This window comes from Astatotilapia calliptera, chromosome 23 (assembly GCF_964374335.1).
Source record: "Astatotilapia calliptera chromosome 23, fAstCal68.1, whole genome shotgun sequence".
Classification (NCBI taxonomy): Eukaryota; Metazoa; Chordata; class Actinopteri; order Cichliformes; family Cichlidae; genus Astatotilapia; species Astatotilapia calliptera.
The window spans coordinates 33,798,282-33,849,612 of NC_137443.1; the positions used below are offsets into that span (position 1 = coordinate 33,798,282).

The 51,331-nt window shown below is 45.0% G+C and overlaps 1 protein-coding gene across 3 annotated transcripts; it reads right to left on the reverse strand.

Annotated features, from left to right (window-relative positions):
- Nucleotides 1-31,179: 31,179 nt before the first annotated feature.
- LOC113016901 (carboxypeptidase O-like) lies at nt 31,180-46,272 on the reverse strand. Of its 3 annotated transcripts, XM_026160068.2 has the most exons (10): nt 46,145-46,272; nt 45,710-45,833; nt 40,054-40,093; nt 38,261-38,362; nt 38,076-38,180; nt 37,455-37,571; nt 37,075-37,168; nt 33,352-33,554; nt 32,681-32,765; nt 31,180-32,590 (listed from the first exon to the last, which is right to left on the reverse strand). In XM_026160068.2, exons 2-10 carry the CDS (start codon nt 45,775-45,777, stop codon nt 32,325-32,327), a joined length of 1,080 nt encoding a protein of 359 aa, XP_026015853.1. In that variant the 5' UTR covers nt 45,778-45,833; nt 46,145-46,272; the 3' UTR covers nt 31,180-32,324. The 3 variants fall into 3 exon arrangements, with proteins under 3 accessions (XP_026015853.1, XP_026015852.1, XP_080153419.1); XM_026160067.2 differs by lacking the exon at nt 46,145-46,272 and having other exon boundaries at nt 45,710-45,905; XM_080297293.1 differs by lacking the exons at nt 40,054-40,093; nt 46,145-46,272 and having other exon boundaries at nt 45,710-45,835.
- Nucleotides 46,273-51,331: the final 5,059 nt, after the last annotated feature.

The following is a 51,331-nucleotide window of genomic DNA, read 5'->3' on the forward strand; positions in this document are numbered from 1 at the left end:
ACATGAGAGGTTTTTGGACAAAGTTTGTATTTTTTCCATTGTTTAAGCACTGCTTCCAGCCAAGAGTGATACCATATATGCCCCATAGCTGCAGAAAAGGCTAACATTGTTATCTTTTTACAAAAAACAGCTGAGCATGAGAGGTTTTTGGACCAATTTTGTGTTCTCCATTCTTTAAGCACCGGTTTGAGCACCGTTTGAGCACCGGCACCGTTTCAAAAGTACCGATTTGGCACCGGTATCGGATAAAACCTAAACGATACCCATCCCTACTCTTAAATCCCCCAAATTATTATCTAAAATATACAGAACACTTTCTAAATTAGATGAATCAATATCCCTTCCTATTGTAAGTGGGAAGTAGATTTATCAGTCAGCTTAGACAAAAACTTCTGGTCTCAGGTATACTTAAAAACCTTTAAATTGATTAAAAATCCAAGTCTGCAATTAATACAATACAAAATACTACATAGAGTGCACTATACAGGTCATCGGATGTTCAAGATGGGCTTTACATCTTCCAACAACTGCTCACGCTGTCAAGGCAATACACCAGACGATTACATTCACGCTCTTTGGTTCTGTCCACTAGTGCAGAAGTTTTGGCACGAGATATGTGAAGATTTATCAAAGTGTCTGAAATGTAAAATTCCAACCTCCCCTTTAGTATGCTTGTTGGGAAAATTGGATGAGGTTACTACAGAAACTAATACAGTCCACATGGTTTTTACTGTCCTATGCATCGCCAAGAAAACGGTCCTCATGAACTGGAAAAATAAAAATAATCTTAATTCTAGCCAATATAGAAACCATCTAATAGATCACATTAGTCTCGATATAGCCTCTGCCACCACATTAGATCAATCCCTCTGGGCTCCTTTGATCGGCTCCATTAACTAGCGGGGGTAGGGGGTCGTGGTTTGGTCCCGCCTTAGCTACTGTGGTTGATGTGGAGTTGGGACGGGCTTAGGGCGCCTGGAGGACCCCTAGAGACGTTATCCCTGGAGGGCTTAACCCGGGGGTTGTGTTCATAACGTGGTTAGTGGCTCTGGTCGCTCTTAGAGGTTGTTCTCCTCGTGGCTGCGTGCAGCGGGGCTGGAGGATGGTCTGTACTGGTGGACGTAGGTTACTGGCCTGGTGGCCTGGCTGCCCCTGAGTGGATCCGGGGCAGGCATGGGGGTTTGGGGTTCGGAGGTGCTTCGCCTCCATGCTGGGGCTCTGGCTGGGCCTTGGGGGCTTCGGTCCTCGTCAGTGTGTCACCGAGGTTGTGAGCGGGTGGGTGCACGGGGGCTCAGCCCTGGTGCAGGGGGCCTCTTGTGCATTGGCCTAATTGGGGGGCTCTTCAACTGGCGGGGAGGTTGTTCCATCCTTGCAGGAGTCCACTCTGCAGGTGGGGGAGAGACACAGGAGAGGTGGAGAATAAACTTAATCTGGGTGTCTGTTGTCTTGTGTAGTCTGGGAGATGATTGAATGTTGGGGTGGGTACAGTTTCCTCTGCGGTGGGGTAGGGTGGGCTGCCCCGGGTCCTGTGGGGCTTGGCAGTGCTACCGTAGGCCCTGGTCTGGATGGACCTGGGCTCCCTTGCCTTGGTGGGTACCAGAGGACGGGGGTGCCTACTGGGGTCAGCGGGGGAGCTGGCCCTAGGGAGGGGCATCCTCCCCTTCCTCCTTTTCCTCCCCATCCCCGGCTACCTCCCTCTTCCCGCTCCACCACACTCACCCACACAGGTAGGGCCTTGGGGTGCGGGTGTGTCACCAGGGTGCAGGGGAGACATTCTCCCCCCCACCTCTGTCCCCTTCTGGCCACCTGTGCCTCAATTTTATCTCACAACTTAGACATCCACATTACTTATACTCTCATAACACACACATATATATAGGGCCTTGAGGGTGGGCACGTTAACGGTGTCCAGTGGACGGTCTGTGTACTCAAACCTACCTCTGGCGCCGGTGCCCACCACTCAATTTTAAATCCATGTAGACATTGAGGGTTCTCGGGAGGGGCCGTGCTAACACCTGCTGCTCTCTGGCAGCAGCACCATGCTCTCCCTTGTTTTAAATGCACTTTAGAACAACACGCAGCAACACTACACATGAATGGGAGGAGGGAGGTATGGGGTCTTCACACACCCCCGTTCTCTGCTAGCCATTGGGGCGGGGGGGCTGGGAGGAGATGTTGGCTGTCCGATTGGCCTCCCTGCTGCTGCGGAGCCTGGGACGGTCTGCTTGCCTCCACCCCGGGGGGAAGGGTAACATCTCTTGGGTCTGGGTTCTGTTTCCCCCTCTGGGGGCGAGGGTACCTGGACCCGGGGTATAGAGTATGTTTGGGGAGTGTGATTGTGTGTACATGTCCATTTATGTCAATCCTTACGTTGGGTGAGTGCTGAGTTTTTGTATATGTGTGCATGAGGGTGGGAATGCATGTTTGTGTCTGTGTGTGCCTGTTTGTCTGTGTCTATATGTCAGGTCGGGTCTTAGACTCCACCTCTCTGGGAACTCCCAAGGCCTTTCTCCCCTCACCACACTCCCTGCCGGTGACTGATGCCCTCAGGGGTCGGTGCATTGGTGGTTCTTGGTGTCCGGGTCTGGGCACTCAGGTATGTACTGGCTCACTCCCGGTGGCTACCTGGCGGGGCCTGGCGCCTGTTGCTCGGTCAGGCCTCCTCCGGGGTGGGGGGGGCCCTCGGGCCTCCGGCCTCTGGGCCCGCAGCTCGGTTCACTCTGGCACAGCTGGCTGCTGGCAGAGCCGGCGGGCACGCCGGTGCAGCCCCCTCTAGCTTCTGCTCGGTGGCTACTGGGTGACGCCTCGTCTGGGGATCCTCAGCCCTTCCCATGAGGGTGGCACGGATGCCCCTCCGGTGGTCCTCCTTGGGCTCTTGCACTCTGAGGCCTCTGGATGTCTGGGGCCTGGATCTCCTCCATGCCTGCTTCATGCCCTGGGGGACGGGGCTATGGCTCGCTACATCCTCTTGCAGACCATTACATGTGGAAACCATTTGAATACAAGCACGCTGATCCACACAGGTATGCACACGGGTGTTCACTGCTCGTAGACTTAAATTACACCTTTCTTGGCTGCTACTTCAAAGCACATTGTGCGCTGTCTGTCCTGCGTGCTGCACAACAACATTGAATATAATCTCCAAAAATATCCATCTAGAAATTGTGGAACAAATTCAAAATAATGTTCCTCAGTGTAAAATTCTGAATATCATCTACAGCATTAATATTATCAAAACATTCCGAAAATCTGGAGAAATCTCTTTGTGCAAGGGTGGAAATCAATATTGGATGTTTGTGATCTCCGAGCCCTCGAGAGGCACTGCATTAAAAACATATCCGTAAATGTTGGTTAAAGTTCTGTCATCTAAAGAAGAAACCATAAGTGAACATGATCAAAAAATGCTTCCTTCTTCTCTGGAACAAAGATCATTTAGAGGCAAAACAATTTTTGGGGACAGACAAATAAATTGACATTCTTTTTAGAAAACATGAATTCCACCTTCTCTAGATTTAAGGGCAGAGGGTCCATCCAGCTTGTTATCAATGTTCTGTTCAAAAGGCTTTATCTCTGATGGTATGGGGGTACACTGCCCACCCCCTGCCCCCTCTGAAGGACATCCACTGGTCCAGATGCGGCAGAAGAGCCACTAACATCATGAAGGACACCACATATCCCTGTTACAGTCTGTTCTGTCCTCTCCCCTCCGGGGAATGGTATAGGTAACTAAATTCATGCTCTGCAAGATTAAGGAATAGCTTCTATCCACTGGCTGACACTGAACGGACTCAATGTTATAGGACTGATGAGCAGCTGGCATTCTATTTCCCATTCCTTCTCAGACGTCAAGCAGCTGATCTCCTCGGTTCACAAATGTTTACAGACATTTTCAAAGATGAGGGGATGCTACAGGTTAAACAGTCCTGTGCCAATTTTCTGAAAATTTGATGGCAGCAAATTCTAAATGAGCCAATATTTGTGTTAAAGAGGTGCATTTTGAACCTTTCATTGGTTTTCTGCATGCTTTCATCAATAAAGTGTGTTCATAAGATTTGCAAATCATTGCATTCTGTTACAGAAACACTGTTGATGTTTTAGCTTTTGTCAAATGAAAACTAAAATGTATTTACTTGTGGTCTGTCATGTTTTGGCCCCAGTCTTTGGACCATGCAGTGATTTAGAAACCTTTATATTTTGAGCCCAAGGACAGAGTATGAAAGCATACCAGACACTTTTCCAAGTGTACATTAAAATAAAGATGATGACAGTGATGAGGAATGAGTGGGGTCAAATTATTGGTGCAACTGCTCCTTTATACCAAGAGAGAGTCTGCTATTTAAAGAGGTTATGCTATGGATCAAACTATCATTTCATGATCTAATCTAATCCACTTACAATAATTTCAAAGATCATCATCCACCTTTGTTCTGTGGACAAACACATACTTGCACAAATGCGAGTGCAGCTTGAGCAGGCACTTGACTTCCTAAAACTATCTGACCTATAAGAACCCTACGGCGTCCAGGAATGTGCATCAAAAACTTGCCTGTCTTCTCAGCTTTTGCAGGCTGCCCAGATGTTGACACAGCTTTTCTTCCCCACATGCACGCTCCAAATTTATTCCCCCACATAAAGCAAAGAGTCCAAGGCTGAGATAAACTGTTGGAGTGACCCGAAAATGTTTGACAGAAAACTGTCAGGCAGTGCAAACTTTGGCTGAATGTGCCTCCTGAAACGAGTCCCAAATACCCTGAGTGTTTTAAGCATCCAACTTAATGCAGCTCTAATCCTCAAGATTAATCTTTTTTCTCATCTCTGCACAAGCCAAACTTTGACATATCACTGGACTTGAGGTACTGTGTGTTTGCACACACACAGTGTTTTTAAACTGCTGAGGCTTGTGTCTGAGTCCAACTGAACTGCCTGCCTCGCTCATCCAAGAGTAGTGCTTTTATCTATCATAATGAAGAAAGAGAGCATAATGTGAGCTTTGATTCTCTATCTGGGACACACACACATACTGAGTTTGAGGACAGAGCTCAGACAGGTCTTGTCTCTACATCTTATGAGCAGTAGCTCCCAAATAGACACGATGCATTTGTCAGCAAAGGCGCAGAAACAAAGGCTGGGGTTGCTGGGGTGTAGTTAACATGCATGCAAACATTTTGCTGTCAGTGTATAACCACACAGCAGACAGACTGAAACAGAGAGAGTTCAGAATAAAGAAAATACGGCATTCCTACTCTAATTAATCTCAGCGGGCTTAAAATTGAATTAAAAAAACACATTGGTGAGCATTATGCAACTTTAGTTCTTTATGACAATATAACAATTATAAACACTCAGGAGACCCTGTTTGAGAGACCTTTAACTTTTGAACTTCAGATGGTGAGCGCATCATTCTGTACTGAGTGCACAGGTGCTGTTGTTTGAAAGCACTTCTGCCTCATCACATATAAGCTTGTCATAGAAACTGTGTTCTATAATAAGTATCTTAGCGACCAGGTCAATTACAAATTTTCTCTGGCCTGCTGCAGCGGAGGGGTGGTACAGTGAACTCAAGGAGCAGCAGATATATATACACACACACACACATATATACACATATATACACACATATATAACCATATATATACAACCTCTTCCGGCGCCCCCCGTGTGCGGCAGCCTGTTACAGCAGCTCTGCTCATTCTGAGTTTCTTTCTTTCTTATCTTTTTTCTCGTAATTTTTTTATAACTAACGTATTAGTAATTAGACTCTGCAACCATGTTCTACCGTTTTGTGCTAGTCCTGGTCGTTTCTCTCAGTTTATTTCTACTTTTTTCACCCGTGTCTGGGGACCCAGAGCAGAGATCCTTTGTTTACAGTAAGGATCAGCTGTTAGCGCTGCGTCCTGCAGCGGTACTGCCGGCGGACAGACCCGATATTCCCAGCGAGCTGAGGAGAAAAAGACGGGGGTGTCGTGCTGGGAAGGAGCGCCGTCGCCCGAGAAGGAGACGTTATCGACCATCTCTTCCTTCTGTAATTATTGGAAACGTAAGATCTTTGCCCAATAAGATGGATGAGCTCACGTCGCTAACCTGGTCACAGAGGGAGTACTGGCAATGTAGCATCATGATGCTAACGGAGTCGTGGCTAACATCGCTAACTCCGGACACAAGCGTGACACTACCGGGATTCCAGCTGCTGCGAGCGGACAGGACCAGAGACAGCGGTAAGAGGAAAGGAGGGGGACTGGCAGTTTTTGTGAACGACAGATGGTGTAACCCTGGGCACATCACTGTAAAAGAGCAACTCTGCAGCCATTAGCCATTAGCATGCGTCCGCACTACCTGCCCCGGGAGTTCTCGCATGTTATCGCGATAACAGCGTATGTCCCCCCCTCGGCCAACGCGGATGCAGCATGTGACTCTCTCCACTCTGTGGTCAGCAGACTGCAAACACAATCACCGAGAGCCCTTCTCATAATATCAGGGGACTTCAATCATGCCTCACTGGACTCCACACTGCCCACCTTCACCCAGTATGTGACCTGCCCAACCAGAGTCAATAAAACACTGGACTTACTGTATGCCAATGCAGAAGAGGCATACAGTTCATCACCTCTCCCTCCCCTGGGCAGATCTGATCACAACCTGGTGCACCTTGTCCCTGTGTATGAGCCCTTAGTGCGCAGGGAGCCACCAGCCACCCGCACAGTACAGAGATGGTCAGAGGAGAGCGAGGAGGCTCTTAAGGATTGTTTTGAGTCGACTGTGTGGGAGGGGATTTGTGATGACCACGGAGAGGACATCGACAGCCTTACTACATGCATTACTGACTATATAAACTTCTGTGTGGATAACACTGTACCTACCAGGACTGTACGGTGTTTCTCCAACAACAAACCTTGGATTACCCCAGAAATTAAAACCGTCCTCAAGCAGAAGAGGAGGGCCTTCAAATCCAGAGACAAAGAGGAGTTGAAAAGGGTGCAGAGAGAGCTGAGGGGACTGATAAGGAATGGGAAGGAGAGCTACAGGCAGAAGATGGAGAACCAGCTTCAACAAAACAACGTTGGTGAAGTCTGGAGAGGCCTCAGAACCATCTCGGGCCACAAACAGCAGAACTCTCTGCCTGGGAGGGATGTGAGATGGGCAAATGAACTGAATCATTTCTTCAACAGATTTGATTCAGCCATGAGGCAGTCTGCAACATCGGCTGCAGACTCACCCACCCCCACTGCTGCTGTTCCACCTCAGACACTTCACACCTCCTCTATTCACCCTGCTCACTCCCCCCCACCCCCAACTGCAGCATCCAATACACACTCAACACAAGGCTCCAGCCTGTCTCTCTCAACCACCCAGGTTAGGAGGGAACTGAGGAGGATTAATGGCAAGAAGGCAGCAGGTCCAGATGGCATCAGCTCGAGGGTCGTCAGGTCCTGCGCGGACCAACTGTGTGGGGTGATGGAGCACCTCTTCAACCTGAGCCTGAGGTTGGGAAGAGTCCCACAGCTCTGGAAAACCTCCTGTGTTGTACCAGTGCCAAAGACTTCACGCCCCAAGGACCTCAACAGCTACAGGCCGGTGGCTCTGACATCCCACCTGATGAAGACCCTGGAGCGGTTGGTCCTGGCTCAGCTTCGGCACCTAATAAGCTCATCACTGGACCCACTTCAGTTTGCCTACCAGCCTGGCATTGGAGCGGATGATGCCGTCATTCACCTCCTACATCGTTCCCTCGCTCACCTGGAGACCGCTGGAAGCACTGTGAGAATCATGTTTTTTGATTTCTCCAGTGCCTTCAACACCATTCTTCCCTCGGTTCTAAAGGACAAGCTGGTGAACTCTGGAGTGGACCATCACCTCACTACCTGGATCCTGGACTACCTCACCGACCGACCACAGTATGTGAGGACTCAGGGCTGTGTGTCAGACAGGGTCGTCTGCAGTACGGGGGCCCCACAGGGAACGGTTCTGGCTCCGTTCCTCTTCACCATCTACACTGCAGACTTCTCCCACAATTCCACCCAGTGCTTCCTGCAGAAGTTCTCTGATGACTCTGCAATAGTCGGCCTCATCACTGATGGGGACGACAAGGAGTACAGAGGTCTGACCCAAGACTTTGTGGACTGGTGCCAGCTGAACTACCTCCAGATCAAAGCCAGTAAAACCAAGGAACTGGTGGTAGACTTCCGCAGGCACAAGCATTCTCCACTGCAACCACTGAACATCCAAGATATGGACATTGAGGCTGTGGACAGCTACAGGTACCTTGGTGTTCATCTGAACAATAGACTGGACTAGAGATGGACCGATCCGATATTACGTATCGGTATCAGTCCGATACTGACCTAAATTACTGGATCGGATATCGGAGAAAAATAAAAAATGTAATCCGATCCATTAAATATCACGAAAGCACCTCACAAAACTTGCAACACGCCGTAACTCGCCTCAGAACGTTAGCACGTCGGAGCAGTATGCATCACGTGATAGAGCGGCTGTGGCATGCGGGACCTGTCGGTGGTCTGGATAGCATGTGGAGCTTCGCTAGCAACCCGGCATTTCATCTCCGACAAAGTTATCCCCGAGAGAAGTAAAGCAAGTGTGTAAGTCCATCTCTGAATGTTTGTAAAGCATTCCTGCGTTAAGCTTAACAAGCGATATATGGAGCGACTGCCTCTTCTTGCTGCTACTTCAATCATGAAACTGATCAATGATCAGCTGATCGGCTTTTCTGTCGCGAGTCCGTGTCTCTTGTTTGCTTTTGGCCCACTTTGCACCAGAAAGAGGAAACCAGCAGCTGAACAACAGCAGCACATTTAAGCTTGATAAGCTGTTGTTAGAATTTATTTAATATTACTTTCTACTCGAGGATCTTTTTCTACGTAGCTGACGCTGGTAGCTGTGCAGGGGCGGATCTAGCAAAGTTTAGCCAGGGGGGCCGATAGGGCATTAACAGGGAAAAGGGGGCACAAAGACATACTTTTCTTTCTTATTCTCATTTAAAATGTCTTGTTTTTAATAATTAATTATCTGACACCCAAAGTTTTAATTTGATGTAAAATGAATAGAAGTCAATTACTGTATATAGTAACTATTAAGTCTAATATACCCTAGTAAGCTATAGTACTTTTTCCTTTGGGAAGGTACCATCTGTGCAGTCTGCAATTTTGTTGAAGAAAGCTGTTGAATCTATTTAATATTTCTTGAAAAATAATTTATTTCTGTGCATTTTTTTTCACACTGCATCAAATTAAGGTTGATTACGTCGATTAAGCATCATGAGGTGGCGCGTGAGGGGTGGTTCCCTATTTTTTATTTATTTATTTTTGTTGTTGCTGGGAGTTGGAACCCTATTAGTTAGGTTGCTTAATATTTATGCTAAGTACTCTTTAAAATACCAGAATAGGGAGGATGGTGTAGGTTTAAGTTTATTAGATTGATCAGTATTGCTGAACTATGAAATATTTTTTTTTGCATACAGGTATAACAGAATAGCTTTAGTGTAGTTGTTGTTTTAAACTTGAGTATGAACTTATACAAAATGCAGCAAGATATTTAAAAAACAGTTTTGTTGATTAAAAAACACTATATCGGATTCATATCGGTATCGGCAGATATCCAAATTTATGATATCGGTATCGGTATCGGACATAAAAAAGTGGTATCGTGCCATCTCTAGACTGGACTGGACTCATAACTCAGACGCCCTCTACAGGAAAGGGCAGAGCAGGCTGTACCTGCTGCGGAGACTCAGGTCGTTTGGAGTGGAGGGCCCACTCCTGAAGACCTTCTATGACTCTGTTGTGGCTTCTGCTATCTTTTATGGTGTGGTCTGCTGGGGCGGCAGCATCTCTGCTGGGGACAGGAAGAGACTGAACAGGGTGATCCGAAGGGCCAGCTCTGTTCTAGGATGCCCTCTGGACCCAGTGGAGGTGGTGAGTGACAGGAGAACGGCGGCTAAGCTGTCATCCCTGTTGGACAACATCTCCCACCCCATGCAGCAGACTGTGACAGCACTGAGCAGCTCCTTCAGTGGGAGACTGCGGCACCCACGGTGTGGGACGGAGAGATTTCGCAGGTCTTTCCTCCCCACTGCTGTCAGACTCCATAATAAAGACTTTAACTGATCAAGCACACACATCCATACATATGCAATAATACTAAGTGCAATAATCCTTTCTGTCATCGTTGTATTTTTACTCAGTTGTATATAGTATTTGTATTTGTATCCTATTTTTATCTTATTGTATATTTATTTTATTTTATTCTACTGTATATAGTATTTTATTTTATTCTATTCTGTACAGTTGTGTACTGTATTTATTCTTATTGTATTCTAATTTTTGCCTCATAACTTTTGCACTGTCCACTTCCTGCTGTGACAAAACAAATTTCCCACGTGTGGGACTAATAAAGGTTATCTTATCTTTGTCATGGTCCTGGGCCATGTGGGCCCAGTATTCTCAGTTCCTTGTATTTTTGTATTTCGTTCCTTATTTAGGTCATGTTTCCTGAGTTGTCCTGTTATGTTGTTCCTTATTTGACTTCCCCTTGTGACTCTTATCCCCTGTGTGCCCCTCTATGTATCTGTGAGCCCTCATCTCCCCTCGTGTTTCATTTCCATGTTTCCCCAGCCCACTATGCCCGTGCTCTCTCTCTCCTCCTGTTTGCACCTCTGTGTACTTCCTGTTTTACTTTGACAGTCTCCCGTCAGTGTTGTTTACTCCTGCCATGTCTTGTTATGTTTATCTGTGTCAGCTGTGTTCCCATGTGTGGCCACTTCCCCTGATCATCCCTCTTGTGTATTTAGTCTCTGTGTTTCATGTAGTCTGTGTCGCGTCGTCTGTGTTTCCACCCTCTATGTTTCCATGCCCGGTCTATTGCATTCTTAGTCATAGCTTTACCTTAGTTATTCCCAGTTTAGGTTTCTGTTTAGCCACGCTATCCCTGCTGTATTTGTATACCTTGTCATCAGCCACAATAAAAGGCTCGCTTTTGTTTAAAGTTCACTCCTGTCTGCTCACCTGTGTTCGCACCTGGGTCCACCATACACACCACCGCACGGTCTGTCACAGCGGACCGTGACAGTACGACGCGACCATGCCGGACCCAGCGACACAAAGACTGGAGATTGTCCGGACAGTGGAGTCGCTATGCGACAAGTGGCTGCACTGTTCCAGTGAGGAGGAACGGGAGGAGTTCGCCCGCCAGGTAGGGGTGTGCGTGTCTGTGTTCCCCTGGTTATGGGAGACGCTGCACCCCCTCGTCAGCGACCTTCTCGTCTCCGCTCTCCGACTCCGTCCGCAGCAGCAGCGGCCCGGTGGGCGTGCACCTTCACCAGAGCCATGCCATCGCGCCGTTGCCCCGCCGCCTCATGAGCCAGTGGCGGTCAGAGTCGGAACGGTGAGGCTCACCACGGACACACCATTGGCTCACACTTCATCAGCTTCCGCATCTTCGCCACCGCCTGCCTGCACGGAGATGCCCGAGGCTGTTGACTTCGGTGAGGAGGAGCTGCAGCAGGTGTTGCGAGCGTATCGGGAGGATGAGCTACGCTGGAAGCCCTGGCTTATCTCCGAGGAGGAGCTTCCGCCAGCCGCCCCGCCTCGGACCGGCCGCCCGTCCTCGCTGCCTCGATCGGACTACTCTTCTCCCGCTTCCTTTCTGGCGCGGATGTGGTCGGAAGACGAGGAGCCAGTCGCCACAGAAAACCAAGTTCCATCCGCGTCCACTTCAAGACGGAAGCGGCGTTCACGTCGCCGTCGCTCATCGCTTAGGCATGTCTCGCCCTCCACTGAACGACACGAGGAGGCTGTGGAGGTAATGGATTTCGACCTCGAGGAGCGGCAGAGCGCCGCATGCGCGCAACTGGAGGAGCAGCTACGGGGGAAGCCAGGGCTCGCTCCTCACTACGGTGAGATTTTCCGCGGGACACGCCTGGCCTTTGGGGGCCCCCGGAGTTGCCAGGAGCTCCCGCCTGACGCTCCGCCAACACTCGCCTCCTCAGCCTCTGCGTCACCGCAGGAGGCTCCACTTTCCACGTTAACGGGGCCCACGGCCAAGAAAAAACGGCGTTCGCGTCGTCACCGCATCACCCGATGCTCGGAGGTGAGTGAACCTGTTCTGTCAAGCCAAGTTTCCTCTGAGCGGGTGGCATGTGAAGTAACTACAGACTTAGCCGGTGATATGGCTAGCAATGAGCTATTCACCAAGCCACAGGCTAGGGACAGTCCTTCTCAGCCGATCATGACTGCTTCACTCAATCCTGCAGGGACCACAAAATCTACACATAGACTGAAAGAGACTTCCACTGATTCTCAGGGTAATAGTGTGAGTAGTGGGGTGAAGGTGTTTCCTTTTGTGTCTTTTACCATGTCTGAGGTTCCATCCAAGTCTGAGCTATCTGTTTCTGAGCCTGACCTCAAGAACTGTGTTTTCTCAACTCCGGGGCCCTCTGAAGCCACAGTAAGCAAGGATATTGCAGAGTTGGCAAATCATGGATTAAAGTGTAACATGACTAGTGATCCTGTTTTCCCTGCTACTCTTGTGTTTAATGAACTGAAAACGGTGAACGCCGATCATGAACTCACTCTAACCTGTCAAGATGAAAACATAAATGCTGATCATGGTAACCTGGACTGTGTAACGTCACAATATGAATTCTGTCTTCCTGAAGGTCATACACAGGGTGATTCTGAACTGTTTTGCTCCAGCACCAGTACCTCCACTCAGGAGATGGAGGCTGAGATCAGGGTTAATGTGACACCGTTTTCTCCTGTCTCTGTGAACTCATCACTGGATAAGATTTTAGCCTCGAACAATGTTGTAACCACTCACTCTCAGCCTGAAGTGTCACCTGCTTCAGTTAATGGTTTACGTACCGTTTTGCCTGTATCTGTCTCTCCACTCAATATAGTCATCACTCTGACGCCACAGATCACTGCGGGTGCAGGTTCCAACAAACACATCCATCCAACACACCACAGTCATGCTACCACGGTGACATTGGTTAGGTCCATACCTGTGTGTTTACTGTTTTTTCAGGAGTTAGCTCCTGATGATCTAAGCCTTGTTTTTGTGGATTGAGTGGCAATTCTTGTTTTCCGTATGGTTGAACCAGCTCCTCTGAGCCGCACACTACCATCGGTTAAGTCCAACCAGCTTATGTTGGCCTCTCCTAGGATTACTGAGACTGGGCCAGTAACCTGCGAGCCACCTTGGACTGATGCAGACTCTGGGAACCTAATGATTGCTGGCTCTGAACTGGTGGTCCCTACCACTGTTCACTTCACGGTTTTTCATGCCAAGATGTTAAGCCCTATAGACTGTTTTCTACCTGTTTTCTCTCTCTCTGGGTTTGTGCCTCAGCAGCCTGTGTTTCCTCAGCTCCTAGTCCAGCCAGGGGCCTACATAACTGTTTGTCCTGCATCTGCTGTTGGACTCCCAGGTGTGCCTATCCGGCACCCTGCGGCGACACCATCGCTTCACGTCACGTTAGCTGGAGGGTCCGAGGGGCCCGTTCAGCCACCCGTCTCCGCTGGGGGGTCCGAGGGGCCCGTTCAGCCTCCTGTCTCCGCTGGAGGGTCCGAGGGGCCCGTTCAGCCTCCTGTCTCCGCTGGAGGGTCCGAGGGGCCCATTCAGCCTCATGCCTCGTCAGCTGGAGGGCCCGAGGAGCCCTTCCAGCCTCCTGTCTCCGCTGGAGGGTCCGAGGGGCCCGTTCAGCCTCCTGTCTCCGCTGGAGGGTCTGAGGGGCCCGTTCAGCCTCCTGTCTCCGCTGGAGGGTCCGAGGGGCCCGTTCAGCCTCATGCCTCGTCAGCTGGAGGGCCCGAGGAGCCTGTCCAGCCGCCACCTGCGGCCGCCTCGTCGTCGCCTGGTCCTGCTTCAGCCTGTGCTTCGTCTGGTCCAGCTTCATCCGAGTCTTCGTCCTCGCCTGGTCCAGCCTTCGCCTATGCTTCTGCTACGCCTGGTCCAGCCTCCGCCTGTGCTTCTGCTACGCCTGGTCCAGCCTGTGCTTCTGCTACGCCTGGTCCAGCCTCCGCTTCAGCGTCGCCTGGGCCAGCCTCTGCTTCAGCGTCGCCTGGGCCAGCCTCTGCTTCACCGTCGCCTGGGCCAGCCTCCGCTTCAGCGTCGCCTGGTCCTGTGCCCTCCAAGCCTCGGCCGGTACGCCTGACACTTGGGAGCCGCCGCTGCCTTCCGCGCGGCCGGCCCCCTGAACTGCTCCGTCTCCTTCGTCGCCGCCGCTGCCTTCCGCGCGGTCGGCCCCCTGAACTGCTCCGTCGTCTTCTTCGCCGCCGCCGCTGCCTTCCGCACGGCCGGCCTCCGGACCGGCTCTGTCACCTGTGCCACCTGCCTGGTCGGCCCCCCGACCGTGTGACCCGTGAACTCTTGTGCCTGTGGGCTCTGGGTCGGCCCCCTGAACTGTATTTGGACTGTGGTCATGTGCTCCTGTGTTTTCTGTTGTTTGTTTTGTTTCCCGTTCTGGTCCCTCCGTCCTGGTCCCCCGCCTCCCGCCCTGGGTGGGTTGTTTTCTGTTTTTGTTTTGTTTCTCGCATTTGGGCTGTCGGGAGCCAGCCCTTTAGGGGGGGGTGATGTCATGGTCCTGGGCCATGTGGGCCCAGTATTCTCAGTTCCTTGTATTTTTGTATTTCGTTCCTTATTTAGGTCATGTTTCCTGAGTTGTCCTGTTATGTTGTTCCTTATTTGACTTCCCCTTGTGACTCTTATCCCCTGTGTGCCCCTCTATGTATCTGTGAGCCCTCATCTCCCCTCGTGTTTCATTTCCATGTTTCCCCAGCCCACTATGCCCGTGCTCTCTCTCTCCTCCTGTTTGCACCTCCTACTTCCTGTTTTACTTTGACAGTCTCCCGTCAGTGTTGTTTACTCCTGCCATGTCTTGTTATGTTTATCTGTGTCAGCTGTGTTCCCATGTGTGGCCACTTCCCCTGATCATCCCTCTTGTGTATTTAGTCTCTGTGTTTCATGTAGTCTGTGTCGCGTCGTCTGTGTTTCCACCCTCTATGTTTCCATGCCCGGTCTATTGCATTCTTAGTCATAGCTTTACCTTAGTTATTCCCAGTTTAGGTTTCTGTTTAGCCACGCTATCCCTGCTGTATTTGTATACCTTGTCATCAGCCACAATAAAAGGCTCGCTTTTGTTTAAAGTTCACTCCCGTCTGCTCACCTGTGTTCGCACCTGGGTCCACCATACACACCACCGCACGGTCTGTCACAGCGGACCGTGACAATCTTATCTTATCTTATATACATAGTATATATATATATATATTAGGGGTGCAACGATATTCGTATAGATATTGAACCGTTCGATACAGTGCTTTCGGTTCGGTACGCATATGTACCGAACAATACAACATTTGTAATTTATTTTATCAATTTTCCTTCTGACGATGTTGTCTGTGTTGAACGCTCAGTGAATCTGTGTATTAACAAGATGGCGCCGAGTATGGCAGCCTTGTCGCGAGCTCCCCCAAGCAACAGCTTTTTTCTGTGTTTAATTTTACTTTTCCTTCATTTTTTCGCGAGTAGCACATGTCTCCTTGTGTACAACCGACAAACCTTACCGGACATAAAAGACGGGCTTTCTTATAACTTTCCGGAGTTCAAGTTTTGCAACACGGACGCTCCGTTTGCAGACCCCCCATTCATCTCACCTGAGACGCCTTTGTTCTCTGGCCCTGGAGGCCGCAAACGTCGACGCAGAGGGAGAAGATCTGGCGTTCTGGTTCGACTGAGACGGCGCACTAACAGACCACCATTACCCAGTTTATTACTGGCTAATGTGCAGTCTCTGGAGAACAAGCTGTGCGAGCTTCGGGCACGGATCTCATTCCAGCGAGAGATGCGGGACTGCTGCGTGATCTGCCTCACAGAAACCTGGCTATCGGACAAGGTACCGGACTCCGCAATACAACTACCGGGGTTCTCCGTGCATCGCGTGGACAGGTCACAGGATCTTACTGGGAAAAGCAGAGGCGGTGGTGTGTGTTTCATGATCAACAACAGCTGATTATGCGAACGTGCACCCGGTCAAATCCTTCTGCTCACTGGACCTGGAGTACCTGATGATTAAGTGCCGGCCATTCTGGCTACCAAGGGAATTTACAGCAGTGATTATTACGGCTGTTTACATTCCCCCACAAGCCGACACTGACCGAGCACTCAGGGAACTGTACAGCGCGATCAGCAGCGAGGAAACCGCACACCCAGAGGCAGCGTTTATCACAGCCGGAGACTTTAATAAGGGAAACCTGAAGAAAGTCTCACCCAAACTCCACCAACACATCCATTTTAACACTCGTGGAGATCGGCTACTCGACCACTGCTACACCTCTTTCCGGGATGCGTACAAAGCCCTCCCCCGCGCCCCATTCGGCCAATCAGATCACCGCTCCATCCTGCTCCTGCTCGCCTACAGGCAGAAGCTGTAGTCCACCCAACCCCTCTGTGGTGGGGTTGGGTGGACTGTCCAGGGCTCTGTGGAGCCGGGGGGCGCTACTGCACTGGGCCCCGGTCTGATGGGCCTGGGCCCCCCTTCCCTGGCGGGTCGCGGAGGGTGGGAGTGCCTACTGGGGTCAGCGGGGGAGCTGGCCCCAGGGAGGGGTTACCTGCCCCTCCCTTCCTTCCCTCCCCATCTCCAGCTGCCTCCCTCTTCCCGCTCCTCCACAACCACCCACACATGCAGGGCCTTGGAGTGGGGGTATGTCACCAGGGTGCAGAGGAGGCTACCCCCCCCCCCCCCCCCCTGTCCCCTTCTGGCTGCCTCTGCCTCAATTTTATCCCACAACTTAGACATTCACATTATTCATACTCTCATTACACATACATATAGGATCTTGGGGGTGGGCACAATCACGGAGTCCAAATCACCATCAGGGTGTATACCTCACCCCTGACGTCGTTGCCCACCTCTCAATTTTAAATACACTTAGTCATTGAGGGTTAGCAGGAGGGACTATGCGCTTACCTGCTGCTCCTTGGCAGGTAGCTCCATGCCCTCCTGGGTTTTAATTGCACCTTAGAACACATATGCATCAACACTACAATGAGCGGGTGGAGGGAGGTTTGGAGTCTTCTCCCACCCCCATTCTCTGCGGCCTGCTGGAGCGGGAGGGCTAGTAGGAGGAGTTGGCCGTCCGACTGCGGTCTGGGGTGTGGGGCCTCCCTGCTGCTGCGGAGTCGGGGTGGTCTGCCTCTCCCCACCGCAGGGAAAAGGGTAACACCACCTGGGTCTGGGTGCAATTCCCCCCTCCAGGGGCAAGGGTACCTAGAGCCGGTTTGTAGAGTACGCTTGGGGAGTGTGATTGTGTGTACAGCGTCTCTTTATGTCTGTCTCTACGTTGGTTGAGTGTGGAGTGAGTGCATATGAGAGCATGAGGGTGGGAATGGATGTTTGTGTCTGTGTGTGCCTGTATGTCTGTGTCTATATGTCAGGTTGGGTATCAGACGCCACCTCTCTGGGGACACCTCAGGCCCTCCAAGGTTTGGAGGCCTATCTCCACCCACCACCACTTCCCCTGCCGGTGGCGGACTCCCTCAGGTGTCGGTGTGTTGGTGGTTCTTTGTGTCTGGGGGTGGGCGTCCGGGTACACACCGGCTCACTCCTTGGCGGCCGCTTGTCGGGGCCTGGGGCCTGGGGCTCGCTCGGGCCCCTTTGGAGGTGGGGTGCCCCCGGCCTCTCGGCCTAGGGCTCGGTCACTCAGGCGCAGCTGGGGGCCGGCGGAGCTCACGGGCGCGTCACTGCAACTCCCCCTGACTTCTGCTCCGCGGCTGCTGGGCGAGCCCTCATCTGGGACTCTCCTCAGCTCTTACTGGGACAGTGGCGCGGCTGCCCCTCTGTTGGTCTTCCATGGTCTCTTGTGTTCTGGGGGCCTCTGGATGTCTGGAGTTTTGATCTCCTCCATACCCGCTTCACACCCTGGAGGACGGGGCTGTGGCCCCCCCACACTCCCTAGCAGATCATTACATGGAGAAACCTTTGGAATGCAAGCATGCTGATCCACACAGGTATGCACACATGGGTATTCACAGACGCGGACTAAAGCTTTCTTGGCTGCTGCCTCAAAGCACACTGTGCGCTGTCTATCTTGCGTGCTGCACAATATCGTTTATTACTTAGTAAATACTGATATCTATGACTAGCTAGTTTATTGTGATGGTGCTTTGTTTTCTCTATTATTATGTTGCTCTTTGTTGTTTGCTGTCTCCTCTGTTTGTTTTTGTTTGTTTGTTTGTTTGTTTGTTTTTCTCCATACAGGTGACCCAGGAGTTGTTTTTTTTTTTTTTTTGTCTCTCTTCCCCCCCCTTCTCACCGTCTCTTCTCCCCTTTGGTTTTCTTTCTTTCTCTCCCCCTCTCTCTCTCATTCATTCCCCCTGTCCTATTTATTAAAAAAAAAAAAAAAAAAAAAAAAAAAAATGACAAAGGATGAACTGAAGCTCTGCCATCACGTAATGTCGCATACTGCTGTTTCTGATGTCATTTAAGGAAAAAAAAAAAAAAAAAAAAAGAAGCTGAAACAGGAAGCTCCAACCCGGAGGGCGGTGCACTGTTGGACGGACCAATCGGAGTCTGCGCTGCGGGACTGTTTTGATCACGCGGACTGGGAAATGTTTCACGTGGCTGCTAGGGACATTGATGAGTACACAGACTCAGTCTGCGGATTTATCAGGAAATGTGTGGAAGATGTCGTCCCATCCAGAACAGTTAAATCCTTCCCAAATCAAAACCCTGGATTAACGGAGATGTTCGCGCGGCACGGAGCACCGCCTTTGCCTCCGCGAACACATCGGACTACAAACACGCACATTACAAACTCCGGAAGACGATCAAAGCAGCCAAACGTGAGTACAGGGACAGGGTGGAGCAACAGTTTGACAACCCTCGGAGTATGTGGCAGGGACTAAACACGATCACAGACTTTAGAGGGAAAACCAGCACACCGCAGACCATGGCCTCTCTGTGTGAGGATCTAAACGTATTCTACGCTAGATTCGACACAGCGAACACCATGAGACCGGACAGTGTGCGCACCGCGGATGACGTCAGTGCGCACACTGTGTCTGAGGAGGATGTGCGGAGGTGCTTCAGGAAGGTGAACGCACGCAAAGCTACTGGTCCGGACGGGATTCCCGGCCGCGTCCTCAAGTCATGTGCGGCTCAGCTGGCTGGAGTGTTCACGCACATCTTCAACCTTTCCCTCTCTCTGTCTGTAGTCCCAGCCTGCTTCAAAATGGCCACCATCGTCCCTCACTGGACCCTCTACAGTTCGCATACCGCCACAACAGGTCCACTGATGATGCCATAGCCCTGACACTACATACTGCCCTGTCACACCTGGAGAAGAGAGACACGTATGTGAGAATGCTGTTTGTAGATTACAGCTCAGCATTCAATACCATCGTTCCCTCGAAGCTGGACAGGAAACTGCAGGATCTAGGACTGAGCAGCTCCCTCTGCAGCTGGATCCTTAGCTTCCTGTCTGACAGACGCCAAGTGGTCAGACTGGGCAGCATCATCCCCCATCACACTGAACACTGGTGCTCCACAGGGGTGTGTACTGAGCCCTCTCCTGTACTCACTCTACACCTACGACTGCACAGCCACTAACAACTCCAACATCATTGTGAAGTTTGCGGACGACACTACAGTGGTGGGTCTTATCACCAACAGTGATGAGACAGCTTACAGGGAGGAGGTCAGCGCCCTGACCCACTGGTGTCAAGACAACCATCTCACCCTCAACGTCGCAAAGACAAAGGAGTTGATAGTGGACTTCCAGAGGTGCAGAGAAGTACACACCCCCATCACCATCAGCGGCGCTGCTGTGGAGAGAGTGAGCAGCTTCCGGTTCCTTGTGTCATGGTCCTGGGTCGGTGACCCAGCGCTTTTAGTTTGTTATCCTTTTCTAGATGATTGTTTAAGTTCTGTGTTATTTTCGATCTGCCTCTGAGTCTGCGTCTGTATCTGTCTGTCTATGGTGTCTCCCCATCTGTTTGTGAATCTGTCTGTTTAGTTCAATGTCTTGTCTGGTTCCATGTATCTGAGTTTCCTGTTTTATTGTGAAGGTCCGTGTCATATGTGAGTGTGATCAGTTTACGTTTCCCCTGTCCCGTCAGCCCAGATTCCTCCCAGCTGTGTTGCCCTCCTGTCTCTCATCCCCTGATTACTGGTGTGTGTATTTAAGCCCTGTGTGTTCTCCTGCCTGTTGCCGGTTCGTCTGTGTTCCTCCGTGTCAGTCTGTGTAACTCCGTGTCAGTCTGTTACCCTGTGTTCCACGGTGTCCTGTTCCTCGTCTGCGTCTCTCTGCTATTCATCATCCGTTGTCATATGCTCCCAGGTCTGTTATTTTTAGTTCTCCCAGTTTAGGTGTCTTTAGTTGTTTGTTATGCCCCACTGTTTGTTTGCCACTACACCTCTGTAAATAAAACCACCGGTATCTCATCCACTGCCTGCATCTTGGGTCCTCCTTCTAAATCCACACGGCTCGCCTCGGCAGCCGTGACAGTACGAACCGGCCACTATGGACCCAGCAACCCTGGTCCGGCTCCAGCATCCTCATCAGCTGCTTCGCCTGGTCCGGCTCCAGCATCCTCATCAGCCGCTTCGCCTGGTCCGGCTTCCGCTTCAGCATCCTCATCAGCCGCTTCGCCTGGTCCGGCCTCCGCTTCAGCATCCTCATCAGCCGCTTCGCCTGGTCCGGCCTCCGCTTCAGCATCCTCATCAGCCGCTTCGCCTGGTCCGGCTTCCGCTTCAGCATCCTCATCAGCCGCTTCGCCTGGTCCGGCCTCCGCTTCAGCATCCTCATCAGCCGCTTCGCCTGGTCCGGCCTCCGCTTCAGCATCCTCATCAGCCGCTTCGCCTGGTCCGGCCTCCGCTTCAGCATCTGCTTCAGCCTCTTCGTCTGGTCCGGCCTCCGCTTCAGCATCTACTTCAGCCTCTTCGCCTGGTCCGGCCTCCGCTTCTGCTTCAGCCTCTTCGCCTGGTCCGGCCTCCCCTTCTGCTTCAGCCTCGTCTGGTCCAGCCTCCGCATCCTCATCATCTTCGTCTGGTCCAGCCTCCGCTTCCGCCCCGTCTGGTCCAGCCTCCGCTTCGCCTGGGGCTGCAGGGGCCACGCAGCCTTCAGGTCCCCTACTACCACCTCCACATCGTCGGTCATCTGCCAGGCCGCTTGTTGGGCATCTCCGCCACCGTGGACGCCCTCCTGAACGCCGCCACTGCCTTCCGCGTGGCCGGCCTCCGGACTTGTTTCCACGCCGCCGTTGCCGTCCGCACAGTCGGCCCCCAGAACTGTTTCCACGCTGCCGTTGCCGTCCGCACGGTCGGTCCCCAGAACTGTTTCCACGCCGCCGTTGCCGTCCGCACGGTCGGCCCCCAGAACTGTTTCCACGCCACTGCCTACTGCGTGGCCGGCATCCGAACCTGCCCCGTTGCCATTCGCATGGTCGGCCTCCTGAACTTGACCATCTGGGCCTTTTTGGACTCTGTCCCTCCGTCCTGGGCCCCCTCCGCCCGCCCTGGTTGGGTTGTTTTCTGTTTTATTTTGGTCCGTTTTTTCGTTTCTGCTGGGCTGTCTGGTGCCAGCCCTTGAGGGGGGGGGGTACTGTCATGGTCCTGGGTCGGTGACCCAGCGCTTTTAGTTTGTTATCATTTTCTAGATGATTGTTTAAGTTCTGTGTTATTTTCGATCTGCCTCTGAGTCTGCGTCTGTATCTGTCTGTCTATGGTGTCTCCCCATCTGTTTGTGAATCTGTCTGTTTAGTTCAATGTCTTGTCTGGTTCCATGTATCTGAGTTTCCTGTTTTATTGTGAAGGTCCATGTCATATGTGAGTGTGATCAGCTTACGTTTCCCCTGTCCCGTCAGCCCAGATTCCTCCCAGCTGTGTTGCCCTCCTGTCTCTCATCCCCTGATTACTGGTGTGTGTATTTAAGCCCTGTGTGTTCTCCTGCCTGTTGCCGGTTCGTCTGTGTTCCTCCGTGTCAGTCTGTGTAACTCCGTATCACTCTGTTACCCTGTGTTCCACGGTGTCCTGTTCCTCGTCTGCGTCTCTCTGCTATTCATCATCCGTTGTCATATGCTCCCAGGTCTGTTATTTTTAGTTCTCCCAGTTTAGGTGTCTTTAGTTGTTTGTTATGCCCCACTGTTTGCCACTACACCTCTGTAAATAAAACCACCGGTATCTCATCCACTGCCTGCATCTTGGGTCCTCCTTCTAAATCCACACGGCTCGCCTCGGCAGCCGTGACACCTTGGTGTACACCTGGCTGAGGATCTTACGTGGTCAGTACACACAAATGTAGCCGCTAAGACTGGTGGACCTAAATCTTCACCACCACCACGTCTGGTATACATACAAGCGAAAAAGGGGAGTGGGCGGGTCAGCGCTCAGGGCACAGAAACTAAGCTGGCTTCAAACACATTTATTTCCATAAAAAAAACACAGCCAGAGTCACAAATACAAGATAAAATTCCCCGTATACAATAAAAATAGTGTTGCAACCCGCTAAAAACCCTGCCGGCAGAAATAACTATACAATATTAAAACAAGGCTAAATGAATGTTTTCCATATGCTAAAATTACCCTCCCATAGTCCCATAATCCCACAGTCCAGCCACACCTGGGCGAATGGTCCTTATATGAAAGAGACAGGAGAGGAACTTCTCTTCCAGTATGGTAAAACTCGTCAGCAACAGACCAGGGAGGGGGCTCCTATCGCAGACCTGTCTCCTCCTGACAGCGCGTCGCCGTACAGTCCCGCCCCACTCCACACCTGAACACGGCCTCCCTCGTCTCACCGTCAGATGCAGGCAGAGGGGCATCCCTGCCCTGTCGTGCATTGCAGCCATCGCCACCCACTGTTGCCGTTCCTGCTGTTAGGACTGGATCGCCGAACAACTCGCAGCGCCCCACAGTCAGGCAGCAGTTCGTTCCACACACGTGCGGGGTTGCACGCGTTCCTTTTTCTCCTCCTCACCCTTCGTGTGTCACTCCTCTCTCCTTTTGTCTCTGCGCTCACCATCCCCTTTAACAGGTCTACCTGGTGGCTGATAGGCCACCTTGGGGAACGCCCCCACCTCACAGGTGCCTACAATTATCTGTTTAGTCCACAGTGGGTTAAAGGAACATGGTACAACATTAACACAAATATAAATATGAGGATAAAACCATGCAGTATAAATATCAACAAACAAACATGCAATATAAATATCACTATAAAATCATGCAAATAAAATCAACACTATGTACCAATACACAGATTGATAAAACATAAAAACACAAATTTCCGCTGTGTGACACAAACAAAACAGTGAAGAAGGCACAGCAGCGCCTCTTCTTTCTCAGGAGACTGAAAAGATTCGGCATGAGCCCCCGCATCCTCAGGACCTTCTATCACTGTGACATTGAGAGCATCCTCACTGGATGCATCACCACCTGGTATGGCAACAGCACCGCCTACAACTGCAAAGCTCTCCAGCGAGTAGTGCGGTGCTCTGAACGGATAATTGGAGGTGAGCTTCCCTCCCTCCAAGACATCTACAGGAAGCGGTGCCTGAGGAAAGCGGGGAGGATCATCAAGGACTCCAGTCACCCCAGCCATAAACTGTTCAGACTACTTCCATCAGGAAGGAGGTTCTGCAGCATCCGGTCCCGTACCAGCAGACTGAGAGACAGCTTTTTCCATCAGGCCATCAGACTGCTGAACACGTCATAGACACCTCAGCTTCACTACTGGAACTTTAACATTATGCACTCCATACTGTACAGTAATGCCACTGTTTTGCACATGTCTCAACTCTGTATATTTTATATATTTTATTTATTGTTTACTCTATTTAATTTGTAAAATATGTGTACACACACACACACACACGTAGAAAAATATTTAGTATACACATCCAGAAATGCATATACTATTATATATTGTACATATATTTATTAGTTTCAGATGTAGCCATTCTTGTATTTTGCTTGTTTACGTTATTGTATTTTGCACAACTCTGTTGCTTGTGAAGCTCGCACACAAGAATTTCACTCACATGTGCTGTACCAATGTACCTGCACATGTGATGTGACAATAAAAGTGATTTGATTTGATTTGATTTGTTCGACTACTCCGCCTAGGCTGCACTGTCGAGCGCAGATCCACTGAGCGCTCAACACAGACAGCATAGTCAGAAGGAAGAGCGCAGGGCAAGCTAGCGAGACAGAAGTTAAGCTCTCCTTGCAACAGGCAAATTGAACCTCATTCAGATCTGGCGTTTGGAATTATTTTGGTTTTCATGTGACGTATGACCCTGAAGGTAAGCGAGTCATGGACTAAAGTAAAACAGTATGTTGGATGTGCCATGCAATGCTCAATTACATTGGTGTGAACTAGTGTGTTAGCGCAGTTAGCTCGTTAACGTGTTGGCCGTCTAGCCCCATGCACGGAGCGATCGGCGGTAGCTCGTTAACGGAGATTTGCCGTGTTGTGGCGTTAAGGTCATTTCAACGAGATTAACCTGAAAGCACTAGTGGGAACACAACGAATATGACTGCACATTTACGCCGACATCATCCTAGTGCAAAGACAAGTGGAAGCAGACAAAAAAAAGCAAGCATGCTACTAACTTTAGCCGAGTCATTTAGACAGCTGTTAGCACATGATTCTCCTTATGCTGCTGAGAATATAGCCCAGAAGAAGCGGATAGTATAGCTTTTATTTTGGAAAGAGCCATTTCTCTGTAATAAACTCTCTTTTCCAAAGATGAGTGATTCCTCAATCAGATACAGGGCTTGCAATATCGCTAGCCCGACGTCCCGGAGCTAGTGATTTTTTTCAGTCGGGCTACCAAAATCTATCTCTTCCCTGCCCGTCGGGCTATTGTAGGAAAAATATATGTCAATGCTTTTGCATTCTTTCAGAAATGTAGCTGGGTAATTATGTCATTGGCATCGGTGAGCCACTGTCAATATGTGACATATTGAAGTCGCGTTTGAATTTGCGCTTGTTTTTTTGCTTTCACTTTGCAATCGCGCGAACTGTGTATAGAGAGCGACAGCACTGATCTGTAATTTGTGCACCAATTCCTCTGACATCGTCTTATCAATTGTTAGCTTACTATGCAAACATGACAAGTGAAATCTCCCGCAGCTTACACATGTGAGAGGTTGATCGCGCAGAGAATCGCTGAGCTTATGTGAGTGAGCGTGTAAAAGCATTTCACTTCTGCTGAGCCAAATAAGACAGGTCAGGGTGAAGAAGTGACAGCCAAAGAAAAGCTTACCACAAAACGGAGAAGTTATGACAAATCAGACTATAAGGCAAAAAGAAAGTGCAGCTTTATGGTTTCATGGACAAAAGAATTTCTGTGGCTGGATATGATGAGCTAAATAACCAGGGCTGCACATAAGTGGTCCGCAGGTGCGCATTCGCTGTCAAAATAAAGAACATGCACAAGGGTTAGGGTTAAATTTAAAAACTGTACTTTTGAGTTAAAATATATATATTTATAATTTTAATAAATGACAAATTAAAAATGCATGAACATTTTTTTGTATCGAAAAAATATCGAACCGTGACACCAAAGTATCGAACCGAACCGAACCGTGAATTTTGTGTATCGTTGCACCCCTAATAGATATATGGGGGAGACTGACGGGGAGAGTGTGTGCAGTGGAGGAGCTGCAAAAAGACCTGGGCCCGTAACCCTAAAGATTCTGAGAATCCTCTCAGAGAGCTCCTAACTTAACCTAAAAATTCCTTGCCAGGAGTTTTAGCTTAGAAGTGATTCCAGAACATTTTCAGTGAACTCTGAGCAAGGAATGGATGGAAAATCCTATCTTAGTGAGGAGGTGTGGTTGACCCCGTTGCTAGGTATGAGTCATCATTTCAAAAGCCGTGATTGGTTGATCCTACAAGTTTGATGGAAATGAGCTTTTGGTGATAATGAGCAAAGGATGTACCCTCAAATCAATAAACATATTATATACTCTAATCTTATGCTGACTGTAATTGTAAATAATATTTCACATTCAAGAAAATATCTGGAAAATGAATAGTAAGCTGTAGGGGTTATAGCCATTAGAATCTAAAATATGTGAAAACTTAAACTCATTACACCCTGTTCAAATAATGATTCGTGTCTTATTTGCTCATATTAATATCCTAGCTGGCATATTTTGTACTTTCACTCCCATATGGACCCCGTTGAAAACAAGATGGCCTATCTCAAGAGGCTGTCCTTAATGAAGTAGAAATCACAACGTTACAAGTCCAGTGTGGTCTTAACGAGGGTAACACGGCTCAGCTTTTAGCAATGTCTGTGATTGAAGACCCAAGTCATCACTGCTGCATTGTTGCATTTTCCCGGTTGCCAAATACCTCGGGGTTGTGATTACTTTCGTCTCCGGTGTAATAGCGTTGTGGCGTCGAGTTGGTGAAGTAATTGCATCTCTAAGGAGATCCACCACAAACATGATTCCTGCACGATCCAATCTGTAGCATCTCAATAATTCCCTGTCATCCAGTGTTTGCAGGACATCTCTCCTGCCTCTTCTGTTGGCCATTTTGTGCAGCTGCTTAGGGGAACTCCTAAGCCACTAAAAGTCCTCTTCCCTGCTCTTAGCAGATCTCACCTTAGGAGCCCTTTTAAGCGCTAGGAATCTTGAGGAATATCTTTTATATTAACTGGGATTGTCGTGTCACTTTTAGGGGAAATTCTAAGAAAACGTCATGACTCTGAGAATTTTCTTAGAATTTGGCCGCTAGGAGCCACTTTTTGCACAAAGATTCTTTAGGGATACGGGCCCTGAACTCCTGGCCCAAGTGTGCCATACCCTCAGCAATCTGCTTAGCAAAAAGAATAAAAGCAAACAAAAACATGTCAAGTGCACTCTCTGTCACAATGTGCATTTTCAGGCCTGGACAGGCCCACCCTCTGCTCTCTCACTGCTCTCAATATCAGCGTTAGCTCAGATTTCAGTGATAATCATTATTTGATTCAGCTTTTGCTATGGTCCCCCTAAACTGCTTTAATAAAGTATCCTGCATTCAAAAACTCTAAATTGTGGACATAGACAGTAAAGGTAAAAGCCTGTATATTATAACAATATCACTCAAACGGTTCTTACAGGTTACTCTAGCCTTAAAAATGAACATATCCTTGGGTCCTATTTTCCAGGCCACTAAATTTTAACTCACTTATCAAGTGCATGGATTACAGAGGAGACCTGCTGTGAATATGACTGGAGCATTGTACTTGACCGTCAAGGCCACCCAGGCCATAACACCTTCAGAGGGAGCAGGATAAACATTCAGAGGCTGTTCAGGGGGGTTCTAAATCACGGCTCCCTCCAAGCTCTGTATTGCCTACTGGCTGATACTCAGAGAATCAGATCACCTGTGCCTGACACTGACATGCCTTTGTTCATGTGCATCATTGCTACATTAATAAATTGTATATTGCAACAAAATGCATTATTCTGCTTTTTTTTTATTGTGAGAGTTAAGTAAGCCATGTCTGTCATCTACATAAGAAATCATAATATTTTAGGGTTTAAAGAATAGCTGTGCTCACTAACCAGAGCTGCTTCAGTCTGCAATCCCCTCCTCTGCACTAGCCATCAGTACTCATGACATGTAACCAATCAGATCCAAGACAGGACAGTGCTCGCGGCTACAAACAGAGAGAAGCAGCTGCATCAGAGCCAGAGTAGTTCATTTTTTAATCGCTTTAAAGGGGCATCAAAACAAAACACCAAGTATGTTCCATTGCATTGCTAAAAATAAATTAAAAACAGGATGCAAACACTATATTGAGGACTCTACAGTGGAGCTTTCAGGTTAACCTGAACCCCGGGGATTCAATAATGGCATTACTTTAAAAATGTAAAGCCTCATTGGATGAAGCCAATAAATGCCTTGTGTTCCAGCTGAGCTCTGCAGATGTTGACCAGCTTCATATCAGAGATGAGGAAAAGGTTGTTTATGCCTGTGGTATACTGTACCTGAACTCTGCTGTATTTGAAAGTATTAGAACCTGTTTTATATTTTTTATCACAGTTGCTGCTGTGGTTTGTCAGTGCCTGCCTGCTAATATGAGGCTGAATAACGCTGAACCTTAATCTTCATCCCAGGATAATGTTCTTATGAAACATTTTAACATTTTTTTTTTACACCTATTTTTTCCCTTTTTTTTAAACTTTCATTTTTGTGTGTTCTTTAAAGTGGACGTTTGTAACATTAGATGAGGAAAAAGTTGAAACTCCACCCCAGATTTATGCTCTTTATGTATAAATCTTATACCACATGACCACACACCCAGCCCATCTTTCTTGGTGCTCCATTGGTGAATAAATACTAATGACTGGGAGGATCCGGGGCAGTATCCAGGACACACTGGAGAGATTATATCTCCTGACTGGCCTGGGAAAACCTCGGTGTTTCCCCGGATGAGCTGGAGGAAGTGATTGGGGAGAGGGAGGTCTGGTCTTCTCTGCTCAGGCTGCTGCTGCCCCCACATCCTGGCCCCAGATAAGTGAGAGAAGATGGATGGATGGGTGTTTAACATTTGTTTTTCTTTTTTCCAGTTCAATCACACAATTGAGTGGATTACTTTCTAAAGGTTAATTGTGAAATTTCTGAAAAGACCTTTTCTGTTTTTAATCAGCTTACACTGTTTCTAGATTTTTCTAATGCATTTTCTTATCTAACCTTCTCCCTGTTATGCTCATAGAGTGAAAACATGTTTATTAGGGGTGCAACGATACACAAAATTCACAGTTCGGTTCGATACTTTGGTGTCACAGTTCAATATTTTTTTGATACAAAAAAATGTTCATGCCTTTTTAATTTGTCATTTATTAAAATTATAAATATATATTTTAACTCAAAAGTACAGTTTTTAAATTTAATGTTGCTGAAACAACAAAGTAATAAAAAAATAGATCTCTCTGATCGAGAAATCACTCATCTTTGGAAAAGAGAGTTTATTACAGAGAAATGTCTCTTTCCAAAATAAAAGCTATACTATACACTTCTTCTGGGCTATATTCTCAGCAGCATATTAAACATATCAGGTCCCCATAAGGAGAATCATGTGCTAACGGCTGTCTAAATGACTCGGGTAAAGTTTGTACCATGCGTGCTTGTTGTTTTTGTCTGCTTCCACTTGTCTTTGCACTAGGATGATGTCGGAGTAAATGTGCAGTCATATTCATTGTGTTCCCACTAGTTCTGTCAGCGTAAATCTCGTTGAAATGACGTTAACGCCACAACACCGCAAATCTCTGTTAACGAGCTACCGCGGTTCACCCCGTGCGTGGGGCTGGACGCTGTCAACACTTTAACGAGCTAACTGCGCTAATGCACTAGTTCCCACCAATGTAATTGAGCATTGTGTGGCACATCTGACATACTGTATTTACTGCGTATTCCTCAGATGTTCTGCCTCTCTAAGATGTTCTTTTTAGGTCTGGTTATGTTACTTACTTGTTCCCAATAAACCAAAGTAGGTGCAAAATGTTCCACAAACGGGCTCTTTTTAGTGTCACTTACTTACCTTTTGTAGCCCTTGTTCCAACTTTTTGGATGCCAAATTAAAAATGGCCTTACTTTTTAAAAAAAGAAATGTTTCACTTTAAGTTTAAATTGGTAATATATTTTCTACGCTGTAAAAAATATTCATAAATTAACAACTTTTTTCCCATATAATTTTGTACAAACTGTTCCTATTATTTTTAAAACATGTGAAACATCAATACGATTACAAAAAAATAGTTGGTAAATTAACACGTCAAACAACCTGTACCTGGGGAAAAACATTATATTTAGTTTTGATCAGAAACAAAGGCCCAGCTCAGGCCCTCTACAGTGTAACTTGAACAGCAGTGAACTTTGAAATTAGCATATAGGAGGCCATCGCAGATTGTGTAATGTGAACAGAGACAGAGGGGAAGAGACTGTGAGAGCTCCTCAGTTGCCTTAGCAGCGCAGCCTCATTCCTCCACAGTCGGGCTTCAGTCCGCTGTACTGCGCGCTTCACAGGGCTTCCCTCACAGCTTCCCTCACTGCTTCCCTCACGGCTCCCCATCAGTTAACCCTGTCACACTCCGCCTGGTCTCCATTTATTCCATCGTGCTCGAGATTTATAAAAATCTGATAAAAAGAGAAGAAGAAGAAGGAAAAGAAAAGCAAACAGAACTCTGGGCCGCCTCCAAGTTTCCTAAATGCCCCTTCTCCGGCTGTTATGAAGGAGCCAGAGGTAAGAGCACACAGTTTTCCACATCTGAATCATCCAGGCTGAGGTGTTAAACTGCTACAGATGGCACCAACACCTGGCCCCAGACCCGGTATAAACAGATAAGGTGTTAAACCCTATTGTGTTTAATGTTATTATTATTATTATTAACTTCGTTCCTCTTCAATATTGTTCAATATTGATCTTTTCATAAAAACTAAATATGAGTGATTATTTTTAAAAAGCAGCTTTCATTTCTTCTTAATCGTGTTGTTTCCCTTCAGTTTACAAACTGATTAGTGACTAATTCCCTGGTTAAAAAATGCAATCAGTAGACCTAATGTAATGTAATGTAATTTCATCTCCTAACTTAGATGATGCAGAACACTAAATAATGCACTTTTACCTACGGATCATTATCCCCACACTGTGTCAGATTTGTGTTTTTACCACAAAGCCATTTGCAATCAGGAGGGTTTTTTTTTTTTTTTAATGTCCTCATGTGTTTAATTAATCACCCAGCTTCTCACTCAGTTTTCCATTTTTTTCTCTCTCTCTGTCTGTATAATTAACCCACCTGTGACTAAATGTGCGATCAGACACTTACAGCCAGACAGCCAGTTGATGACTGATTGTTAAACTGGAAACTGTTAGTGGGATTGGTGCTGATTGGTGCTTGGTGTTTGCATGTTTGTATGCTTTGGCTCTGATTCTAACTTACCTTCTGTTCCTTTCTGCGCAGGAAACCAGACCTCGTGAGAGAGTTGTCTTGTCTTTGATCAGAAACAAAGGCCCAGCTAAGGGTTTAGTCAAAAAGGGTTTAGTCAAAAAGAGGATGATCGCTAATGGAGATAGCAGTGACTGAAGCTCCAAGCAGAATGATCGTCGTGCATTTTGAGTCCACCAGCTTACATCAAACATGATACATTTTGAGCAAAAACTCTGTTGTTCAGTGAATAAACTATGATATTTAATCTTTAATTCCACACTATAGGAAGTTGAAGGGAAATGCATTTAAAAAGCTGAAACGCTACAGTGCAGTCGATGCACACAGTACAAATACATTCTCTGAAGTCACACATTAAAGTGGGCCTTGTTTACTCTACAAAGTAGCTTCAGTTATTTAGCAACAATCAGTTTCATCAACTCAAAAATGGGAGAACATTTCAAATAAAGCCAAATTAGCTTTTACAGTGTAGCTGTAGATTCGTATTAATTAGTAACTGTCTTCAGCCATGGGTGAAGGTTTTGTTTGCACATTAGGAGGTTGGGCATTAAGTGGGGACCAGAGGGATGCTCACCCTGGAAACTTTATGCAGAGTTTTGACTCACTTGAATGCTTCATTTATCTTTTGTTTACTTCGTGTTAGAAAATGTATTTATGTAAAAGAAAACACAAAAATCTGCAGTCACTGTGCTGACGGTTATGTTATCTGTCCCTTGCATCACTCCTGAAATCTGTTTTCAGTACAGAATGTCTATTTTAATCATTTGTGCATTCCTTTAGACTTAGTCCCTCAATGAACAGAACATATGATACATGCATGAAGGAGACAGAAAGAGCTTGGAGCCTCTTAATATACGTAGATTAATTGTATATCTTCTATATGTCATTTTATAAAACAATATCCATCATCAAGAATAATTACAGGCACACTGTTTTAAAACTGTTGTTGTCTCAAATGTCCCTCCTTTGTCTGAAAATATCATGTAAATATCAATGTTGTTAAATAAGTTTTATGTAGTTTTATTTTGTTTTACATTCTTTTTATATAAGGCATTCAAAAGACTTAGATGGACACAAAAAAAAGTCCTGATAGTCTTGGGAATATTTCAACACACCAAGTATTGGCAACTAATTAAAACTGCTATAACTTCTAATCATTTTCTTTAAACTATGTGAAAAAGTACAGTGGCTGAGGAGATGCTCTGCAAGTACACTTCATGGATTAGAATTTTTGAGTACAAAGAGTTGTACATCAACTGCACTTTTTTAGAAAGCAATGAAACTTTAAAACTCTATTTCTGAAAAATTACTTGAAGAACTAAATATAAGTGCCACAAATTGCAGAATGACTGAAATCAAACAGCTCTCATCTCAGGGTGGCTCCAGTGACACCTGCTGCTAACAGTATGCCGGAAAGGGTCACAGCAGTGTTGGCTACAGCACCGTTAAACGTCTTGTCGTGGGCGTAGGTGATGATGTACAAAACTCCTCTGTAGGCCTCCTCGCATGTAGGCTGGATCTGATCCTCAGGAAGCTCAAACCTGTATGTCCCATTGTCTCTCAGCTCAAAGATGTAAGTTAAAGGGATCCCCTGCATCCGAGCCCAGTCAGTGGCTGAACCAGTTATGGGGTCTGGAGAAAGAAAAGCAGCAGTTATATTTTTTTAAAAACAGAGATACTGGCAATAAATTTAACTGGCTAGCAATTGATATATAAACCCACATAATACATCGGGCGGGGTTCCTACAGTGTAGTTTGTTCGGTGAACCTTCCACATTGCTTCTGTTGCTCCCTGACCAACCATCATCTGAGGAATCACAAAGAACTTGTCATACAGTCAATAAAATATGGATCCAGACAACCTTGTTCTTGTTCTGTATGAAAAATTTAGTGGTGATATGGAGATTTCAGTAGGCAATAAATACAGATTTAAATGTTATCAGTTCCTTGAGTATCCCGTTGTCTTAGTAGTTTTCCATCTTCCAAAAAATTCCAAAAAGCTGATTAGCTTTTTGGAATTTCTGGACTGCTCTGTACATACTTATTAAAGGCACTGGTTATGTTTTCATCCTGCTGTGTTTTGGTCCACATGCACACTCAAACATGATTACACTAGGCCTTATGTATATTTTAAACTCTAAACTTAAACTTTAAACTCTGTGTGGAATCTTGTTATCGTCATTATTGAACGTCCATTTACCTGTTTGCCACTCCACTTTTATCTATTACTCTTTTACTAGATGAATTAACAATAATTACTCATTCTGCTGGCTGTTTGCCTTTTTAATATAAATGCATGCACGATTAGTCATTGTCAGGCTATAAAGATGCATATGTGTGTGTATGTTAATTTTTTTTTTTAAAAGCATTATTGCATTTGTTGGCATAAATACCAGTTCATCATAGTTGGGAGCGGTGTAGTTGGGGTGTCCGTAGGGAATCAGGAGCATCTGGCCATAGGAGTGGATGTTGAGGAAACACAGGAAGCTGTCCTTTCGGCTTCTTACAAAGTCAGTTACAGCCCTGGTCTCGAGCTCAGACATAGCTTTGCTTCCAGGGTAGAATTTTGAGCAGCAGTTAAATGAAACCCCAATAGCTGTGAATAGAGGCCAAGGAGGATGATATGAAAGACATATAACAATAATACCTCTGTTTTCAAATTCTTTTAACAAAGGTTAACCTTTTTACATAGTGTGACCTGTTAGGTTGGAAAATTTGGCCAAAAGCTGCAGTTCCTCTAATAGCCACTAAAGGCTGCTTCATGTGTGACTCCTGTATTAAAATGTCCAGAACATTAAAAACCATATTGGCTTTTTCCACCTCCTTTTTTTTAAAGAGACAAGTAGTTAAACAGTGTCTCACCTACCTCGGATGAACAGCAATACACAACACATTCGTTTTATTTATTTTATGAGAAATAAGCCAAAATGCAGAAGCAGTGTGTAAAAGAAGAAGCATGCCTTACTGCTTCTGTGGAATTAGAAGGGTAACTAGCACCAAGGTCCTGCTATTCAAATTCACACTGATCATCAGCAAGTGCAAGCACCTCTAAAGAAGCAGAGGTTTTGGAAGTTTTCTGGAGCATTCATGTGTGTGTTAACAAAATGCTAAGATATAAGCTTAGAGAAGTAATTGTTCCTATCTATTGAGAAAAGTTATAAGGCAAGGCAAGGCAAGTTTATTTGTATAGCACAATTCAACAACAAGGTGATTCAAAGTGCTTTACAGAGACATTAGAAACAAAAAACAAATAAAAAGCATGATTTAAAATTGATTAAAACAAGCAAATAAACTAACTAACTAATTAACAAACAAACAAACAAAACAGTATATAAAATCAAAACAGATAAAATCAGAACAGTAGATAAAATCAGTAGTTAAATGTGAGTTTTGAAATTTAAGCTTAAAAGTGTGGATTTGGTGCTTTATTCAAATGCAGCTGAGAATAGGTGAGTCTTCAACCTGGATTTAAATAAACTGAGTGTTTCAGCTGATCTGAGGCTTTCTGGGAGTTTGTTCCAGATATAAGGAGCATAAAAGCTGAATGCAGCTTCTCCGTGTCTGGTTCTGACTCTGGGAACTGATAAAAGACCGGATCCAGATGACCTGAGGGATCTGGATGGTTCATACTGGGTTAGGAGGTCATTGATGTATTTTGGTCCTAAACCATTCAGAGCTTTATAGACCAGCATCAGAACTTTAAAGTCTATCCTCTGACGGACAGGCAGCCAGTGTAAAGACCTCAGAGCTGGACTGATGTGGTCCACTTTTTTGGTCTTAGTGAGGACTCGAGCAGCAGAGTTCTGAATGAGCTGTAGTTGTCTGACTAATTTTTTAGGTAGACCTGTAAAGATGCTGTTACAGTAATCAAGCCTACAAAAGATGAATGCATGGACTAGTTTTTCCAGGTCCTGTTGAGACATCAGATCTTTTATCCTTGAAATATTCTTGAGGTGATAGTAAGCTGATTTTGTTATTGTCTTAATGTGTTTTTCTAAGTTTAGGTCTGCATCCATCACAACACCCAAATTTCTCGCCTGGTTTGTGGTTTTTAGATGTATAGATTGAAGTTCTCTGGTGACCTGTAATCGTTTTTCTTTGGCGCCAAAGACTATTACCTCAGTTTTGTTTTTGTTTAGCTGGAGAAAATTGTGGCACAACCAGTCATTGATTTCCTCAATGCATTTACCAGGAGCCTGTACAGGGCCTTGGTCTCCTGGTGACATTGTGATATATATTTGTGTGTCATCTGCATAGCTGTGATAGTTTATTTTGTTGTTCTTTATAATCTGTGCCAGTGGGAGCATGTAAATGTTAAACAGAAGGGGTCCCAAGATGGAACCTTGGGGAACTCCACATGTGATACTTGTCTGCTCAGATGTGAAGTTACCTATTGATACAAAGTATTTCCTGTTTTCTAAGTATGTTTTGAACCAGTTTAGTACAGTTCCTGAAAGACCTGTCCAGTTCTCCAGTCGTTTGAGTAATATGTTGTGGTCAACTGTATCAAATGCTGCACTGAGATCCAGTAAAACTAAGACTGACATTTTTCCACTGTCTGTATTCAGACAAATGTCATTAAACACTTTGGTCAGAGCGGTTTCAGTGCTGTGGTTCTGTCTAAAACCTGACTGGAAGGCATCGTAGCAATTATTCTGTTTTAAGAAGTAATTGAGCTGTTGAGAAACTGCTTTTTCAATGATCTTACTTAAAAATGGGAGATTTGAGATCGGCCTGTAGTTGTTCATTTGTGTCTTGTCAAGATTGTCCTTTTTCAGTATAGGTTTGATTACAGCAGTTTTTAGTGATTCTGGAAACACACCTGATAATAAAGAAAAGTTGACGATCTGTAACAGGTCTGACTCTAAAGTCTTTGAGACCTTTTTGAAAAAACTTGTTGGCAGGACATCTAAACAGCAGGAGGAGGAGTTCAGTTTACCTAAGATGTCCTCCAGGTCTTTGCTGTTAATAGGGTGAAACTGTTTCATGGTGTTTAAACAGTTTTTCGGTGGACACAGTACATATCCTGAATCTGCTGTTGATGTACCAATTGCTTGTCTAATCTTTTGGATTTTGTCTGTGAAGAATTTGGCAAAGTCATTGCAGGCCATGGTTGAATGAAGTTCAGCTGCCACTGGCACAGGAGGGTTTGTTAGCCTGTCAACTGTAGAAAATAAGACCCGAGCATTATGGCTGTTTTTAGTGATGATGTCAGAGAAGTAGGACCTCCTTGCACTCCTCAGTTGTAAATTATAATTGTGAAGTTTCTCTTTATAAATGTCATAATGAACCTGGAGGTTTGTTTTTCTCCATCTGCGCTCAGCTTTCCTACACTCTCTTTTTTTCATTTTTCACTAGTGTGGAGTTTCTCCATGGAGACTTTTTCCTTCCAGAGATAACCTTCACCATAATGGGAGCAATAGTGTCCATTACATTTAACATGTTAGCATTGAAGCTATTGACGAGCTCATTGACTGACCCTCTGGACAGGTCAGGTGTTAATGGGAAGACCTGGTTAAAAATTTCACTACTGTGTTCAGTTATACACTGTTTTGTGATCACTGTTGTTGATATATTTGTGTGGGCTGAGATTTTACTTTCAAAGAAAACACAGTAATGATCAGACAGGCCCACATCAGACACAGTAACCTTTGAAATGCTCAGGCCTTTGGAGATCAGTAGGTCAAGAGTGTGTCCTCTATTATGTGTGGCCTCTGTTACATGCTGAGTCAGCCCAAAGTTGCCCAGAGTGTTACTCAGGTCTTTAATGCCATTTCCACATAATTTAAAATCCACCATTACACAATGAGAAAGGTTATTCAAGTGGAAAACATTCATAAGTGTTGCCATATTCCCAGAAGTAGTCATCTTAGCTAATTCACTACATGGTCAGGGAGGTGATGGTTTGAGTTGAGTCAGCCATACACGCCTGTATACCAAAGTATTCTACAGTGAAAATGAGACCTCTATCTGAAAGCTAAAGTTTGAATGAGATTGGGTCATGCAACAGGACAGTGATTCCAAACATATCGGCAAATTAGTAAAAATAGCTGAAAAAGAAAAGAATCAAGATGTTTCAATGGTCCAGTCAAAGTAAGAACAGCTACATCACTCACTTCCCCAGTTGGCATCAAAGTTGCGGTTGAGATCGGTGCCATAGCAGCTGCAGTCCTCAGGACCTGGTGACCTGTTCTTCCTCCACAGTCGAGTCTGAGTGGAGCAAAATGTTCAGTCAGTCATAAATAGAATGGCAGCACAACATTTTTGTAGATATTAAATGCTTCCTGTGATTGATGCTGTTCATTATTATTCCATGTGTCTTACTGTAAAACATTCAATTATTTTGTACTTGAAGGTTTTTGAGCAATAATCATCCTATTATAGCCTGTTCATCTGTGGTTTGAGATCCTGAGTGCACAACCCTAGAAATGTAATTGGATAAATATCTATCTATTTAATATTTAATTTAATATATCTATCAAATACGAGGACTGACTGTCTTATTTTCCCACGTGTAGATGTAGCCGTCTATATTGAGCACTGGAGTGACGTAGAAGTCCACGTTCTTCATCATCTGTTCCATTTTGGCATCTGTTTTGTATGTCTGCAGAATCTGTTTGGAACAGACGAACACACATCAGGGGCAGGCTGACACACTGGAGGACATTTAGTTATTAAATTAGATTCATTTTGTCAGACAGGATGTTTTCTCCTCACAACAGAAAACAATCAGGACAACAAATGGAATAACGAGATTTGTTGTAAATCTCTTTTTTCCTCTTTCTTTTCCATCTCTCTTTTTGTGTGTGTGTGTGTGTGTGTGTGTTTTATTTTGTTTCACTCTATAACGTCCACCACATCCACATTGGCGACCAAACTATAAGTTCATATGTTCATATGTAAAAAAATTTTCAAATATTTCAAAGAACATTTAAAAGTAGAAAGAAGCTTGGCCTGTTTGGAAAACCTGTAATACCAAAATGTATAAGACATTATTTGAAATGAAATTTTCTTGTTTCTAGAATAAATGTGGCTAACAACACCCCCTAGCATTAACTTTACCCCTAGAAGGGTCTCACGAGTCCTGGTGGAGGTATATTGACAGCAGCTCTCTTACCTCTCTAACAAAGTACTGGCAGAAGGCTGGAGCGATCCATTCTCTGGCATGTATTCCACAGTCCATCCAGATAGCTTTCTTTTCCTTTCCAGTATTCAGGCCAATCTGGAGAACAAATATCAAACATCCGTGTGCATCAGTATCCGTTTGGCATATGACAGCTTGTGATCTGAAACTTTGTTTACCTTGAGCAAGCTAATATCCCTGCTTTCATAGGTCTTTCCATATTTCACCACGGTTACAACATCAGGGTGATCCTTTACCATCTGTTCCATCCAGCTAGTGATCTGCAAAGTGTAGTACCAACGTTGGCAGCATATCAAAACTCTACTAAATTTTCACTGGTTATTTATCCATGAATTTGCACATCCATCATACATACATTTTGATTCAAGAGTTTATTTGAAACTTTTGGAGTGATCTTGACTAATAGTTCTGCAGACTTTCCAAAGGTTTTTCAAAGTTTCATTTGGACAATGGTTTCTTTTTTTACTCATTTTCAGTCTAAGCCACTATAAATTATTCAAGTATAACAAGACGCCTAACTCAAAGGGTAAACCAGTGTTGCATCTCTAGAATAAACAAATTAGCAAAGAACCAGTTTTAAACTAAACTTATGGAATGCTGAAGCCAAATAGTCATCAATCTATACAGAGTAGGTCAAGAGAGAGATACAACAGTCCTGGACTGTCTGAAAAATGTGAAGGAGCCTCTGTTGTGGTTTGGAGTTGTATTTCAGCCAGTGTTATTGGTGATCTTGTCAGATTTGAATGAATATCTAAATGCAGAAAAGTACCATCAGAAAATTTATTTTTCAGCCCCCAAATAATTCCGAACACAGTGCCAATGCAGTCAAGCATACCTGGATAGACAAATACACAATAGAACACTATCAGTCATGGACTAGTGTCCGCAGACCCTGAAATTGAAACTTATATAAGCAGTGTGGAATCATCTTGATGGAATAAAAGACAACCAACATCCAAAGAAGAGCTTTAAATGTCTTTGGTGAAGCCTGGAGAACACACGGAAGCCTGTTTGTGTTTGTATATGCCATTTAGGAAGTTATTATAATCTTGAATATATTGAATGAAAGTCTGAATATATTGAATGAAAACTGATGTTCCAGCAGTTCTGGCGCCATCTTGTGTTTTAGATGTGTAATATTATAGCATGCGATGTTGCTGCAAGTAGCTCTGTGAATAAGTTAGCAGGGAATCAGTATTCCTATGTAAAGAAGACATAAATCTATAGAAATGCTTGTAATGTACAAGCTAATATGAGTAACAGGGTACAGTATGGTACTGCAGACGACAAAATTTAGGTGCTGTTTAATCATGGAAGACCGAATGTACTGAACCTTTTGTTTACCTTACTGAGGGAAGTGCTAAACATGCAAAAATAAGAACTAAAAAATAAGAATGTAAAGGAGGGTCCAGCCGTTGAGCCGTTGAGCAGGCTAGGTCTGGCCAAAGTTAAGAGAATTCATGGGGTCTGTGTATTGCAGTCAATATTTTCAGTACCTTTAGTTAGTTATAGGTACTGGGAATCAATCTGTACATCTGGTCTGATGAAGAATATACTGATTTATTGACTAAGTTTCATCACCAGTAGTACAACAGTGATCGTTGTTATTACTATTCTTGTTATTATTATTATTATTGTTATTTGAACGCTCCTTACCTGTTTACATATGGGGGGGGGGGGGCACATAACATGCTATAATACACATCTAAAACACAGCGTGGCACCAGAGCCTCTGTAGTTAGCTTATATTCAATATATTCGGGTTTCATTCAATATATTCAGACTTTTATTGCAATATATATGTATATAGAAATAAAATGATATTTTATATATATATATATATATATATATATATATATATATATATATATATATATATATATAAATATATATATATATATATATGTGTGTGTGTGTGTGTGTATGTGTGTGTGTGTAACAGCCACCTCACCTCTGTCAAAGGGTGGTATTTATAGTGGTCGTACTGCACTCTGTTGCACATAAAAAACAAGAGAAACATGAGAAGCAGTGGAAGTGGATCATACCTAGGGATAGGTACCGGTATCCGGTGCCATGATGGTACCGGCTCTGACATAAGCGGTAGTAACCAGACCAAAAAGCAGCGCACATTTCGGTGCTTTATTTTGGAATGTTTGGATTCTAGCCAATCATTTTACCTTTGCAAGGATAGTAGGCGGGCCCAGGTACGTACGTTCTTTTAGAGCAGATCTACAGATTAAAAATGCCCAAGGCGAAGTGGTCAAAAGTCTGGCTGTACTTCACAGCAAAAGATGCAAACTCAGCAGCCTGCAACAAGTGCTTTAAGGTGATACTGTGCAAAGGAGGTAACTCCTCGAATCTGACGACGAACCTGGCGACGCATAGCATTTTTTAAATGCCGAGAAATGCACCGTATTTGATAGCTTGCTGCGAGACCTCACATCGAGCACATCTACTGCGGGTGTGGTGCCTGTTATTGGACCCGGAGTTAGCAACATCCCCCAAGACCCGAAGAGTAGAGTCCTGGCCCCTAGCCCTGCCAGTGTAGCAGAAATGATGACGGATGATGATGGCAGCAGTAGCCGTTCTTCTCTGGGCGAGTAGCTTAATGTTGTTCGTGTTTAATTTACGAGTACAGTAGGCTAACCACGTTATTAAATTAATGCATGTAAGGTGAACTAGCAAACACCGCCATAGTTACATGCGGCTGTCTTCTTGTTTGATGGCAGATACTCCCTTCACCCTGGCCAAAAAGGCTAAAATGACCAAAGAAAAAGTGGAAAACATCTAAACATGAGAGGTTTTTGGACAAAGTTTGTGTTTTTTCCATTGTTTAAGCACTGTTTCCAGCCAAGAGTGATACCATATATGCCCTATAGCTGCAGAAAAGGCTAACATTGTTATCTTTTTACAAAAAAATAGCTAAACATGAGAGGTTTTTGGACAAAGTTTGTGTTCTTGATTCTTTAAGCACCGGTTCGAGCACCGTTTAAGCACCGGCACCGTTTCAAAAGTACCAGTTTGGCACTGGTATTGGATAAAACCTAAACGATACCCAGTGTTGGGTAAGTTAATTTTTACTCAGAATTCTCTTGTTAGTGTGTTGCTTCCATAATTGGATTACCCAGCGAGATTGCCAGTCTTCTAGCTTGCTTACTTGCCACAAGTGCACTGTGCCACCTACCAATAGAAAGGAAAAAAATAATGTGCATATTTCCACGAGAGAAATCCCACGCCTGGACCGTTGTTGACCGCCACCATGATTCTAGCCTACGTCACAGCGTCATGTGCGCTTTTTACATCCAACACAAAAACTGCAGTCGTGGTGCTTTTCAATTGTAATTATTATTGTAATCATAAAGCCTTTAAATGAAAACAAATGCTGTTGTGACAGTGATGTACACTGTTTTGATGGTATATATGTATCAATCTATCAATCGTTTGTTGTAAGATTCAGATAATAATTTTTTAAAAGCTAGATATTTTAAATGAGAATAAGAAAGAAAAGTATTTCCTTGTGCCCCCCTTTCCCTGTTAATGCCCTACCTGGCCCACCTGGCAACACTTTGCTAGACCCGCCCCTGCACAGTTACCAGCTGTCAGCTACATAGAAAAAGGATCCTGGTATTATTTGTCTCTCAGAAACAGTTCATAACTTCCCTTCAACTCATTCATGTCACCTAAAAGGTAAACCTGTTTCTCCATCACCTGTTCAGCTCTGATGATTCTTTAAGGACATCTCCTGGTTTCATCTTCATGTTTCCCTCTCATCACATAACCAAACCATATCATGACCATCAGGTTTACAGCTGTGGCTCCAGCAAACATCAGCTGATCTTAGAAAGTAATATTAAATAAATTCTAACAACAGCTGATCAACCTTAAACACGCTGCTGTTGTTTACCGCGACCTCCGCTGGTTTCGTCTTTCTGGCGCAAAGTGGGCGATAAACAAACAAGAGAGAAAAGCCGATCAGCTGATCATTGATCAGTTTCATGATTGAAGTAGATACAGGAGAGGGAGGGGGAGAGAATGAGAGAAGAAGAGGCAGCTGTGCAGCGTAAACACAGAATAACTCCAGCTTTGTGCCTTTTTCATTGTAGCTGAAGTCCGGGACAAACTGTGTTCCTTTTCACCTCATTACAAAATGCGTAATATTTTCTCTGAATATGAGACAATTCCGTTTGGGATGGTTGGCAACTCTAATAATTAACCTTATGAACAAATAAAGTTCAACATCAGTAACATCATAGCACCCACCCAGCTGTTTAGAAACTCCCTCAGTACGAACTAAAATAAACTACACCTAAACTTGGTTTATATCTGACCCAGATAGACTGCAGGTCATAACTTCTTGCCTGAAGTTCAGTTCACCTGACACTCGCACCGACGGCCGCTCCAGGTCTCTCCTCCTGCCTCCCCTTTCTCTCATCCACCTGCTGGCTTCCACCACTTGCTAATGTTACTGAATCTGTGGAAGCTCCGCGATAGCCACCACACGCAGTAACGAATAACGACCCTATCTAAACCCCAGTAACAATTAACACGTTCCTGATTCTGGCATAATAACTAGTTATTATGCCATTATAGTTAGCTCATTACCACAATAATAACATAGTTACTGTAACGCGTTGCACATCTCTGTATAGTGACTGGTCTTATGATTTAAACAGGCAAATGTTCAGCATTCAAACTACAGGTGAAGAATAGTCAAACCAGATGTTTCCCCCTTATGTCGATATCAGCTAGTCAAGTACACACCTACACAGCATGTCAACAAACCGTGAAAAAAAGCCACACACAAAATGAACGATTGCTGGTAAGGGTTTCTATACATTAGTATGTACGAAGGGTATGTTGTGACTTACCTTCAAAATTACTGTGGTCCCTCGCTATAACGCGGTTCACCTTTCACCTCGCTGTTTCACAGATTTTTTTAGTGCAAGTTTGCATGCTTTTTTTTTTTACGTCACATTGTGTCCTGCGTCCTGATCGCTGCAGACGATCTCCTCCGTGACTTCTCTCCTGTACAGTACAGAATCGCTGCATAGATCGCTAGCAGTGTACTGTATGTCCACGATGTCCACAAAACGTTTTGCACCGTCAAAAAATAAAATTGGCTAGTTGATTTCACCTATCGCAGGTTATTTTTAGAACATAAAACCTGCGATAAATGAGGGACCGCTGAGAAATATAACATTTGAATCCCTTTTCTCTTTTGCCCTGAGGCGCGGGGGAAAAAATATCGACAAGTCGATGAACATCATTTACATATATATTGGGTAAATGCCCAAGACATCTAGAGAAATGTAAATCGCTGCTTGATTCATTCATTTGATTAACTTGTTTTGGACCGTAAACAAGGCGCGAATAGGACACCGGAAACAAAGCTCCCCACAGGAGTTTCCGCACCGGAAGTAGCATATGCTAACGTGCACATACATGTCTATACACGTACCGCCGTTACGTATTTAAAATGCAAAATATGAGTAACTGTATTCCGTTACAGTTACCATTTAAAAAGGTGGTAGTCTGCCATACCTCTCTCTGTCTCTCGCTAGCAAACTTGACCCAGACAACAAAGTAAAGCTAGTTTTCAGCTACCAGCCCGACAAGGAACCCGACGTATTAGCCAGAGGTCCCTGTTTTATATATGCACGATTCGTTTTCTATACCAGATTGCTGCTAAAAGTGCAGCCTCACCTAATGTCCACCCTACTGTTACTCATTTTATATTAAGATTTAAAAATCTAGTTGGTATCGGTATGGCGAGTAACCTTCAGTAATAAATCACACAGCAATAGCACATTCATGTAGTTGTAAAAAGCATGATAATATATTAAGTAATCCAAAGTATTCATAATATGTTACTCTCACTGAGTAACGGTATATTTTGGGGCATGTATTCTGTAATCTGTAGTGGAATACATTTTAAAAGTAACCTTCCCAACACTGATACCTCATTATAGTCTGCTGTTTTATCAATATTGTAGTTTTTAGTTACAAAGCTGCAATACTCAATTTCTAACAGTTTTAAAGGCATTAAAATATCATACATTTCTACATTAGGTACTGTTCTTAATTTTAATGTTAAGAAACTTACTTGACTATTTCAAATTTCTGGGATGTTATACGTGATAAATGATTCACAGTTGTAGATTAAATAGATGAGCACTATGTAAAGTCATCAATATTAGCTCTAAGGCAGATTTCTGTTACAGCTTCTAATACCAAATATTGTTGTTGATTACTCAGATTATTCTAGAACCTAGAATTAATTGAAAAAAAAAAAGCTGTCATCCGCAGCTACCCTTGCTGCAGCATTTTGGATCAATTGAAAGCTTTTCATGGAGGTTTTCGAACAACCTAATAATAATGAGTTACAATAGTCCAGCCTATAGAAGTAATACATGCATGAACTAGTTTTTCAGCATCACCGTGAGGCAGGATGCTTCCAATTGTAGAGATATTGCACAAACACAGTTTACAGTACCAACTGTCTGTCACCTACAATCCAGTTCTGAGATTCCTTCCCAGGCGCCTTAAAGCCCACTCACATCTTGCGTCAGTTGATCTCAATAGGTCACACAATTGTCTTCAAGAAATTTTAAGAAGCCGTAGCTTATCTTTCCAAGCTCCTTAAATAAACACTAGAAAACAGGTCCTACATATTTTTATATACAGTTTATGCGCATTGAATGATATATCCTCGATAAATGATCACTAGAAGATTCCTCACAGTGTTACTGGAGTTCATGGTAATTCCACTCAGTGTGGTTAGACAATGTTTCTAAGATTTTTGGGGTCGAGTACAATAACCTCAGTTTTATCTGATTTCAGAAGCAGAAAATTCAGGAAAGAGTTCATTCAGGTGTTTGTCTTTAAGACATCTCTGCAGTTTGAGTGTCATTGGACTTCATGGATTGATAAAGCTTGGCAAGAGAACAGGACTACGTCACCCACATTTGAGACATTACGAAACCAAACATAATTCAAAGTAATTATATGCGATAAGTGTTCTGTTGGGCTCGTATTTATTTGGGGTGGATTTGTTTCTTTTAAAGCAACGAGCATCTGGGACCACCGGGGTAGAGCAAGCCCTCAGGTGATAGGTGCATTGCTGGCAGGTTGCACCAATAAGACTATCTTGTGGTCGTTAGTGACCTTTCCCATTTTGATGTTTTAGGCCTTTTGCAAACCCTTTGTGTTCTTTTAAAATAATAAATTTTAACATATCTGACTGATATTGACCCTCTTGTCCCGTTTATTCTGGGCTCGTACCTGTAAGAGCTCTGGGCCTGAAAGTTTGCACAAGTAGTATAGAGGCCCTTAGTGATTACATAGTGATTACATATATATATATATATATATATATATATATATATATATATATATATATATATATATATATATATATATATATATATATATATGCTAAGATACTGCGCAGGACCCTCAAGCTCGAAGGATTGACCATCCACAGGGGCGAGTGGGGATTTTTTATTTTATTTTTTTTGCTAAAAACCTGAAAGTACAGTAACTGATATTTTGAAGGTAGTTCATCTATTTACAAAAATGATCAAACTTATCTAATGAAAAAAACTCACCTCTCTTTTGTTGCTGTGCCCACTGCTGAGAGCAGCACCACAAAGCTCAGCCTTACAGAGATAAGCATCTTTGTGAAAGTAAAAAGTCCTTGTAACAGTTGGCTATACTGGTCGCAGGAAAGCCCTATAAAAAGACGCACATTTGCCTTCAACACAGACCACTGTAAGCATACTATCACTTGTTAATAATTGATCTGAACTAACAGTCCTTTATGGATGTGTAATCCATTTAAATCATCAACTGCATGAAACCATAGTCGAAAAAAACTGTTAACTCCAGTGTAAACTTTTTGCTGCCATCAGCCGCTGTCACGTTCTTTCTCAGTTTTATACTTTATGCACATATTTTCCAGAAGTAACATGGAAAAAATATTAAACATGGAGTGAAATATGTGCACAAAACATTATGGAATAAAATGGACTTCACCCTCTTACAGAAGCAATAATGAGATGCAGAGAGTCTTCCTGATCCTCCAGAAAAGGACACAGAGTGACTGATTAACTAGTTTGTCCTTTACTCACGAATGAACAATGATTGGTTTATATTTTAAGTTGAGTCTGTCTGTTGGAAAAGCTGGAATCAGCAAAGACGCTGCAAGCTGATAAAAAAAAGAGCAAAGGTCTTTTCAGAAATGTCACAATGAACTTTTAAAAAACACAACTGTAAGTATCACACCACATTACCCTGTTAACAGGGATTTTCTTCCAGTCACAAACAGGACTGGACAGCGGTCAGTCTGTCAAGAACATGCAGGTTCATATATCTGTGGAAGTCCTACCTATCCACTGTGCCTTTCACCGATGATGCTAACATTTTTATATTTACTGTTTTTGGGTTACGCAGCAGGCAGGAGGGAGGGCCCATATGAAGGACTCATAAGGACTCTTGTAAGGACTCAGAAACAGCAGGTTGAACTTAAAGGGAACCCCGGCTATTAACACATATTTGCGCTAAAATATGTACTGTGCCTTCAATAACATATATGTGGTATTAAAATACACCAAATGTTTTCCTTTTAAGCACATTTTATATAAAACCGATTTACCAGTAGACCGCCATTGTTATTTACTTCTCAATGCACTCTGTGCTGTGACGTCACATCTTTGCACCGCATAGAGTTCACAGTTAGCAGCACACTGGAAATGGCTTCCCCATATGGAAAATATATATATAAATCTTATAAAGTTTGTATCTGTCTTTATGTGAAACTTGTATGAAAAGCATATAAGAGTGGAAACAGATGTAAGATCCCGTGAAAAACTATATAATGAAACTTGTATGTTTTGGATACTTACTAAAACAATGTATGAAAGTAATGAGAAAGTGGCCACTTTCATGAGTAATCACATATAAGTTTTTACTATCTCTTTTCCTTTTTTTTTTTTTTTTTTTTTTTTTGTGTGTCCCGTTTGGATCTTTAGCCATCAGAATTGTTGTCTTAAGGCCAAGAAAGATGCCAAGCGGATTTATTTTACCAAGTGGATCATCATGGCCTTGCCATATTGGTCCATTTGATTGACCTTTATTATAATTATGAATTTATTTTATTTTCAGTTGCTACAAACGAGACAGACATGACTGGGGGATAGGACAGGGAGAAAGAATGAAAGAAAGAGAGGGAGAGAAAGAAAACCAAAGGGGAGAAGAGACGGTGAGAAGGGGGGGAAGAAAGAATAAAAAACAAAAAAAACAAACAAAACACCTGGGTCACCTGTATGGAGAAAAAAAACAGAAGAGAAAGTGTGGGCAAGAGATATTTTATTTTGTATTCTTATGATCACAGTTATAATCAGAATTATCATTGATTAATCATTTACCATTGTTGAATTAGTTGACAGAATAATCTTTGAATCACATCTATGTTACTCTGAGCAAATACTAATGCACACGGATTATCAGTACTTTAGTCAGTCTATTGTTGTTCTGTATTATTCTTTCTAGTTGCTTAGGCTGTAAACCGCTCGGACTTGTGGGTCCTGTTGGGCCCTGGGCTGTCTACATTCAGTTCTGCACGTACTCAGGCCTGTAACAACATGCACACACTTATGTAAAACACGCACGTTCACACACACACTTAGTAAGAATAGGAGGGTCGTCTGAGGACAGTTTTTCTAATAGATATACTTTCACAAAATGCACAATATAATACACACTTGTTTTTCTCTAAAAGTAGCAGTTGATGTCCATATAAGGAGAACTTTTTGAGTGTGGGGAACTGTTATCATTTCCAGTAAAGATCTAACTGTGACGTCATCATGGTAATATAAGGATGCGGGACGGTCCATTCGCGAACCAACCTCAACAAAAGCAAACAACAAAGAGCAACATAATAAAAAAAACAGCACCATCACAATAAACTAGCTAGCAGTAGATATCAGTAGATACTAAATAATAAACGATATTGTGCAGCACGCAAGATAGACAGTGCACAATGTGCTTTGAGGCAGCAGCCAAGAAAGCTGTAGTCTGCGTCTGTGAATACCCGTGTGTACACCTGAGTGCATACCTGTGTGGATCAGCATGCTTGCATTCCAAAGGTTTCTCCATGTAACGATCTGCTAGGGAGTGTGGGGAGCCACAGCCCCGTCCTCCAGGGTATGAAGCAGGTATGGAGGAGATCAAAACTCCAGACATCCAGAGGCCCCCAGAACACAAGAGACCAAGGAAGACCAACAGAGGGGCAGCTGCGCCACTGTCCCAGTAAGAGCTGAGGAGAGTCCCAGATGAGGGCTCATTCAGCAGCCGCGGAGCAGAAGCCAGGGGGAGTTGCAGTGACGCGCCCGTGAGCTCCGCCGGCAGCCAGCCGTGCCTGAGTGACCGAGCCCCAGGCCGAGAGGCCGGGGGCACCCCACCTCCGAAGTGGCCCGAGCGAGCCCCAGGCTCCAGGCCCCGATAAGCGGCCGCCAAGGAGTGAGCCGGTGTGTACCCGGACGCCCACCCCCAGACACAAAGAACCACCAACGCACCGATACCTGAGGGAGTCCGCCACTGGCAGGGGAAGTGGTGGTGGATGGAGATTGTTAGAGTTTGTATTGTTGATTGTCATTTATGCTTAGAAATATTTAACCATAGATGCTTTGTGTGGCGAGAGGTGAGTTCTCCGCCACTTTGTGGGGCGTTGAGAGGTTCCGCGGGGTCCAGACTGTGCTGGACGATAGGCCTATTTTGTGTTGTTTTTGTTGTCATCGTTGTTGTTGTTGTGTGGGTGTGTGCGGAGCAGAACACGTGGTCTGTGACACCGACTGTTGTTGTTATCATGGGTTTCTAAGCAACCAAGAGTGATTCGGAGGGAGACAGACGTTTGTGCTGGACTTTGCTCCTGGCAGCACAAAGTATTTATGTAAAAAAGAGAGGGAGCGACGGCTCCACAGCTGCGCGGGTTCACGCGAGCGCGGTCACGCGGGTTTCACGCGGACCTGAGCCGTGCGGTTAATCGCAGGCTTAAAAATGGAAGAGATTAAAATGTTAGAAGTTTTCAGAAAACACACCAGCCTTGAAGAGCGTGTGGAGAAGGCCAGCCCACATCAGCAGCTATGCTCTGGTGGGTGGCTGTCCCCCCACCCCTTGCTGACACAAAACGTTAACTCTTCAGCCTGTGTGCCAGACCATAGATTTAATTTAGGTGGATAGTTGTTAAAAGTAATCTACATTAAGCTTGTGGTTGCTCAAATTCAGTACAATGACATATGAGGTGAAGTGAGGCTTTGATGGCCTATAAGTGAAGTTCACTGAACTAAAGAATGTGGTTTGATGATTGTTGACATGCTCTCCAAATAGAAGTTTTTCTTCTTAGCAAGGAAATACAGGTGCAGCAGTAATCTCCTGAGAAATCTTCAGAGGCCCAGTGAGAAGCGTGAACCATTCCAGGCATAGCTGACAGCCAGGCAGTGGTTGAGGTCAAAGGTCAAGCTGGTTGGGGCCCATCATGAGATCAGACCTTGGAGCCACAGCAAGGACCATGAAACTGCCTGCAAAATAGAGGAGAGGATCGTCCACAAGATGGGAGGCCAGGAGAGAGGCTTCAGGAGGATCAGAGATCATCTTCAGCACAGCAGACATCACACAGAGAGCTGTGCTACTGAGCTTCCAGGAGATTTTAAATAAAATGAAAGATTCAATATTGACGCTGAGGAAGACAACTAAGGTGTACGACGTGCTCTGCCTTAAACCTTCAGCAGCGTTGGAACATGAAAACTCGTGGGATGAGGGGAGCGTGCCAAGCTCCATCGACAGCGCAGAAGGAGTTCGAGGATGACATCATGATTCTGTGAAAGCACAGGAACCAGAAGCTATGGTGGTGATGACAGCAGTTTCCTATGAACATCACCTAATGCTGTGCCACTATACTGTGCATACGATGACACTCTGAAGGCTGCTGGGATCATAACAGCAGTAAGACAACAGAACCCTGCACCCTTTCCACAGAGGTGTTTCTCTGCAGAGCGTGGACAATTAAGGAGTCATAAATATCCCCCTCACAGGATGAAGGCTTGAATGAGGTGATGGGGGTTGGTGGAGGCCATAAAACTAGAGTGCTGAGAAGTCTGCAGCTCTGGAAATAGCTGAGACCCATGTTGACAAACAACAAAACTAACTGGTATGTTTGAATGTTTATTCTACATACATTTGGACTCTGGTCCTATGGACAATGAAACAACTGGACGAGACATGTATGACGCCCTGCAGAACTCAAACCACCCTGCAGAGAGACATGTGATGTGCACACCCGGAGGAAGCACCACCAAGCTGAGATGTGTTTGAAAATGTTACTTTCTTAGTTTCACTATTAAATTAACAATTTCTTTGGTTGCTCGTAAGATGCAGTTTGCCATGAGATGAGCTCAATGAGGAATGGGATAACTGCTGATACATTTGTTAAACTGTGTACTTTTGCAATAATTTAGGGTAATTTGACATATGCTGAGTATAAAAATGTTTGCATTGAAACTGTCAGACATGAGGTATTCATAACTGGGAACTTTTCTAGCATAAAGGTCAAAAACGGGGGAATGTTAGAGTTTGTATTGTTGATTGTCATTTATGCTTAGAAATATTTAACCATAGATGCTTAGAGGTGTATAATCAATTGTGTAGTGATAAGTTGTGTGATCTTTAACAGGCTACAGAGGCTTGGTGTGTATTCCACACTAGAATGCACACCTACATCCTGGGAGCACGGGAAGAGGTCGCATCTTGTCTTAATTGTTTTATGGTAGGATTAACGTAGCTACGTCTGTTCTAGTCTAAGTGCTTTTCTGTTTAGATGAACTGCTGGACTTCCTCACCGGGGGGGGTCTAGTCTACCCTCTTCCTGACCAAGGATGTTTGACCCTTTGATCAGCAACACACACACACACACACACAGGCAAGGTACTCTTTGTTTGTATGTAGACGTCGTATGTTAATGAACCTATGCATATTCATGTAACCTCAATAAAAGGACAGTGTTACGGGAGGACGGACGAGAGCTACTGGGGTCAAGCGAAGGAACGGCGTTTGTCTGGTTCTCTCCCGTGCACGAGTACCATGAAGAAGTTTGCCTACTTGCGTCTTGCTTGCAGTGTAATTATATTGTCTTAACGTTCCAGCGGATGGGTTCAAGCTACGAACCTATCAGAGAT

What these genes read in the sequence shown, in the direction of transcription:
- LOC113016901 (XM_026160068.2), bottom strand. Translation starts at nt 45,777, where the DNA reads ATGCTTATCTCTGTAAGGCTGAGCTTTGTGGTGCTGCTCTCAGCAGTG. An exon ending in CTTTGATGCCAACTGGGGAA is followed by an intron (nt 33,555 to 37,074) that starts GTGAGTGATGTA and finishes CTCTATTCACAG; the next exon opens with CTATTGGGGTTTCATTTAAC. An exon ending in CTCCCAACTATGATGAACTG is followed by an intron (nt 32,766 to 33,351) that starts GTATTTATGCCA and finishes GTGATTCCTCAG; the next exon opens with ATGATGGTTGGTCAGGGAGC.